Source organism: Mytilus trossulus, chromosome 13 (assembly GCF_036588685.1).
Source record: "Mytilus trossulus isolate FHL-02 chromosome 13, PNRI_Mtr1.1.1.hap1, whole genome shotgun sequence".
NCBI classification, from domain to species: domain Eukaryota; kingdom Metazoa; phylum Mollusca; class Bivalvia; order Mytilida; family Mytilidae; genus Mytilus; species Mytilus trossulus.
In genome coordinates this window covers 6,979,586-7,051,674 of record NC_086385.1, presented here as the reverse complement: position 1 = coordinate 7,051,674, position 72,089 = coordinate 6,979,586, and the positions used below count along the sequence as shown (strand labels likewise).

Genomic DNA, 72,089 nt, shown 5'->3' with positions numbered 1-72,089 from the left:
TTAGTTAAGATATTGAATGGTTTCGAAGACTGCAAAATTATTAAAAACAAAAACCCCTGATCAAGCTTCAACGAATGTTTGTTAATACCTGTTTTCTTCTTCTGAAGGAATAAGATCATTACCATTGCCTCTTCTAAGGTTTCAAAGTTAGCCAAATAGGCTCCTGGGTCTGTACAGCTAGCCTGGTTAGTAAGAATAAAGCACCATGAATAGTCAGATATTCTAAGGACTGGTATCGATATAACATTTAACCTGAACGATTAAAAATTAAAAAAACAGTTATAAAATTTACTCATTTATAGTAGTACACATGAACATGATTCAAATAGATATTGGTACATACGGTCTGAAGCCATAAACCGTACCAACAATACTGGTTTAGTTGTTTGTTATCCTCCGAATGATATAAGAATAAAGAACTTTGACTCGTCATGTATTCTAAGGACCGCAGATTCATTCTTAATCACCAAGGATGACTGGGGAATAGAAATAGAAATATGGTCACTTGGTCTTCTTCCGACCGGCAGTAAAATTCTTGTCGAAGATGGGCGTCCGTTTGGCTGTGCGGGATGTATCAAGTTTGCAGTCATGTCTGGTCAGATTGGTGACGTTAAATCCGATGTAAAGAGAGTGTCACGCTCTTTGCACGTAAAGAACCCTTGTAACAACCCTTAGAGGGGCCCATAGGTTGCAAGGCAAAATTTCTGTCCCTATCCAATATACCATAATTTCTAGTGGTAGTCTAAATTACTCCGACTACCATCCCAAATGGCCTCTATCATGACTAGACCTACCTATTGTAGTTTTTGTTAATTTGTTCTCGTCCTGAATCAATCAATCAATCAATCAAATTTATTTGGGTTTCGTGGTATGAGCTGAACCACGAAATCAAATGTTCAACGAATCGGATATTTTCAATAGCCTTTGTTTACAGAGATTGGCGAAATAAGGAAATCAAATATCCCAGAAATAAGTTTTCAGACACCCATGAAAATTTATACCCACGGGAATTAATGAATCCACAGTATATACATTTTTAGCTGAAAATAGTGAAATATTCTTGTTCTTTTGGGAATTTTTGTTAAAAAAAATAAAACCACTTGTTCGTGGTTACATGAATGTTATAAGTTTAAACTTAATGTGTACAAATCAAGAAAAGTTGTAGTGTGTGAACGAAATTATCTACCAGAGGTGAAGTGATGGTTTCGTCCAAAACTGTTGCCCCAACACAAAATCCAAATAAGGCACATTTCCTTTGTTTAGATAAAGGATGATAAACAATATATTTACAAAGATGCAATCTAGCTATTGTTATAAAAGTATATGAATTATTTATATGTAATGTATACGTACAAAGGCTGCATTACCCGAAACTTTGTTATCACTGATGAAATAACATCCGCTGCCTATCCTCTGGTATGGCTCTTGGCAGCTAGCTGTTTAAAATAATGCATAATCAAAAGTAACATTCAAACTATTAAGTTGCTAATAACGGATGAAAGTTTTATTCAAATGTAAACTATTAACGTAAATCAGAATATTTTTCATAGAGATCGTAATTCGTAAGTTTTTCATCTTGTAGTTTTAGTCGTCTGAAGACGTCCCTGACATTATTAATCACGTGATTGATAGAAAAGTATCGTGATACATGTATAATGAATGTTAAGCTTTTTATCGGATGACAAAGGTGTATATGAACAAAAAAATCATAAACCTAGGAAACGATAGATTTGAGCAATGGCCGATTATGTCCAAAATGCGACGTTCTTTTTAATATTGCAAATGTTTTAACATTGTTCTTACTGGTAATGACGTCGCAAATTATAGTTCACATCGATTTTTTTTGTGGTGTTTGAAAACTTTAAAACAAATGAAGGAAATGTCCTTTTCGATTTCGTGCTCTTTACTATTCATTTGATTTTACTTGAATGTGAACTTCCTATATACATATATTTTTGGTGTTAAATATTAATTAAGTGTACCTATATCATTTTTCAGCAACCCCGCCCCCTCTCCCCCCCCCCAAAAAAAAATATATGGGAGCTCCTATTACAAAAAAAAGACAAGATCACAATCTATTATTGAAATGAAGTAAGTATTTTACAAACCTGGAGCTATGGTTTCAACCGTTTGAGTCAGCTGATTTAGTGTATTTGTATAATTTACCACCAAGTCTTGAAGGGTTTTTTCCATTGCATCAATTTTTCGGTCACAATTCCCACTATCTGCAAATTAATAAATAAAGTTATAACAGAACTTCAATAGCGTATGAAAAAAAGCGTTTTGCTATGTCTAAAATATCCTTTCAAATAGCAAGAAAAGTTTGTAACAAATACCACCATATATCAATAAATTCATAGAAAATATACTTACAAACTTTTGCAAGTAACAGTAAACAACTTCCGGTTATCAGTCTTTTTGTATTATTCAGCTCACATTTGAATACGTAAAATTTGTCTATGGCCTGTTATCTATGTTTTGCACAACGAGACATTCCTAGTTTCGTACTGCACAGAAATCTGTGTTAAATTAATTGGCCTGTCAATGACAATAAGACAATATAACGTTATTTACGATGGCTATTCGTTAAGTCATTGGTGACTTAAAGGTTCACACAATGTACATTACAGCCATTGCATTGGACATATATTTTTTCGGCATTAATATACAATTCAAAGCACTCAACCTTTTCACTTGAAAATCATTTTTTGTTGTTGTAATCTTTGATTAGATATTCTAAAGCGGATGAACAGTTTATAAATGTGTAGTGTTAAAATTTGACACCGTAACACGAGATATGACGGCTTATACAAGTACAAGACTTAGGCCGTGTTCACATTGACCTAAATTCGGTGTTGTGTTAGTGTAACTCACACGTAAACTAAACACAAACGCGTTCCCATTGATAAAACTCAATGTTTACATGTAGTTTAAATCATGTTTAATCTACACACAGTCGATAGTCAATGTAGGCCTTGTGTAGGTTAAGTGTACACAAAACTAGGCATTTAGGACTTTAGTTTTACTAGTAAAATTGATATTTTCGATAATTATTAGTATAGTTCTTTACAGAAATTGTTGTCTAAATTTTACAGATTTTTTTTTGTCAATTTTTTTTAACGTACTTTATTAACCCCTGATCAAGACTCAAAGCAGCATCATTGCCGAACCCATAAGGCAGCAACCAATTGATTTTCGGGGGGGGGGGGGGGGCTATTATGGTTGAGTATAAAACATAAAGGCAAGGGGGTGGGGGTGGTGAGCTACGGATTTTGTTTTGGAAACCAAAAATGTTTCCAGTTTTTGGCCCTGAAAATTTTTTGTTTGTTTCACCCTCAGCTGCCACTATATATAATGCTAAAATTGAATTCGACTTGTCACAAAATTTGTCCTGAAAAAAATCAATAGCCCACGCCCCCTCCTCCCTCCCCAAAAATGAAGTAAATAGTTGCTGTCGAATTCATTTGAAAAAATCTTCCCGACTCGACTTGACGTACACAGAAATATTCGCCACTGGTCTTTACTCAAACAACGATTCACGCATAAATGCATGACTAAAAAAAATGTGAGGTAAACGATATGTTTGTCTAGTATCTCAGATCCGTTAAATAACACTTAAAATAAATTAAAACCACGTTACCCTATTCCTTTACCAAAAACTCCTTGGAGAAGAAATACCATTTGAAACAAACAGAAAAGGTAAAAATGTAGTGATCCCTAATATCTCAATTTTTTTTTCCGGCTGTAAGCACGCTGCTGCAGCTAACTTTTTCTAATGCGTAATCGAGACATCTCTAGTATATTCAAAATACTACAAAAAATAAAAATGGCTTTCATAAAGTAGCAACCACTTAACTTAAAAAAAAGGGGAAGGGTTATTTTTTTTATCCGAGTCAGATTTTTTTTCGCGCGTACGTTTTTATTCCTTTTTTTTATGCTGGTGATCAAATACTTTTTTTTCAATATTTAACACTATAATGTATGGGGAAACTCTTGATTGAGAATAATTTTTTTTATCATCAGTATGACCATTTTTTTAATTTTTTTTTATCAAATTGGGGATCGGAATATTTCCACTTCCACCCCCATCCCCCTTTTGAAGAGAAATGGTTGTTCCCTTACCGCTAGAAAAAATTGTCCAAAAATTTTGAATTCAGTTCTACGTAATGAACATTTAAATGACATATAGTTTACAAGTGGGAACAAATCTAATGTACAGGTAGCTAAACAAGGTGTATAGATGTGAACAAATGTAATGTGAAACCAGTGTACACTACACTAAACTAATTGTAAACATGTTTACTCTACACGGCGTTTGGTGTGAACACGGCCTTAGTCCTGTTATGTTTGCCCTGGCGTCCACTTAAGGGCATACGATACAGTTTTGATCCTGTATTTACAAGTGCATGAAAATTTGCATATAGGCTATTTTTTACCTGATTAAATCAAATATGTAATAAAAAATATACCTTCATATGCTACTTTTTGAGAAAAATGAGGTCAACATTTTGTATACTTGCTCAAAATTCAGATTTGTGGCCGTAATTTCTTTTTCGAAAGAAAGACATAACTTTTTTGTTATAAAAGATATACGCAAATTGTTTTTTGTTAAATAATCGTTAATTTCTGTAGTTTATTAGTATCTTAAAAAAAATATACATTTTTTATTCAGTAATAACTCATATTTATCAAATGTTCATGAATTGAGTAAAAAAACGTCATTTTTTACTGCATGTTTATCAGAATTGAAAAAAAAATCCTCTATTTACAGTTTTATGAAATTCTGGCCACATCATCTCCCTGCAAAATGAAACAAATTGCGGATTTGAAAAATAGGGGTCCATGATCTCGTTTTCAAATTAAATCAGTTTGAATGATAAAAATCAGTCGAAAAATGCATCTTTTCCCGATATGTCACAGTTTAACGTCGCAAAAATAACATTTTACGTTAGCAACGTCATTACCTCCCCTGTAACTGTATCGTATGCCCTTAATACTGTTTTGTTTTTCTGATGTTCAATTAAGGATGTTTGCTCGACATGTTTTTGAATTTTTGTCAGATTTTTGATTTTGCCCATGGACCCCTATTTTTCTTTTTATAAATCGTTTACATGTAAAATTATAAGTCATTTGCAAAAGTCTTCTAAAATTTTATGTATTTTCTAATAGTTTTTGAGAATTTTAACTGGTCAGAAGTAAAGCTATGAAAAATCAAGAGTGAACATTTCCAGCCAAAATTTCAATATCTCGAATACAAGCACATTGACCCCTCTATTTTTGTTTTGCTTTTTTGATTCCTCAGTCAATACCCTATCAATATATACTATTGTTATGAAAAGCTATTCATTTTGAAACTGAGCAGCGAACCTCCATAATTATGTCATGTTTGCCCTGACTTACCCTTAATTATGTTATGTTTGCCCTGACTTACCCTTAATCCTGTTCTGTTTACCTGACCTACCCTTAATCCAGTTCTGTTTGTCCTGACTTACCCTTAATCCAGTTCTGTTTGTCCTGACTTACCCTTAATCCAGTTCTGTTTGTCCTGACATACCCTTAACCCTGTTATGTTTGCTCAGACTTACCCTTTATCCAATTATGTTTGTCCTGACTAACCCTTAAACCTGTTATGTTTGCCCTGACTTACCCTTAATACTGTTCTCTTTGTCCTGACTTACCCTTAATCCTGTTCTGTTTGCCCTGTCTTATCCTTAATCCTGTCATGTTTTCCCTGACTTACCCTTAATCCAATTCTGCTTGTCCTGACTAACCCTTAACCCTGTTCTGTTTGCCCCGACTTACCCTTAATCCAATTATGTTTGTCCTGACTAACCCTTAACCCTGTTCTGTTTGCTCTGACTTACCCTTAATCCAGTTCTGTTTGTCCTGACTTACCCTTAATCCTGTTCTGTTTGCCCTGACTTACCCTTAATCCTGTTATGTTTGCACAGACTTAACCCTTTATCTTGTTCTGTTTGCCTACACCTATTTCTGACTTACCATTACTTCTATCCTGTACGCTGCGTTTCACCTCCTGTTGAATAACTCTTTTTAGTTGTTGATTCACGGTTGACAAATTTAAATCAACAAAAAGTGGCGCCTTAACATTATCCATGAATGGAATTTGTATATTTGTATTTTCGTCCGCTTTGCAAACACGAAAAACTGTCAACATGTACAAAAAACAGACAATGAACACCTTTGACATCTTTTATATATTCCAATGACTTATAAAATAACGTTAAAGGTTCATAACAAAATATTATGTATGTTTTAATTAAATAAGTATGAAACAGTATTCTCCTTTCAAAGTGTTAGCATCCGGAAAATAGTAATTACACTTTTCATAATAGAGTAATGGTTGGACGAATGTTAAACTACATTAAACCAAAGGTGAAGGTAGCAGCTTTAACATTGCAATGGATTTTTTTAATCTGTACGAAATATGTAGAATCATAATGTTTCTTCCAATCCTTTGTTTCTTTGTATCAAAAATAGCTAATGATTTCAATGTTTAAATCTTATTTAACTGTTTTTAAATAAATATATTTGTATAGTATATCCATACGAATATTTCAGTTACATTTTTCAAATATACTTACATAAGCTGCATTTTCTTCCGTGTGGGAAGTTTTGACACTTTGTCCGGAGTTAAGTTACTTGTGGCATTTCTTTTTTTTTTGGGGGGGGGGGGGGAGGGGGTGAGCAGCTTTGATAAATTTAATTCTTTTTTTTTTTAATTTTAGTTTAAAATTGGTAGCAGACTATTTTGTCCTGTTCGGAACTAGTTGTGCTCGTGTTCAATAATGTTATCTTTAAATTATCTGTACCTAAACGGGATATACGGTAAAGTAAAGCGTTAGTGCAAGGCACGTGTCTGGTCTTATTCCAGACACGTTACATGATATACTTATGACGAATCGCGTCCTGTGTTAAGATAGCAAACATTTTGAAAAAATTGTGTATTTGATAGTTGCCACTTTACGTTTAACAAAAATAATTAGTGTACAATACACAAATGTTTTAAGTTCAGCAATAAGGCAAACCGAATTGATTTGAATAATGTAAATACAGTTAAACCTTACTATATCAAATCTTGCATAAACCGAAAACCTGTATAAACCAAATAAGTTATTAAGCATCGTCATACTAAATGGTATGCGTTGTGAACCTGATAATCGAAACCGAAAATCGGCCAAAACCGAACAAAACCTTAAGTCCCGTAAAGGTTCGGTTTTAACAAGTTTCACTGTATCGTACAACATAACTCATATTGTAATTATCTTCCAGTTCACTGTCATACATTTGTGGAAAAAGCGTGTGCTGTGTACAACAATAACGGGTCATAATGTAACGTTGTCAGCGTTATTTTCAAAACATCGTGCTGTAAGTTTGACATGACCTATCTCGTTTAATTTTGTCTCAATTCATTCGATTATTGTATGGTGACATTAACCTTGGAATGCAAAAGGTAATAATAGTTCTAATTTGATTTTGATATTTATAAATACTTGAACTGGATTGGTCAATAAGAATTTTTGCGTGAACCTCGACGCGTACTAATTGGCGAGTTTTGGTTGTGTCTATGGGTCACTCGATATCTTTCAGCCGGAAGTATGAATACATTTCTCGAAACGTCTCGCAGGTTTTCGATCATTTATACAAGTAGTGATTTTCATCTTTTATACGGCCTTTCTATGGCTAGCCTACCACGTGGCATTGTTACAGTAAAAAAATCGTTAAAATGTTAGAACCTTTTTGCCTTTTAACAAAACATATGTATTTTTCATACTTTGAATGTTTATTAAATATCAAGTGTAATGATAACGCAATTATGTAATGCATGCTTTGAGTCGGTCCAACTACTCGTTTATAAACGTTTTTAGCATTTGACATTTAGTGTTTCAAACATAGCATCTGGAAATGTCGGAAAACATGAAGAAAATTAGGAAACCGATATTTCGATAAAAAAATATGTATCTATTTTCGGATACACAGTGGTCGGAGAGCAGAAAGATAAGCAAACAAAATTATTTTTCTGATTATTTTTTATTCAATTTCATTAATAAATACTACCAGACTAAGAGAATATCCATTGTCAAGATTAAATTGAGACTGAATTTATCTTAACAATTTTAGAATATAATCAAAATTGTAATTGTATGCGTGCATTTTATTTATATCTCACACTTTTGATCAGTTATTACATTTGTGAAAATTATTTGTAACGTATGGGCACCAATGAACAGGGATGCGTACACAAAATTAGATAAATAGCTTAATTTCAGATGGACGTGAATAAAAATATATGTATGTTTATTATAAAATTTAAAACTAAGTAGTTTCAGAAAGGAAGTTTTTGGTAAAAGTTAACAGACGACGACGGAGGACGGACGCCAAGTGATGAGAAAATATGACTTGGACCAAGTGAGCTAAAAATATTGTACAATTCCAAATAACAAATGAAAAAGTCGATCTTTAAAATGTATATTCCAATAGTACATGTAGCAGGATATATACACATTTCTATTCACAACTCTCAAACATTACTTTCAACTGACTAGTGCAAGAACGTACACACTATTACATAGTTTAAATAAATGTAGTATTACTTCATTATTACCTTCTTCTCTTCGTATTCAATTGAAATGGAACCATATATTCAGTGGTCATAGGGTCACATATTGCTTTTCTTGCCGACAGAATTGCTTCTTTAGAGACTAATGAAAATGCTTATGCTACTCAAGTTGAAAATGTACTTTGCAATTTCAATACGGATACTTCCCAGCTCTTCCCTTGTAACCGTCAAAAAGCAGATACACAAAAGATTGTCCATGATAAGTATGCTGCTGAAATGGTTGTAAAAAGTAGTACTGACATTGATGTAGCAGTATTAGGAATTGCAGTGCTCGCAAGATTAGGTGTGGACAAATTTTGGATAGGTTTTAGAAGGCATAAATACTTTCGACTGCTTCATGTACATGTCATATCAAATGCGTTTGGTCCTCGTGTAGCAGCTTTTCCTTTCTTCCATGCATTTAGTGGGTGTGACACTGAGTCGGCATTTCATCGGAAAGTGAAAAGGTCAGGTTAGCAGACATTGGAAGTATTCTCAATGTAACGGACATTTTTGGCTGATTGTGTACGAAGACACAGACATGGATATCATAGAAGTATTTGTTTGCATCATGTACGGAAACATCACCGTTTGTTGTTAAAGAGGCACAATTAAAATCGATTGCAAGGAAGCAGCGGCCTTATTAGTATAAAGCTGTTCAAAATTCATAAATCCATGGACAAAAAATTGACATAACCACCTGTTGCCGCCATTTTGGGACCGGATGTCACTCTTTTTCTTCACGTACGTATTGATTTTTCGTACTTTAGGAACTGTAAGTTTTATCAAAACTGACATTGGAGTATACCTATTACACAGGTTTTAATTGATTTACGAAATGTTACAAATTGGATATGACGCCATTTGCAAAATAAGCGGTGGCCATCTTGAAAAAATGAGAACTTTTTTATGGCCAGCAGCTAATTTTTTTTAATTATCGTTTTTTCCACCCATATACCTAATTTCATGATTGTATCACGATTTGCACAATTATTTCTATAATATCTTCCACTATAAGTATGATATAATGCGGGGTTAACACATTGCCGATTATTGCTCCCGTTTCAGATCAGACAGCGATACGACACGAAAAGGGAAAAAGTCGGATTACTATCCTCTATCATGTGGAATGACCTATCATTGTATGAACGCAGTCGTTTAAGTTCGTAACAGATTCCTACGGGTCGGGAATGGTCCGAATAGTTCGGCGAAGCACCCCGTAAATATGTGCGTCCCGTAACATTCGGGGAAACTCAGCCGATTTTGTCTAGTCGGATAAAATCGTGCCTATGTTGTGACAGATTCTGTTTTATCGGATCAAAATCCTATGGAACGGGAATGATCTGGAGAATTTTTTTCATTGCTGTGTTACTGTCGATTGAGACCAGATTGCATCCAAATCTTGTCGATTGCGAACCGTTTTTGCCGAAACCGTTCCGGAACAGTCCCTTTATTACTACCAAATTCGTCAATGATACCTACGTCAGAGTCCTGACAATTACAGATTACAATACGACTGAGCCCAGATAACGCCGTTTGCAATGCAATAGAGCGGACCGTGATAGTATTACGTTCCTACAGTACCTGCTCATTCTGAGTATGCCGATAGTTGTCGAACGGATAACTTCCGTCATCGTCGGTTCACTGTCTGGTCACTGTCTGATCTCTGTCGGGTTACATTCGGTAGAATTGGGACGCAGTCGTGACAGACTTGGTCGAATTTTAACAGGCGAAAGATACAAATTGGATTAGAAGCAGATTGAGAACGGGATTATCGGGATAAATTCGCTTGGAAACGGTTGAATATCAACGCTTCCTGAACAATATCGGATTGTTGTTGTGATTAAATTATTTGTTTTACATATTTTAATTAAAGTTTGAATTTCCATCCACTGATTTTGATCAGACTTTTGAAAATTTTTAATCGGGAATTGTCTTGTCAAGGACGGCAGTAAAAATTGTGAATGTGTGACCCCAGCTTTAGAGAAAACACAACTTTAATCGGATAATATAAATAACCAAATATTTTGACATTACATCGTATCACACACTGCTATTTACGGAAATTTGAAGAACAGCGAAATTTAAAAAAAAAAGGTTGTGTACTAGTACTTGAACAACAATCTGAGGCGGATAATTGATGTTTTGGTTACAAAAACTATCGTCCTACATTATGCACATGTTGTCTGCTTCTGGTCTTGTATGACTTAATTAATTAACTGATCGTTCTTATCACCCACGCAAAAAAGAGAACACGTACACGCTCCGTCTAAACCAACTAAATCTTTGACGTTTTAACAATCAAGATGCACACACTTTTTTATGACACGATCGGTATCTTTCGTCAGACCCGTTTCTTTTGTGTCGTTTACTTCATTATAAAGGATATATGAAGTGACCAACTATCAACAGGAAACATAACTTAGTTATTCTTTGTACTATTCAAATAAAAAAAGGACTCTAATGGGTTGTGCAGCATAAGGAGGTGGTCGTGGCATAAGCTCTGGAAGGGTTGGTTGTTGGGATTGTTGAATTTGAGGTGGCTGTGGCTGCTGAAGTTGTTGCGGCTGTTGATCCTTAAAAAAATTGTTTGCAATTACTCAAAATGTGAAGGTGTTTGAATGGTTGTATAAATGCAAAAACAAATTAAATGTAACATTAACTGACAACAATTAATCTAAAGAAAAACACCAATCGATTTAATTATTTAAAAAAACTTACCTCAAATTGTTTGAAAAGCTGCTCCAAGCCTTCCTTCATATTGGTCAACTCCAAAAACGCATGCCAGCCAAGAGAACATCTTCCTGGATTTCCCGGATTATTATTGTACCAGTTTGTATAACTTTGTCACTTTTGTCAACACTACCGCCATGTGACGTCTTAAAGACGTACGAATCTCAATATTTCCCCTGATACTTTGTTTTTTGGTAAAAGCGTAACTTTCCATAATTATAAAACGTTAATTTCATGAAAACTGTATGAGAAATTATATCAGAATGATGTTGGAATATGAGATCCACTTATTTATAATACCAAGTGAGTGCTATAATTAGTGGGTGTTAGACATTACCCTTGTCTGAAATAGACATCCATTGCGTGGAAAGTCTCTATAACTGCAGTAAAGCGGTTGAGAAAAACACTCCTCTCATTATTCAACCAATGAAAAAAACTCCCTGTTTAGTCTTTTTCAAGTTTGTTGACTCAACTTTCTCACGTTTGTTTTTTAATTACCCACAGATGGTTAAGTATGCTTTTCAATGTGGCAGATGTTTGGTTAATTACCACACTTCAACTTCAAAACCATAATTTACTAAAAGGAAGTCGTGCTGATGGGAAAAACTGCATTAGCAAACTCTCATGTGGTTGATCAATGTTCTCACACTATGCTATTAAGCCGAATACAGTACATGAAAGGAAGTCATGGTTGTGTAAAATAAACGATTAAAAAAGAATGAGTTAAACATGTGGTGTTTTGATTTGCTCGTGCATGTTGAACTAATCTACGCTTCAACGTCAAACATAATTAAAATCATAAAAAATCACAAAACTCTTTGAGCATGCAATACTTCCAGTTTTCTATTATAAAACATTGATCGTCATATTTATTTTCAGCTTTGTCAAATCTTCCTTGCTTGTTTTTATCAAGAATAAATAAACATCTGAAGTTTTGTCTATAAATGTAAAGTAATAGTGCATTTGTAATAAATTCATCCTGTCTTCACTCCCACCCGAACTGTAAAATTTGAATTGTGTAAAATTCTGCTTGCTTATGTCTAGGATTAAGGTAGTCTAAAAATGAATTTATAAGTGTTTAGTCTTAAGAATATATCTTCTTTCTCTTCAAAGTAAAGCATATACAGTGGGGGACATTCCCAATGTAAAAACTCTCACTTAAGACTTACTCATAAAACTTATAAACCTCCATTTTAAAATACCTGCTAATATTCCATTTTTTTGTTGTTGTATTATTGATTAACTTTGTTTGTTGGTTGTGATTTTAAAATCGTATACAATCACAAATAATTCAATGACTGCATACTATCGGTACTATCAGTGCTATGATGTTATAAATATCTATTTATAGTGAGTTCATTATCTAGAACAATACTACCAAAGAACAAAACGATAGATTTTGTGAGTTTTATGTATGTTTTTATTATATTTTATACGATTCTATCCGTTTGTATTAATTTCTATAATTTGTACAAGGGAAATAACTAAGTCAATCATAAATACAATTTGATGCATGAATCACAAGAGTTATCGCTCTCTAAACAGATAAGATTATCAAACGTTGAAAATAATGTAGTGTGCTAAAAACAAGTCTTGGAAGTGGGTTTAAATAGGTTGAACTTTCATCATGCTTTATCAAAATACTTGAAAGCTTGCATGAAACGTTGAAACGACTGAAATAGATAGAAGCTGCTTATTGAAATATGTAATTCGCTATTACATGGGAGGTAACTCTACGCAACAAAACCCATTCGTAACTTTTATTTTTTGCTCACTTATAGAAAAGTCTAAAGTTTTGCTAATGTTTTCTCGCCACACATAGAAATTGTCAAGAAAATGGGATATGTATGGTTTACTAGGTGCTGTCTTCAAGTTTTGTTGATTTTGATTGTGACACCTTATGGTGATGTCCTGGACATTAAAAATGTGTGTAAGGTCGAGAAAGACTTGGACTATATCCCTACTGGATATTCTTGTACCTTTTCTAGAACTCGTGACAGTCAAGTCTATCTGTACCAGGGTAAACCCATCAAAACAATAAACTGTTAACATAAAATCCACTTTAATTGTGTTTGGGATAGTCGATCCATGTAATTATGTCAAAGGATTGATGCAAAGAACCCTTGTAAATGGACAAAACTGTGTAAGTTTAAATTATAGGTTTTATTGTGTTTGTTTTCATAACTAGCTGTCCCCATAGTCAGTTTGCATGTATATAACAAAGAAGATGTGGTATGATTGCCAATGAGACAACTATCCACAAAGACCAAAATGACACAGACATTAACAACTATAGGTCGCCGTACGGCCTTCAACAATGAGAAAAGCCCATACCGCATAGTGAGCTATAAAAGGCCCCGATAAGACAATGTAAAACAATTCAAACGAGAAAACTAACGGCCTTATGTATGCAAAAAAATTAACGAAAAACAAAACGTATGTATGTTGAACATTCGAAAGTCTCTTATAGCATGTTCAAACTAAAAAGTACACATGTGTTTCCAGGTCAACATGGTTTAGTTCTCCCCAACTCCCTATTACCCACATAAAATGTTGAGGGTCCAGTGAAAAACACATTAGAACATGTTAGAAACGGTCAGGTAGTAGGAAACAGACATTTCGGGGTCTTTTATAGCTGATTTTGCGGTGTGGGCCTTGCTCATTGTTAAAGATCTTACAGTGACCTATATTTGGTCTCTTGTGGAGAGTTGTCTCATTGACAATCATACCACATCTGCATGCTTCATAAATACATAGATATCTCAGAATAGTTTTAAATATTGATATATTGAAATATTGATATTGATAACTTACAGTTTGTTGCAATTTGTTTTGTTAACCATAGTTGTAATTGACAGTCGTGACTATTGATGATCATACTTAACCTTCAGTTTATTGAACAATTTCTAATCATTGATAGCAGTTGAATTTTCTATTGCATAGGATCTATTGACTGTAGCTTTGCCATGTTATTATGAAGATAAGAAAAAGAAGGACACGGCAACGGAAATTAAAATTTCATAGACAAAAATTAATCTCAGAGAAAATGGAAGAAAGAGGACACTGTTTTGATCTAAAATGAAAAATTGTTTGTTTGCTGTTACCATCCCACTCAAAACGTTGCCAACTCTTTCCTACTTACCTTTTGCAAACAGATTTTTTTGGGATGTTTTTTTTTGGTTTTCTTTTTTTCCATATCTGTATTTAGATTAAACTATGCAACAATATATATAAAAAAAAAACTAAAACAAGAAAACATTTCAAACAAAATATGATATGCACAAATAATAAATATTCTTAAATATCACCATTTTGAGCAAGATTTTTTTTTATTCTACCTACCAACCCATTATCTGTTGATGACTGTGGGCAACCGCAAACAAAGATATTTTCAGGTTTGGTCTTAAAACAAACATAATAGATACTGATAGATGATATGTTAGATTTTTGTTTTGTTTTAGATGTAGTTAAAGTGTTGGCAGGTGCTTTTTTTAGCTGTAGTGGGTGTTCTGTTAAAGTTTCGTTGGGATTTGATAGAGTTAATGAACTGTGACCAAGTGAATGCTCAACAGAGGCAACGAATTAATGTTCACGCACCACAAAATATCCCTATCCCTATTCATCAACTACCTCAAAGAATAAGAAATACACCTGATCTCTATGGACAATGGGAAATGTAAAAAAAATTGTACACAACTACATACCTCTTGTTGATGATATCTGTCACCTTAAATAAATAACGTTATCTTCCAGGCTCCATCCCTTCCATGCACTTTTTAGGCAATTAATATTATGTCAATTAGGTATTTAATGTCTTTAAAATAGAGTAAATGTAGCCCACTACTAATGTCTGTGTGTAATAGGTATGATAGGTTGCCACTAATTCTTTTGCAACACTGTTATTGTCCTGTAAAACATGGTTCACTTGTGCCATGTATAACATTACAAACCTATCTTCCACACAGTATTTACATGGTATTTGTCTTGGATCAAACATTTCTATGCTAGTCATTTTGCTAATTTCATAGTTGATTTCATTGACTAAATCCATAATGATTTGATAAAAGTCGAGATAATTGTATAGTAATGTTGAAATTTATGTATACATATATATATCCATTTGGTGATAGAAAGGTCAAGAAGTCAACCTTTTCTTAACTAAAATTTATTGGATTATTTTGCAATGGAAGTGTGTTTAAAATGCGAATGAAGTAAGGCAGCAAGGCAATATGAACAAAATAAATGTTAATTGTAATTCTAATCAACTTTCACATTTATATTTAACTAGTAATGGTCAAGGTTTCTATGTTCTTTTCAATCATATATTAATTTTAGATATATAGGGTTACTGACTGTTGTACCTCTATTTGTATTTACAAATTATTTTGATGCTATGTACATCTTTACATTGACACATGTGTTTTCTTGTTTATGATTTTATTAATACTCATTCTCTGTAACCACCTAAATTTTTTCATAGTCATAGATCTTTCTTAAAATTGGCTGATATGTGTATCCTATTAAACTAGTCAGAAAAATAATGCTAAACGAGATATATATATTGGTTGGTTACCATGGTAACAGCAGAGAAAGTTGGGATTTATGAGAAAAATGCAATATTTGGTGTAGTGTTCGATGTGATGCAGGTACATCTATTACAAAGAAACACTAAAGCAATTAATTTCAGTCTTGTTTTAGTCAAAAAGCAAAAAAAGTTATGGGTAATCTACCTACAAACATGCGAAATAAATTACTAAAAAATGATCATTGTACGAATTATATTCCTTTGGTGGGTGACACTAATGACTGGACCAAAACTATAACGCTAATAACTTTTGTAATTCTCAAAAAATTTATGTCAAATTCGAATTGTTATAAATTTAGACCATTGAATCTGGAACTAGGGTACTAAATTAGTATAATAGTCCCAGATTCAAAACATAAATATAAAAAAATATAGAAAACTTTTTAAACCTTCATTAAACGTGACCTGACCAAGGCTGACAATGACAGGAAAAAATGAAATGCTAATAACTTTTTTATTTATCAAAGGGTTTATGTTAAATTTGAAATATAATAAAATTTGAACATGTAATGTATAAATTATAATAAAAAAAATAGAGCAAACAATATTATAAAAATCAGAAAAAAATTCAGAAAACGTGACCTTTCTAATGTTGACCTTGACCTGACCAACAACAGCAATGACCTGACCGATGAAAATAAATATAAGAAAAATATGTGTTGGGGTAAAAACTTGACCTGACAAACTTTGACTGTGTCTTGGTCGTTGTACTACCAGACGTTCATTACTAGTGATGGGCTTCTGGTACTACCATATACTTATTTATATATTATAGGATTTGCTTAAAATTTATAAGAACTTTTTTTTTATAATAACATTTATAAACAGTTTAGAGTACTTTGACAATCACCGAATTATTCAAACTTGATATTCAAAAATGATATTCAGTAGTATATTGTATTTAACTGTGTTGTGAATTATGTTGTATATTACCGGTTATAATCATTTTGATAATTTGACACGTTTGAGCACATATAAAGTTACACACAAACAGTGTGATTGAAGTAGGCCAAAAATACATGTACGTTCAATGTATATGTTATGTTTTTTTTATATTGTCTTACAGTAAATAAATACTATCACGTACATATACCGAGCCTTGTACAGGAAATCTAGGTAGTTAAACATATTTTCATAAAAAAACAAATACACATTTTGCCGACTACTCGAGGTATACCCGAGCCCTTGCATACACGATACATTGTTTTTTATAAGCGTTATATTTAACAATATATTATTTTTAATAAGCCTGGAAATTTTCGAAGGAATCACTTTATTTAGATAAAGAGGCTATAGAATGTGTTAATAAATGCAAATATTTGGTGATTGTCTTTACTTCTAGTGTCTTTTTCAACAGGGGAAAGAAGAGCTATTCAAACAAGAGTGCACACGCTGAAATGTCTCGCCTTCTATACTAATCATTGATATTATGTTGATAGTCCTAAGTATAAAGCTAAGCTTTATTACAACTGTCACATAAACTTAACATTAACCAAGATAACTAAACGAAGACCAATGAACCTTGAAAAAGAGGTCGGGTCAGATGAACATTGCCAGGCAGACAGGTACAGCTAACAATGCTTCTATACAACATATCTAGTTGACACATTACTTATAGTTTAAGAAAAATAGACCAAAACACAAAAACTTAACACTGTGCAATGAACCGTGAAAATGAGGTCACGGTTAAATAAAACCTGCTCGACTGACATAAAGATCAAATAATATTTCCATACACCAAATATAGTTGACCTATGGCATATAGCATTAGATAAAATAATAAAAAAGACCAAAACTCAAAAACTTAACTTTGACCACTGAGTTACCATGAAAATGAGGTCAAGGTCACATAACATCTGCCCGCTAGACATGTACACTTAACAATCATTCCATACAACAAATATAGCAGACCTATTGCATATGGTATGAGAAAAACAAACCAACACACAAAAATTTAACTATAACCACTGAACCATGAAAATGAGGTCAAGGTCAGATGACACCTGCCAGTTGGACATGTACACCTTACAATCCTTCCATACACCGAATATACTAGCCCTATTGCTTATAGTATCTGAGATATGGACTTAACCACCAAAACTTAACCTTGTTCACTGATCCATGAAATGAGGTCGAGGTCAAGTGAAAACTGTCTGACAGACACAAGGACCTTGCAAGGTACGCACATATCAAATATAGTTATCCTATTACTTATAATAAGAAAGAATTCAACATTACAAAAAATTTGAACTTTTTTTTCAAGTGGTCACTGAACCATGAAAATGAGATCAAGGACATTGGACATGTGACTGACGGAAACTTCGTAACATGAAGCATCTATATACAAAGTATGAAGCATCCAGGTCTTCCACCTTCTAAAATATAAAGCTTTTAAGAAGTGAGCTAACGCCGCCGCCGTAGCCGCCGCCGCCGCCGGATCACTATCCCTATGTCGAGCTTTCTGCAACAAAAGTTGCAGGCTCGACAAAAATCCTTAAAAGCAAAATTTAAATTACAAAAATCCATGTCAACTTGTAATCCAAGTATTGATACTGCAATTCATTTATATGATCACACAATCAAACCAATTTTATTATATTGTAGTGAAATTTGGGGTTCATTTAAAAATAACTCTGCTGCTTGCAAGAAAAAAAAGTGATTATCTATTTGAATTAATCTACATAAATGATTATTTGGAAAAATCACATTTCAGATATTAAAGTATATTCTTGGTGTAAATAAGAAAGCCTCAAATTTAGCAGTGTTATCAGAGGTTGCAAGATTTCCTCTTTACTTTTCTGTCATTATATGTATGGTAAAATATGTACACAGGCTTAACAAATTGGACGAAGGGTTACTTTATGATGCTTATCTTTGTAATAAAATTTTAGATGCAGAAAACATTAATTGTTGGTATTCATCTATGAGATATGTACTTCAATCACTTGATATACAAAATTTAGATACAAAGCTCAATAAATTAACTAAATTTGTAAAATGTAAACTTTGTAATAGTTTTAAAACATTTTAGTTGGTCAAAAGATCTGAAACCTCATCACAAGGTAATAGTAAATTAGAAAATTTCAACCTCAAGACTGACTTTGTAAAGGAGGCTTATTTATCAATTAAAGATTTTAGTATAAGAAGAGCTATATGTAAAATAAGAATTAGTGCTCATGATCTTAGAATTGAGAAATATAGATAAACAGATGGGTGCAGTCCTAACCTGTACAGCAGGTTACCTTAATAACCAGTCATTTGGACTGGTCAAAGTTAACCTGTGACCGGATTTACGACTGCTCTGACCAGTCCTAGGACCAAAATCTAGTTAACTTGAAAAGCGGACTTGGTCCTAGGACTGTTTTTATGTCTGCCAAAAAGTTAACTTCGAAACAGGTCCGCTATGGATATAAGTTAACTTCGAACCAGTCCTGCCGTAAAGTTAACATAAGTTAACTTCGAAACCAGTCCTGCCATAAAGTTAACATAAGTTAACTTCGAGACCAGTCCTGCCACAAAGTTAACAGAAGTTAACTTTTGCTTTGACAAATCCGATCGAAACCAGACATGTTCCCAAGTTAACTTTTTACTGGTCTGCTTAACACTAAGTTAACTCTGATTCGAACAAAAAATTCTCTGAAACTAATATTATCAAGATGCTTGATTTCTTGATTGACAACATATTTGCTACGTTCGGAGGACGTGTTTTTCAACAGACTGTCGGCATTCCAATGGGAACAAACTGTGCCCTTCTACTTGCCGATTTCTTTCTTTATTATTATGAGACTGACTTCATGCAGGAACTTCTTAGGAAGAAAGATAAGAAGTTAGCACTATCCTTTAACTCTACTTTTCGATATATAGATGATGTTCTTTCACTAAATAATTCAAAATTTGGTGACTATGTGGAACGCATCTATCCAATCGAGCTAGGTATAAAGGATACTACAGATACAGTTAAGTCAGCCTCATATCTTGACTTACATCTAGAAATTGACAATGAGGGTCGGTTGACAACAAAACTTTACGACAAACGAGATGATTTCAGCTTTCCAATTGTGAACTTTCCATTTCTAAGTAGCAACATTCCAGCAGCACCTGCATACGGGGTATATATCTCCCAATTGATACGATATTCCCGTGCTTGCATTTCCTATCATGATTTTCTTGATAGAGGGTTGCTGCTCACAAGGAAGCTATTAAACCAAGAGTTCCAAATGGTGAAGTTGAAATCATCCCTTCGTAAATTTTACGGACGCCAACACGAGTTGGTTGACCGTTATGGAATAACCGTAACACAAATGATATCGGATATGTTCCTTACGTCGTAACTACAATCCCCTTCCCTTTCCTGAATGTGACCTACCGAATTAGACTATTTACCGGATTTGTTATCACATAAGCAACACGACGGGTGCCGCATGTGGAGCAGGATCTGCTTACCCTTCCGGAGCATTTGAGATCACCCCTAGTTTTTTGGTGGGGTTCTTGTTGTTTATTCTTTAGTTTTCTATGTTGTGTCGTGTGTGTGCTGTTGTTTCTTTGTCTTTTTCATTTTTAGCCATGGCGTTGTCAGTTTGTTTTAGATTTATGAGTTTGACTGTCCCTTTGGTATCTTTCGTCCCTCTTTTGTAACCAGGACCGCTCTACATCGATTTAAAAAAATATATATCTTTGTTTCGTAGTATAAACATCGAAAAAAAAAGTAAAAGTAATTCTTCCGTTATATAAACAGGATTTAATGCAAATATTTGAAAATAAAGTACGCATAAAACGTTGCTTGTAACACAAATGTATCTGTGATCTGCCAATCTATAAATTAAAAAACGATCTTGGTTACAATAATTACGGGCAATGAATATATATTCCAATACCTATCAAATTCAACCATATTTGCACTTTATTTATATGTATATCTATGACAGGACGTATTTTAGATGTTAGTTATATGTCCTTGTTAGTTATATGTCCTTGATCTATGTAGCCACAATCAGCAATATTTTCATTTCAGGTTAGAATTTACTACAAAAAAAAATGAAAGCATCATTTTAATAATTCAATTCAATTCAAATATTTATTGTCATATAAACTCTGAACAATAAGTTTGTGACAAATGATATAAGCATACACAAAATACATTTAACAAACAAAACCATGAAAACAAAAAAAGCAAAAAAGCAAAACAATCTATCTATATGATATACAAATATATTTTATAAATAAATCAAGAGTCCCCTGTCCTCGGTTCTAATGCCTGTTTAAAATAGGACCCTAAGCTTTCTACTTCTTTTGAGGTTGATGGACAAAGAAGATATTTATTTTTTTCATTTTCTTGCCAGGACATAAAATCTGGCATATGTTTAATTACATTTTCTATAAAGTTATCTCTTAGTTTAGCAATTTTTTTGCAGTATAAAATAAAATGGGCTTCATCCTCCATTGTATTACAGGATGTGCATAGTCTTTTTTCTCTAGGTATTTTTAAATGTCTTCCTTTTTCTATCATTAAATTATGATCGCTAATTCTCATTTTTGTTATGTTACTTCTCTTTTCAAAAGATTTACAGTTTAAGTAGTTTTCCATTTCTAAATTTTGCTTTAAACTTTTATATAAATACAATTTACTTTTTTTATCTATTTTTTCAAATTTTTGTTCAAATACATTTGTGTAGAAATTTAAGAATTGATGTTTTAAGGTTTTTTTAACAACTTTGAGTAATTTTTTCTTTTGTTTCCCTCAAGAATGGATGCGTCCATGTTTACCTCTTTCAAAATATTTTTAACATATGTAAACCAGGTATAGCAACCTGAATTATCTAAGTAAAGTATACTTTGAGTTTTTATATGCATCTCTAGTGGGTATCTCCCTAGCTCTGTTCTCACAGCTATGTTTGATGAAGATTTTCTTGTTCCGATGATATATTTACAGAAAGACAAATGTAATTTTTCTAAACTTGATTTATCAGTAAAATTAAGGGGATCTATATTTGTTTTGGAAATATTTGCACGTTTTTCTGCTCTGAATTTTGTAACATAAGTATCCATATAAAACAGACTCTATTTTAAAAGAGTAAAATCCATTTTATTCCTTTTTATAATCTTTTTCAATGTTTACTATAAATGAATGCCGATTTCATAAAGAAACACACATTTTTTACAACATTCCATGTTTTTATTCTTATAATTGATAAAATTTACATTTATTGTTCGGGAAATTTCCCAAAATATGTGAAAGTTTCAAAATATTGGTGGTAAAAATGTATCTATGACAACTATTTATTCGGGAAATGTCCCGAAATCATTCTCAACATTATTATTTATTACATATATGTTGGCAGAGCATTTTAACACTTGCAAACAGATCTGAAACGCATTTCGGGAAATATCCCGACAAAAATAAACTAAGTACAACACAGATGTCTTCAAATATTTGGGATTTATCCCGAAAATTCAAATGTATATGCTAGACCTCATGACTAATAATTTCTTTTCACATTTCGGGAAAAATCCCGAAAAATATAAATCTAATATCAGACACACACTTGTTACATAGATTTTTTTTACCCATTTCGGGAAAAATCCCGAAATAAAATCTACAAGAAAAAATAATTTTGATACATTATAAAAAAAGTTTTTACATAAATTTGTTTCCAACATTTGTTAAAATTTTAATATTAAAAAATATGTTTATAACCATACTTTTCATTTCTTTAAAAAAAAAAGTAATTTCTTAGAAATAATAAGGTTACTCTATACTGCATCCCTTTTGTCATGCTTCAGTAATTCCCTAAATATAATATCAACCAAATTTGTCCCACAAAAAGGGGGGCCTATACAAGTAACATCCTCTAAATCCTATTTATAAGTGGTCGATATTAAACTGGCCTAAGCATAAACTTTAACATATAAACAGAAAACTGCAAAAGATTGTAAGTTATAAAACCATGATTTAGGGTTCAGAATTATTAAAATCCCTAAGCACATGCATTGTCCAAAAGCATATTCAACTGCATATAAATTATCCCTGACCTACTTTTAGTGGTTCTCCTTAAATGTGGACTTATCACAAATATTTCAGTGTAAACAAAGGAAATTTTCAAAGTCAATATGCCATTACTGAGAGGCTGGTGAGGAGGGCGATGCTCTATGGGATTGAGATATATATATATATGTGTCCATAACACATTATACTCTGCTTCCACAATCAGATTTCCATGTTCAGTAACTTATTTGTAATTGTTTAAAAAACACTGACTTAAATGAACACTTGAAAGTACAAAGTTTCAAGTTTATTTGACCATTACATCATAGTAAACTATTGTACACAAAACCTTAACCTTCTCTACTGTTGTACATCTTGAAAACAAAATAATTGATAAAAACTAGTTTCAACTCATTATTTCAAATGCCAATGAAATTTTAAAATAGGAATGAAAAAAAACTCAAACTCAAAAATATTCACTAATTTAGCCTCATTTAATTTTCGTAATTTGCACATTTTTTTTTGTCACAGAAAATATGGAAGAAACTATCTTTAATTATGTTTTTCTAAATTTCTTTGATATTCTCCACAGCAAAATATAAAAATTAAAATACTTTTCTAAAGTAAAATACATGTACTTTTAATATTTCAAATACATACAATAAAATATAACTACAAATCATAGTATACATGTGAATAAATCTTCATAGCATGTGCAATGTTTGTTATATTCAGATGGAATTATTACATATTATAAATTGATCTGTTTCTTTACTGATGCCTAGCTTTCTCTTCCTTTCACTCCTGCCTATAAGACCAAAGTAAATTAACATTTAATAAAATATAACAAAAACGTTCTATTCTGCTGAACATGCTAAAAGTAAATATTAACTGTGAAATCAACAATTTTGATTATGTTGATAGGTTGAGACTATAACCATTTGACATTTATAATAAAACTTCTTTTAAGTTTCAGTACATTTGGTTAAGCAAACTTAAGTTTATAGTTAACTAAAACAAATAAACAGATGCGCCATGTGAACATGATACCTCTGTCTCTTTTTCAAGAATAAAGTTCAATAACTTCTTCATAAAATTGAGAATGGAATTGGGGGAAATATGTCAACAACCTGACCAAAGTGCAGACAACAACCGAAGTCCACCAATGGGTCTTCAACACAGTGAGAAAATCATGCACTATAAGTGTTTGTCTTTTCTCTTTTTTTTTATATAGATTAGAACGTTGGTCTTCATGTTTGACAGCTGGTTTCACAATAGTAATTTTTTGGGTCCTTAAATTAATAATAGCTTACTGTTTGGTGTGATCCAAGGCTCTGTGTTGAAGACTGTACTTTGACCTATAATTGTTTTTCTTTTACAAATTGTGACTTGGATGGAGAGTTGTCTCATTGGAAGTCATACCACATCTTCCTTTATCTAATATTATGTACAAACATAAAAGGATAAAACTTAATGCCCCCTCCGATACGACGGGGCATAACAAAAAGCATATGTATATAGAGAAGCAGGACTCTTATTAAGACTGAATATTACAGTACCTTATTCTGCATTCTTTCATCTTATCCCCTGATTGCTGACATGAATGGTTCTTTATTTCTTTTACTTCCAGGCAATTTTGGCATGAAAGCACCATATTTCAAGTTAAGTGTATCCATGGTTTGTCCTGGGCGTATTTTGATAAAAATGATAAATGTTGACCGCATCTTTTGGTGTCTCTCTTGTAAAACAATAATGCAAAGCCTCTGTGTGTTGTTTAAAATTACAAATCAAAGGAATTAACAAGTAAAATAAATTGTATTATAATTTCACTTCTGAAATAATCCTGACCGGTGACTGTACAGTTTCAGCATATTTTCCTTTGTTCTTAATTTTTCTGATATTTAGCTGAAAGCAGGATCAATGAAAATCTTTATGTGTGTGGCCAACAGGTTCTTACGACCAGAGAACCTGAAAAAAAATTATCTGTTGAGGTCTTGACTAGTATCATTTATTTATCCATTAATGAGATAGAGCTTTGTTAGAATATTGAAAGGTGGAAGCAGTATAATTACTTTAATACACTAAAATATGTAATAAATAAAACAAGAATGTGTCCATGGGACACAGATGTCCCTGCTTGTAAATATATCTCTAATATATATCCTTTTTCCTATTAAAAAAGTGACATATTCATGATAATATGAGAATGACGAAAGTGACTTGATCAGTGTTTGGTGTTAAGAAGCATTGTGTAAACATTTCACAACACTTAATGGTTGATGCAAAGTAAAGTTAAAGTGCAGTTTGGGATTTGAACAAGTTTTCAATTACTTCAAGTTCCCGTAAATCCCTGATATTCTTTAATGTTTTTTTTTTATTGCAGTACAGTAATAATCTGATGGTTCAAGAGAGCACAAAACCACGACAACAACATGTTTAATGTTTATCAAAATATCATTTTCCTTTGTTTTTTCTTAATATTATAAAACCAGAAGAAAAATAAATTTCCATATCGTGCCCTGTTAACGAGTTGTAATAAAATTTATTCTTCAACATGATCAAATACACTGGATTTGAAGAATCTATTGGTAGTGCTCTGAGGTTAAATAATTGACTTATTTTCATAGGTTTATGACCATGCACTGACCAGCTATAACAATAATGGCTATAGAAAGTTGAGGCTCCAATGGGCCTTTATCGCTCACCTGATATTCTCATTTACAATTGATGCATGAAATAATGCAACTGTTATACTTTTGCTTTAGTTTCAGAGATATAAGTAAACACTGCATTTTCCTCCTATTTTCTATTTTTAGCCATGTCTGCCATGTAGGTTGGCAGGGTCATCAAACACATTTAAAACTATATATACATACCCTAATGATGAGTGTGGCCAAATTTAGGTAGATTTGTCTCAGTTGTTTCAGGAGACGACTTTTCTAAAAGATGAAAAAAAATTATGAAAAATTATTCATTATTTATTCCTTTCAAAATTCTCTGAATAAATAAATGTCATGATTGGGTCCATGGGACACAGATTATGTCCCCACTTGCATATAACTTTTTAAAGAAAAAAAGAAAAAAACATACAATAGATTGTATACCAATATGCGAATTAAAATATTAAGCTACAATGTAATGTATGTGCCTGTTCCAAGTCAGGAGCCTGTAATGCAGTGGTTGTCATTTGTTGAAGTGTTACATATTTTTTTTCTTCATTTTTTTGTACATAAATTAGGCCGTTAGTTTTCTTGTTTTACATTTGTCATTTTGGGGCCTTTTATAGCTGACTATGCAGTATGGGCTTTGCTCATTGTTGAAGAGGGTACAGGGACCTTTAGTTTTTAATTTCTGTGTCATTTGGTCTCTTGTGGAAAGTTGTCTCATTGACAATCATACCACATCTTCTTTATATATAAAGTTAAGTACAACATTTAAAAGTGTTGACAATGGTTGATGTTAATTACATTATATTAGATTTTCTTGAGGAGAATAACTAAAATATGATTTTATAAGGGCTTGGATCCCACTAACATGTTTAATCCTGCTATCTTCTGTGTCTGTCCCAAGTCAGGAACCTGGACAATCAGTGGTTGTTGTTTGTTGCTGTGTTGCATATTTGTTTTTAGTTATTTTATTTGTATATTAATATTAAGGTCATTAGTTTGGAATTATTTTACAATTGTAATTTCAGGGCCTTTTTTATATATGACTATGCAGTATGATCATTGCTGAAGGCTGTACTTTGACCTATATATATAGTTAACTGACTGACGGAGGAACAGGTGTAAAACAATATGCCTGTCAACTTTTTCTTACAATTTCATACATTTCCCATATCATTGACTATTTTATCATTACTTACATCTGTCCATTATTATACTGTCTTTTAGGTCACATTGCATTTCAAGCTGATGTTCAATACTTGCACAGTTGTACACCTAGAAAAAAAATATGCAAAATTAAGATAAAACAGTCTTGTGTTACTGTCACACTAGTTTAGATAGAGAGTCTTGTGAGTTTCTAACAGAAAATTTACAACACATCAATGAGAAATTGAAAAAAGTAAATAAAATTATACATTTGTCATTTTCGCTGTTGAGGTTACATGAGTGCATTAGCTGCCTTATTTTTACATGTTCACAAATCAGTATCCAGGAGAAGAGTAAATATATAAAGGCTCCCCGTACGAAATTATAAGGCGTATTACGCCTGGAAATAAGGCGTAAACCAGGCGTAAGTGGTAGTTACGTGTCTAGATCCAAGCGTAAGGGAGCAGGAAACGTAAATTTGTAGTCCTTACGGGCGTAGAAAAAAGCAGTACACCTGGCGTAAATTGAAATAAGCAAGGCGTAAGTTTTCTTACAGGCGTAATTTTTTTTACGGGCGTAAATAAAAATACCCATAATGCTTTGTTTAAAGGATCATGGGATTTTTTTTCAAAATTAGGCACTTAAGTTTGCAAGAGTTGGACACATGGCAGCTTCATATATTCAGTGATAATTTGCTTGTTTTGTGCTTTTTGAAAGGATCTGAAATTGGAAATACTGAATCAAATAAATAAATGAAAATTGTGAAATAAAAGGAAAGTAGTAATACATGGTAAATAATAATAATGTGAGTAATTTACTATTAGTTATTTAGTATTATGTTCTATCAGAATTTTTGAAATCCCAAAACCTTTATCCTTAGATAATAACACTAAAATCTTTTACTTTAAGTTAAATTGCAGTATTGTCATTTATATTTTAGTTCAAAAGACAATAATTTTCAAAAACAACTTAGTTAAAATGCTAATTTTATTTCAAGGAAAAGTAATTGTCATAATTCTTATTTAAACTTAAACTTATTTGAGCCATTGTCTGCATAAAATGTATTTATTTCTATATAAGCTTCTTCAATGGTTAATATTTCAAGTTTTTTATCAAACAATAAGAAATAAAAGCAACAGCACAGAAGTTTGTATCAAATACACAAAAGTACACAGCAAGGTTATTAAATACACTGAATTAAAATAAGTGTAGTATTATGTAAAGATATTACGCCTGGTTTATTTATTGACCAGGCGTACTCATTTGCATATTACGCCTATTTTTTTGTGAACCAGGCGTACTCATTTAAATATTACGCCTAATTTTACGCCTGGTTTACGCCTTAGTTACGCCTAATTTACGCCTGGTTGACGCCTGGACATGCATTTTGTAAACACTGCAATGCCGCCAGGATAAAGTATGATTTTTACGCCTGGTTTCCGTGTCATATACGGGCGTCACAGTTCGTACAGGTCTGCATCCTGTCCCTGAAATGTTGTGTGCTTTTTCCAAGTTAAGAAAGAGTTTTAAAACTATCCATGCATGTCCACATCTAATTTATAAAAGATGATTAAATTGATCATTGAAATATGTATCAGAGTGAGAACTTCTCAATGTTCATTTTTTTTTTGGGGGGGGGATATATTTATTACCCTAATTTAATATTTCTATTGTCTTTAAATTAAGTAACTGGGACGTACAGTACTGAGGATAAAATTTTCATATCTCTTCATTTATATACACAAATTCTAATGTTTCACATCCTGGGGGATTAAAACACTGAGATTAAAACCCATGAAATTGAAATTTTTCACACATAATTGACTTGTAGTAGTAATTGGGAATGTAAACATGTGATAATGTTTTCCCAGTAGGCAGTTTAACCAAACTTAAGATAGACAAGACATAATAAATCTATTATACAATATACACAGCATGCACATGACATGTGCTCCAATCATAATGATGAACTGAGTCCATACTGTCCCTTTAACATGTTTAACAAATAATGCAAATTTTTTTTTTATTAAGATTCTGTGATTTTTTAAAATTTTATAAACATTCTTATAGTTAATGCTTGAAATAAATATAAGTTATATATACTTAATCATCTGTAGAATTTTTTTATTAATGAAAAAAAAAGAATTAGCTTAACTGATTAATCAATATTTAGGTCACAAGGCTTTTTACCCTGATGATCGAAGCTTGTCTAGAAATTGCTTCAGATTACTTTTAAGAAAATAGAACAGTTTTGAACATTCAAAAGGTCCCAAGTACATGTAAATATTAATGACACACATTTTTGATGACCAACAATGTATGAAGAAATTTTCATAGAACATAAAAATAAAAAACACAAAAAAAATCACATTATAAATCGAACACTGTTTCTGTTAGCGCTTTCACTGCATCCCTTGCAGTTCATCAAACAGAATTGTTATCGTTACTAGTAACAACTTGTGATGTTACCATGTGGTAGTTTGTATATATTACGGAATCTTATTCACAGACCGAATTTCACTTCCTAGTATTAAAAGTCGGCTTATACAGTTAAATAAAATAGCGTTCCTTGGCTTCAAGTGGAATTTTATCTTAGGTCCACATCTGAAACTAGAGGCTCTAAAGAGCCTGTGTTGCTCACCTTGGTCTATGTGCATATCATAAACAAAGGACACAGCAGAGTGATGGATTCATGACAAAATTGTGTTTTGATGCTGGTGATGTGTTTGTAGATCTTACTTTACTGAACATTCTTAGTGCTTACAAGTATCTCTATCTAATGAACCTATGAATCTATCCCAGTAGTTAAACTATTTTGTAAAATTTACAAAATTTATGAAAATTGTTAAAAATTGACTATAAAGGGCAATAACTCCTTAAGGGGGTTGATTGACCATTTTCATCATGTTTGACTTATTTGTAGGTCTAACTTAGCTCTACATTATTGCTGTTTACAGTTTATCTCTATTTATAATAATATTCAAGATAATAACCAAAAGCTGCAACATTTCCTTAAAATTACCAATTCAGGGGCAGCAACCCAACAACATTTTGCATGTTTGTTACGGAAATTTCGGGGCAGATAGACCTAGACCTAACAAAACAAATTTAACTGCGTCAGATTTGCTTAAAATGCTTTGGTTTCTGAGATTTTAGCAAAAAACTGCATTTTACCCTAGTTACAATTTTTTGCCATGTTGGCCGTCTTGGTTCGCCGGATAGTATCATTTAACACATTTTTTAAACTAGATACCCTAATGATAATTGAGGACAAGTTTGGTTAAATTTGTCTTAGTAGTTTCAGAGAAGATTTTTGTAAAAAAAAAAATTGACAAAAATTGACTATAAAGGGCTATTAATAACTCATTAAGGGGTCAACTGACCATTTTGGTCATGTTGACTTTATTGTAGATCCTACTTTGCTGAACATTATTGCTGTTTACAGTTTATCTATTTCCATAATAATATTGAAAATAATAACCAAAAACGGCAAAATTTCGCTAAAATGTCCAATTCAGGGGCAGCACGACAATGGACAACAGACGCCAAGTGATAAGAAAAGCTCACCTGACCTGAAAGGGATATAGTTTAAATTTTCCCTTTCCGTATTGGTCAAAGTGTTCAGAACATGGAGAGTTTCTAATTGAAGGGACCTTTGTCCAGACAGCTGTTTGTGAACTCTTCGTCTATCAAATGGTTTGACCTATGTTAGTTTTGATTACAAGTGGGAGAGGTTGCACAATAAATAATATTTTTCGGTTTAATTGCTGTGCCTGATTTCAGAGTTTTACTTCTAGCATTTAGCATGTTCCACATCTGGGATCCCCCCATTTTTGTATTTCTGCCACCTTTGTTCTGTGTACTGAATTTTGCTCGTGTCAGAAGTTTCTTTAGATTTGGTGCTTGTTGACAGCTCCCAATAAGTCATGATTCATCGACTAGATCTTTCATTTGCTTGATGCAGAATAGGTAAAAAAAACTTAGCAGAATTAAAGATAAGTGACTTTTTTATTATCTCCCTTTAAAGGACACTTAGCTTTCACTGTGAAAAAGTCCTCTTATTGAATGTCAACCTTGTAGGACAGAATTTAATAGTACTTTTTCATAAAAGAATGTCCAATTTAAGGACACTTTTTCACAGCATCTGACAAATTAAAATATTTACATTTTCTGTAAAAAGTGTCAAGGTGGTTGATAGTAAACAAATTAGGTATTGTTACTTAAAGACCAAACAACCTATTCATTTCTACCAGTGATTTTTCCTTAAAATTTTGTGTGAAGGTATTTCATGATTTGAGGAACAAAATGTGATGAAACAAATTGCATGGGGCCGGGTCACCGACTTATTTTTGTCACTATAGCAACCTCAGTTTCGCGTTTCCTGAATATTAACACAAGAGTGCACACGCTGAAATGTCTCGCCTTCTATACTAATCATTGATATTATGTTGATAGTCCTAAGTATAAAGCTAAGCTTTATAACAACTGTCACATAAACTTAACATTAACCAAGATAACTAAACATAGACCAATGAACCTTGAAAATGAGGTCAAAGTCAGATGAACCATGCCAGGCAGACATGTACAGCTAACAATGCTTCTATACAACATATATAGTTGACCTATTACTTATAGTTTAAGATAAAGAGACCAAAACACAAAAACTTAACACTGTGCAATGAACCGTGAAAATGAGGTCACGGTCAAATAAAACCTGTGCGACTGACATAAAGATCATAAAATATTTCCATACACCAAATATAGTTGACCTATGGCATATAGAATTAGATAAAAAGACCAAAACTCAAAAACTTAACTTTGACCACTGAACCATGAAAATGAGGTCAAGGTCACATGACATCTGCCCGTTAGACATGTACACCTTACAATCCTTCCATACAACAAATATAGTAGGCCCATTGCATATAGTATGAGAAAAACAGACCAAAACACAAAAATTTAACTTTGACCACTGAACCATGAAAATGAGGTCAAGGTCACATGACATCTGCCCGCTAGACATGTACACCTTACAATCGTTCCATACAACAAATATAGTAGACCTATTGCATATAGTATGAGAAAAACAGACCAAAACACAAAAATTTAACTATAACCACCGAACCATGAAAATGAGGTCAAGTTCAGATGACACCTGCCAGTTGGACATGTACACCTTACAGTCCTTTCATACACTGAATATACTAGCCCTATTGCTTATAGTATCTGAGATATGGACTTGACCACCAAAACTTAACCTTGTTCACTGATCCATGAAATGAGGTCGAGGTCAAGTGAAAACTATCTGACAGACATGAGGACCTTGCAAGGTACGCACATATCAAATATAGTTATCCTATTACTTATAATAAGAGAGAATTCAACATTACAAAAAAATTGAACCTTTTTTTCAAGTGGTCACTGAACCATGAAAATGAGGTCAAGGACATTGGACATGTGACTGACGGAAACTTCGTAACATGAGGCATCTATATACAAAGTATGAAGCATCCAGGTCTTCCACCTTCTAAAATATAAAGCTTTTAAGAAGTTAGCTAACACCGCCGCCGCCGCCGTAGCCGCCGCCGGATCACTATCCCTATGTCGAGCTTTCTGCAACAAAAGTTGCAGGCTCGACAATAATATTTGCTTGTTATCTAAACTCTCAAAAAAATCCTTTATATCAAACCTACAAGCATAGTTCTTGTTTCACGTTAAACAGTAGATTTGTATCTATCAAAACAGGTTCAAAAATTTAAAACTCGTATTGTTTTGATCTTTAAAAATATGATTTATTTCATCCCCGCCAAAAATAAAAATGAAAAATGAAAAACGTTTCCAGTATTAAAAAATTTCTGCCAGTGATTTATCCATACAAAATTTCAAGAAGGAAAGTGCCATGTGTATGTAATCTTCAAAATAAAGCAAAAAAAAGTGTGTGTCACCGACCTTTCAAAAAAGTTATGAGTAATTTTCATGTTTTTTTTCTCTCGTTTGTTTTGAAGAAAAGAGTTGTCTTTCTTTAGAACATTGCATCTGACGTCATAGTACAAACTTTTCTTGCTGGCTCACTATTTGAAAAAAATCGCAAATTGGACTTTTGAAACTCACATTTAAATTTCCAAGAATAGCAAATATATTCACCTACTTTATCATCCGGTAATACAAGAGATTAAATGAAGGTATCAGTATCAGATCTTATGATGCTGTTGCTGTATAATATTTACCTTCAGAAACACCATCTGTTGGAATGAAAAATTGTTTGAAATAACCTTTCACGCCACTTTTGTTATGAAAATCTGTTTTTGTCCTCTGTCCCTCATTAGCATAATTATTGAAAATACAAATAATGAAAGATGGCACTGGCTAACTTACAGAGTATTTGACTATATCAGACTAGAAGTGTGTTTTTTTTTCGTGTCAATTTTAGAAGTTTGCCATAATGAACTTATTCGCTACTGTTGACAGACAGACACACAAAATCATGAACGAACGTCTTTATACCATTATTTTTCCTGACTCAGACAAACTTAATTATTGCATCAAGTTTGTCATTCATTATTTCTGAATATTTAACAGTCAGGGGACTGACTTCATGGACTTAAATGAGTGATTTTCTAAATCACTGATTTAGATTAAAGTAATATTATTTCCATAAAGATTGGAAGTAAGAGTTGTCTTTCTTTAATAATCACCTATTTAAGTAGTACAAATTAATCACTATAAAAGAAGTGATTTAATTTTATTATAGCTTTAAATATAGAATACTAATGATCCAGGGACTAATCATGTTTCTAAAATTATCAGAACCAACATCTGTTTTGTCTAGGATGACCAGGTCATTTCAGGTGATGACCTTGTACTGAATCTAGGATAATGACATTAAGATCACTTGTTTAAGTATCATACCTCAATTTCCTTCCCAAAAATCACTTATTTAAGTATCATTATTTTAATAACCCCCACTTATTTCAACTGTCCCCTAACTTCACAGGAAAAATACTCCCATTGCTGGGAAAAATCTGTTAAGAAAGTATCAGTTCATTATGTAAAGCCATTATTATAGCATTTTTTCAACTAAAATTGAATTTGCAGATAAATGATAGCATCAAAGGCATAACCTTGCTACATAAAAGAAGCAAAGTGTTCATTTTTTCCAAGTTTATTAATGAAATGATATTATTTAAACCTATGTCACAGTTTAAAATTTTGGTAAAACTTCAAAATCACAATTTGTGACAAAACTTCAAATTTGCTACTCAAATAAGTGATTTAAAAATCACTTATTTCAGTATTTAGTCCCCTGACTGTTTAAGATATATAAGGAAATTCAAATTATAGTATAAAATATGAATTAAAGTTTTTTATTCTAAAATGTTATAAATCTATCATAAAATACAATCCCTGTTATTACTATCTCAAGTGTTTTGAATAAACAAGACAGTAAATATAAAATACAAAAAAGTTTTTAATTCAAAAATTATTTTAGAAATAATTTTCCGTTGAAAACTACAAAGTAAGATTTCTCCAACAGGATAAAATATTATAAATCTAAATTGCTCATTTTGGAAATTTAAACAAAGGTTGTTGCAGGTATTAAAAATCAAAATTTGTTTTCAATCTTTCTGGTCATAGTTGAAGCTAAATGAAAGGGAGAGATTTAATGTTGGATATTATTCTTGGAGCAATTCTTTTTGTCTTAAGTTAAATTTATAACTATTTAGATTTTACCACCGACAATTTTGATTTTATTTCACATTCGCTGAGTATTAATTTCATTATTATGTTTTGCCTTACAGCTAATTTCCTAATGCATGTAGGGTAAAACTTTGGTTGGCCTCCTTGCTTTGTTTGTTTAAATGTTTATTCAAGCTTTGTAATTAAGATTGACATCTTCATATATAGGTATGTAAACCTGTATATATGATATTTAAATTCAATTGGACATTATCAAAAAATAATTAGACAAAATATGCAAACAAAGAAAGCAAGCTAACCAAAGTGTTGATATACATAAAATTAGGAAATTAGCTTCAGTGAGATCAGGGGAAATGTTTGTCATTTCTCCTTTAGACAATTTGAAATGAAACAAATGACAAACGACAATGACCCTTTGTCATAATTTTATTTTTACTATAAGATTTTGTGAAATAAGCAGTATAAATAAATTTTAACTTCATTGCAAGATCGGACATTATTTTACGAGAATCATTCAGACATTAGTTCCATGCATACGTTGCCAGTATGTCAAAACATCTAGGAATAATTGTTTATCTGAATACTCAATTTTTGAAAATTGTGACATAAAATTAGAAGGATCATATCATAAGGAACATTGTGTATTAAGTTTTAAGTTGATAGGACTTCAATTTCATAAAAAACTGCCTTGACCAAAAACTTCAACCTAAAGCGGGACAGACGGAGGAACGGACGCACAGACCAGAAAACATAATGTTCATAAATGGTGCTGAAAAAGAACTTTCACCTATCTAATTAACATGTACACAATTGGAGAAAATGAAAGACAAAATCTACGCAAGTGAAAGATAAAACTAGAGGCTCTAAAGAGCCTGTGTCGCTCACCTTGGTCTATGTGCATATTAAACAAAGGACACAAATGGATTCATGACAAAATTGTATTTTGGTGATGGTGATGTGTTTGAAGTTCTTACTTTACTGAACGTTCTTGCTTCTTACAATTATATCTATAATGAACCTTGCCCATTAGTAACAGAGAAAAATATTTGGTAAAAATTTACATAAATTTACCGAATTAATGAAAATTGTTAAAAATTGACTATAAAGGGCAATAACTCCTTAAGGGGTCAATTGACCATTTAGGTCATGTTGACTTATTTGTAGATCTTACTTTGCTGAACATTATTGCTGTTTACAGTTTATCTCTATCTATAATAGTATTCAAGATAATAACCAACTAGAGGCTCCAAAGAGCCTGTGTCGCTCACCTTGGTCTATGTGAATATTAAACAAAGGAAGCAGATGGATTCATGACAAAATTGTGTTTTGGTGATGGTGATGTGTTTGTAAATCTTACTTTACTAAACAGTCTTGCTGCTTACATTTATCTCTATCTATAATGAACTTGGCCCAGTAGTTTCAGTGGAAAATGTTAATAAAAATTTACAAATTGTTAAAAATTGACTATAAAGGACAATAACTCCTTAGCGGGTCAATTGACCATTTCGGTTATGTTGACTTATTTGTAAATCTTACTTTGCTGAACATAATTGCTGTTTACAGTTTATCTCTATCTATAATAATATTCAAGATAATAACCAAAAACAGCAAAATTTCCTTAAAATTACCAATTCAGGGGCAGCAACCCAACAATGGGTTGTCAGATTCATCTGAAAATTACAGGGCAGATAGATCTTGATCTGATAAACAATTTTATTACATTGGTTGCAATGAATTACATTGATTTCCCAGTTAGATAAATCCAATAATTTCACATGTGAAATAAAAGTGGTTATTTCACTCTCTGACGTCATACAACAATAGGCGTTGTCAAGACATCGATAACGTCGAAACAAAACATGCGTAGGAAAACCATATATATAGTTCCTTACATTTTCTACATTAATTTCATAAAAAAAGCAATTTGACAATGTAATAAAAAGTATAACTAATCGCCGTATTTGAATATAAAAAATAAGACAACTTGTGACCGAACGCCGCTATGGATTAAACTCGTGCTGCGCACTCGTTTAATCCATGCGTCGTTCGGTCACGCGTTGTCTTATTTTTTATATTCAAATACGGCGATTAGTTATACTATAATTACCACGTGTCAGATTTGCTCCAAATGCTTTGGTTTTTGAGGTATAAGCCAAAAACTGCCTTTTACCCCTATGTTCTATTTTAGCTGTGGTGGCCATCTTGATTTGATGGTCGGGTCACCGGACACATTTTTTAAACTAGATACCCCAAAGATGATTGTTGCCAAGTTTGGATTAATTTGGCCAAGTAGTTTCAGAGAAGAAGATTTTTGTAAAAGATAACTAAGATTTACGAAAATGGTTAAAAATTGACTTTAAAGGGCAATAACTCCTAAAGGGGTCAACTGACCATTTCAGTCATGTTGACTTATTTGTAAATCCTACTTTGCTAAACATTATTGCTGTTTACAGTTTATCTCTATCTATAATAATATTCAAGATAATAACCAAAAACAGCAAAATTTCCACAAAATTACCAATTCAGGGGCAGCAACCCAACAACGGGTTGACCGATTCATCTGAAAATTTCAGGGCAGATAGATCTTGACCTGATAAACATTTTTAACCCATGTCAGATTTCCTCTAAATGCTTTGGTTTTTGAGTTATAAGCCAAAAACTGCATTTTACCCCTATGTTCTATTTTTAGCCGTGGCGGCCATCTTGGTTGGTTGACCGGGTCACGCTACACATTTTTTAAACTAGATACCCCAATGATGATTGTGGCCAAGTTTGGTTCAATTTGGCCCAGTAGTTTCAGAGGAGAAGATTTTTGTAAAAGTTAACAACGACGACGGACGACGGACGACAGACGACGGACGCCGACGGACGCCGGACGCAAAGTGATGGGAAAAGCTCACTTGGCCCTTCGGGCCAGGTGAGCTAAAAACGGCAAAATTTCTTTAAAAATTACCAATTGGAGGGCAGCAAGCCAACAACCGATTGTCCAATTCATCTCAAAATTTCAGGGCAGATAGATATTGACCTGATAAACATTTTTATCCCATGTCAAATTTCCTCAAAATGCTTTGGTTTTTGAGTTATAAGCCAAAAACTGCATTTTACCCCTATGTTCTAATTTTAGCCGTGGCGGCCATCTTGGTTGGTTGACCGGGTCACGCCACACATTTTTTAAACTAGATACCCCAAAGATGATTGTGGCCAAGTTTGGATTAATTTGGCTCAGTAGTTTCAGAGGAGAAGATTTTTGTAAAAGATTACTTAGATTTATGAAAAATGGTTAAAAATTGACTATAAAGGGCAATAACTCCTAAAGGGGTCAACTGACCATTTCGGTCATGTTGACTTATTTGTAAATCTAACTTTGCTGAACATTATTACTGTTTACAGTTTATCTCTATCTATAATAATATTCAAAATAATAACCAAAAACAGCAAAATTTCCTCAAAATTACCAATTCAGGGGCAGCAACCCAACAACAGGTTAACCGATTCATCTGAAAATTTCAGGGCAGATAGATCTTGACCTGATAAACATTTTAACCCCATGTCAGATTTCCTCTAAATGCTTTGGTTTTTGAGTTATAAGCCAAAAACTGCATTTTACCCCTATGTTCTATTTTTAGCCGTGGCGGCCATCTTGGTTGGATGACCGGGTCACGCCACACATTTTTTAAACTAGATACACCAATGATGATTGTGGCCAAGTTTGGTTTGATTTGGCCCAGTAGTTTCAGAGGAGAAGATTTTTGTAAAAGCTAACGCCGGACGACGACGGACGACGGACGACGGACGCCGGACGCCGGACGCCAAGTGATGAGAAAAAAAATGCCGATTGGCACAAATACAAGACAAATACGCATGTGAAATAATTAAAAAAATGATATGCAGATCGGCGAAAATGCAGAAAGTCGAGATCAAAATTTATATTTGATTATTTTTATTAGAACGAAGGTCAAATAGAGTGTAGTATCTTTTGTGTCCATTTGTGTTAAATTTTACATAAGACTAGAACACACCCGTGAAATCGCTGGTCCCTGACTAAAATAAAGTATATAACTATGTGTAAGCCTTATTTTAGCCTGGATATTTAGTTATCTGATAAAGTCATGCTGCTTATAAGATGCACAGTTTTCTCTACTTTCAAAATCTTTCTGTTAGAAACCATGGAAACCGTCGACCTGGAACTTATCAATTATTGGTAATATTAACTATTTGAAAAACAAAAGAGCCTGGAATGGAGTAATTTTTATCAACAGCATTGTCCAATATTAATTATAATAAAGTCGAATTCTTGGTTTTGCTGTTTTGCGTCATGATGGCTAACAAATTGTAAACTGAACCTATACGCCTTATTTTAAGTCTAGATTTTTAGTATTCATATTATCATCTTTTAAAGTCATACTGATTAAAATACTACAATAGGAAACAATGTGATAGAATTTAGTATTGTCAACCTTGTGATTATGACCCTTGTATACATGTATATAGCAAATCCTAAATACACCGTTTGGTGGTGTGCCTGTCAGATGCAGAACGTACAGATAAGGTATAGGTAAAAGGTGAATATATACTATTGGTATTGGTATTGGAACTTGTTAATTATTTACAATATTAATTATGTGGAAAACAAAAGGGTCTGGAGTGGTGTAACTTTTAATCAACACCATTGTCATATATTAGCTATATATAAAGTTGAATTCTTTGATTTGTCGTTTTTATCCCATGCCGGCTTACAAATTGGACCTCGTTATTTTTATAATAAGTATTATAGATATCAGCATAACAAAAAATGAAACATCTGATTGGATTGAGTCTCCAAAACACATTTTATGAGAATTATTTTACTTGAAATTGATTTTGTTTTTTGTTTGTTTTTTTTTTTTTGGGGGGGGGGGGTGGAGGGGGGTGCTTTTTCTCCTTATTTCTTATATTCTGCTATGATAGAATATTTTCCTAGGAAATACTTAAATAAATATATGTTTATAAGTTAATGAAATTATTTTTAATGCTGTAACGACAAATTATTCTTTAAAAGAGAAGCCTTTTATGTCCCTCTCTGGAATGCTGCGTAAATTTAATTTTGACGTAAGGACTTATTGAAACCTCCTTGGAGACAGTTAACTTACTCATTTCTGATAACATTTCTATCATAAATGAGTGAAAGTTACCCCATTATTTTTACTTATTGACATGAAAAGTTAAAATTTTAAGGAAATTAGAGGTATAAATTGACCAAAAGAGACCTTATAAAGGAGACAATGAGGTCCATAAGTGGTATTTATCTTCCTAAAATCATCTTAAGTATCATATTCAACTGTTTGTAGGCAGATAAGATAAATATTTGATCATTTATTGGTCCACACTATATTTTATCTTGATGTGGCTTGGTTTGGATTTGTCGAAGAAATTTTGCTCGAATCGCTGTAGATGTCGTCTTTCATTATGCTAGATTTTTCTCAAACTATTGAACTCTGGTTATGACAAAACTTAACAGAAATGCTTGAAATAACCAGTATTACAAAGGAAAAAAGTCACATTCAGTTTATTAAACAATAATCAGATAATGTCTTCTTTAAATTTAGTCCTATAACAATTTTTCCTTTTTGTAACATCTTCATTCCAGGCAGGGATAGGGGAAACCAACAATCATTTTTGAATGGCCTGATCTGGACGAATAGAAAATAGGGATTGTATGCAAGTAAAGCTTAGCTAGAATTATGTAAAAAAAAATAGAGACTTTTAGTTTGATCTATTACAGATTTTCATTGTGATTAAGTCACTAATACAAGTATGATATGTTCATGCCAGCATAATCATTTGTTGTTTACAAAGAATCCTGCACAACTTTAATTTGAATACAATCAAAAGTCAAGAACACCCTGGACCCAAAGCCAAAGGTGCACTTGAACATGTTGAATGGGTCTATATATTTCATGTATTTGGTAGATTGATTTATAAATGAATAACTTTATTTCTGAATTTTAATTTTTTTTTAAACTGTGTAAGATAAATAATTGCTCTATCTAATAAGCATTGACCAGTTGACATTATTGTGGTCAAACAAATGACAAAAAAATATTCTGAATGATGAATTCAGATTTTCCCCATACCTGTCACTGTCAGGTAACCTGAGGATTCCCAAAACCGAAGTGGTTCGTCTGAAAAAGGTGGAATTTACAGAATAAATGACGGGTAACAGGTCTGTGGATAGAACAAACATCCTCACCTTCAAACTGGTAAAGTTCAACTTCTACAACAGTCCAGACAGAAGAACGTCTGTTATCCAATGTAGCTATGCAATCTGGGAACCAGTTCAGGTAAGACCTTGAACTTGAAGATGCAGAGCTTTGCTTGTCGGTACGACAGCAGCCTGTTGTTGAAGTGATTTCAATATATATGGTCCTATATGGTAAACATTTAGTTTAAACAAGTTTGAGAGCATATATTATTTACGTTCAAAGAAGGACTGGGTGTTTCGTTTTGTCCTTTTCTTCTTTTTTTTGGGGGGGGGGGGGGGGGGGGGGGGGGGGATGGGATAAGATAAGGGTAGTTCAAATAATTATGACGTCGTGAAAGGCTATTATACTTTTTTTCTTTGACGTCTTACTGAAAGGCTATCATAATGTTTTTCTTTGACGCCTTAGTAAAGCGTCAAAGAAAAAAAATTATTTAGCCTTTCAAGACGTCAAAATTATTTGGACTAGGATAAGGGTTGGTCACTAAGTGTGCAGTGGGTGGTAAGGGGGGTGCTTGCACGTAAAAAACGTGAAATAAGACATTATTTCATGAACGTTGCACAAAAAATAAATACTTTGTTGTGAACCTTTTTCTGACTGAGTCACGTACAGTCTTCTCATTGGCGGATCCTATTCCAGGAGTTGGAACCCCCATTTGTTTTGCCGATCAATGCATTTGAATGGGGACATATAGTTGGAACATCCTCCCACCTATGTCCTGGGTTGGGACCCCCCCCCCCCCTTTCAAAATGGCTGGATCCGCCCCTGCTTCTTGTATATATTAACTTTATGTTTTACATTGTGTACTTGATATTTCCGATTTAGTATACACATTTATGATATAATTGGTTTACAGCTTTTAAAAAAGTATTTCTTGACGATCCCTGCCAATTTAAGTGTTTGAATTTTATTTGAAAAATACTGAGCACGCAAAATAAGCATTTGAAAATCACGATGCACATCAATTTAAATTAGCAGAATACATTGCACGAGGCACCTGAGTCTTGTAAGACTGAACAGAGGCGGATTTAGGGGGGAGGGGCAGGGTGCCCAGGCCCCCCCCCCTTTTTCAGAAAATATTTGGTTGGTTATATAGGGAATCACTGAAGCGTGACGGAATCCCCCCCCCCCCCTTAGGCAGACAGTGGGCCCCCTCTTATGAAAATTTCTAGATTCGCCACCGCTGAACGTCAAATTAAAAAGTTAAAACATGTTGAAAGTAAAATAAAAACACAGGTTGCAAGGTGAAAGGTATAGATAACGGACCTACCATTTGGTTTTTAAGGGGGGAATGTGGGGTAGGATGAAAAATTTTGTCCTGCGTTCTATTAGTTGTTATGTATTTTTCACTCTGCCTTTTTTTTTAATTAAAATTGAGAATGGAAATGGGGAATGTGTAAAAAAGACAGCAACCCTACCAGAAGAGTGTACTACGTGAACTATCTAGTTCATTAGTTTATCCTGCCCTTTTTTACATACATATAAATAGATCTTAATAGTCATCCTGCCTTTTTTTTGGCAAAGTGTCTCATCCCCTACTTTAATCATTTTTTTAATTCTCCAAACTCCTGTCCTGGCCTTTTTCAAATTTCATCCTGATTTTTTCATATTATATTATAGTCTACATGTACAGTGGTCTCGCTAGCCCAAAATAGAAGGGCGCCGCGCCCTGGCTGCCCTCAGCCGCGCCCTGGGTGCCTTCATCCGCGCCCTTCTGCCCTGACGTCTTTTTCCAAAATTATCTTGTGCCGTTTTGGTAAAATTTTGTTTCATCGATTTCTGATCTCCAAGTTAATTACATATATGACACATGTGTGATTGCCCCCAGGTTAATCATGTCATTACAATCAATAACAATGATAAAGACTTCAAAGGTGTTAATAACTAGGTAATTTAATTAGGACAATGTATCTTTTTGTCATACTTTTGATGAATGTGTCATCGAGTGTGTTTAGCTTGGGTCGGCATTTTCGATCTCCAAGTCACAATGGAAGAGCGTATATAAATGAAGACTTTCATGACTTTAGAATTGAATTTAAGTCATCAAAATAAAACAATGCCTTTACAGAAATGCCTTCCATCTCCACTTGTTAGCGACAAGCACAGTTTTTAATTAACCCAAACGTGGTGGATATTGATTTTGGAGTTAATTCCCCTGTTATAGCTTATTACAAATTTGTGCTCTAAAAATATTATCTAGTATCAAAAAAAGGAATAAATTACCAATTGAATATATAATAACATAATAATGTTATCTAAAAGATATTAACTGTCTTTGAACATATTAAAAAATATATATTGCAATTTCTACTCGATAATTATACTTTTAGCAATCCATGTTCTAAACATTGTTAAATTAGTAATGCTCTCAGTTTCAGATCATATCAGTGGTCTCGCTAGCCCAAAATAGAAGGGCGCCGCGCCCTGGGTGCCCTCAGCCGCGCCCTGGGTGCCTTCATTCGCGCCCTTCTGCCCTGACGTCTTTTCCCAAAATTATCTTGTGCCGTTTTGGTAAAATTTTGATTCATCGATTTCTGATCTCCAAGTTAATTACATATATGACACCTGTGTGATTGCCCCCAGGTTAATCATGTCATTACAATCAATTACAATGATAAAGACTTCAAAGGTGTTAATAACTAGGTAATTTAATTAGGACAATGTATCTTTTTGTCATACTTTTGATGAATGTGTCATCGAGTGTGTTTAGCTTGGGTCGGCATTTTCGATCTCCAAGTCACAATGGAAGAGCGTATATAAATGAAGACTTTCATGACTTTAGAATTGAATTTAAGTCACCAAAATAAAACTATGCCTTTACAGAAATGCCTTCCATCTCAACTTGTTAGCGACAAGCACAGTTTCTAATTAACCCAAACGTGGTGGAAATTGATTTTGGAGTTACTTCCCCTGTTTTAGCTTATTACAAATTTGTGCTCTAAAAATATTATCTAGTATCAAAAAAAAGGAATAAATTACCAATTGAATATATAATAACATAATAATGTTACCTTAAAGATATTAACTGTCTTTGAACATATTAAAAAATATATATTGCAATTTCTACTTGATAATTATACTTTTAGCAATCCATGTTTAAACATTGTTAAATAAGTAATGCTCTCTGTTTCAGATCTTATGATGTATTAAATGCTATAATTCCTATATAGATAAAAAAAAAAACAACACATATTCTTTAATAATGGGTATAGTGAAGTTAAGAAACATAATATATTGATGAAGATGTGCTATATCATTCATAACTATACACAAACAATGAAATAAAGACTATAGTTGAAAAGCATCTTTATTTAAAAAAAAACATATACAGTAAAAAAAAAAAAAGAGATTCGTTAACTCGTGATACACACAGAAACGTAGACAAAAAAATGAGCAGTGCCTTTTCTTATCATAAAAAGTGCCCTGCCCTCCACTGGCACCCTGCCCCTTTTGATTTCTAGCTACATTTTGTAGAGCACTGCATATGATGTATTAAAACTATAATTTTATATAGATATTAAATAAAAACATATTCTTTAATAATGGGTAGAGTGAAGTTAAACTGTAAAAACATAATATGTTGATGAAGATGTACTATATCATTCATAACTACACAAACAATGAAATAAAGACTATAGTTGAAAAGCATCTTAATTTAAAAAACAAAACATATACAGAAAAAAAAAGAAATTCGTTAACTCGTGATACACACAGAAACGTAGACAAAAAAATGAGCAGTGCCTTTTCTTATCATAAAAGTGCCCTGCCCTCCACTGGCACCCTGCCCCTTTTGATTTCTAGCTAGAGCACTGATGTAGTTGCATAATGTTATTATTACTAAAACCTCAGTCTATATCAAAAACTTCATATTGTATGAGGGTCTGGATAGGGGGGTCTGTTATTCTGTAAACATTTAATTTTCACCTCTTTTCTCAAAAAATTAACCCCTTTTTTCTCTAATTTTCATTTTTTTTGCCCTTTATTCTCTTATCTTAATTTTTTAAGGACATTATTCTATAATCATTTAACCCCATCCAAACCCTCTTGTATATATTCCAGACCATATGAGTATTTGAACCGTACACCTATATTCGTGTGGTGGGACCATATGTGTACGGTCCGACCAATATATAGAGATTAATACATGGCCTTTTCCATATCAGCCTGGGTATCATCCCGAGACCCCCATATCAGCCCGAGACGGAGTCATCGGACACATTTTTTAAACTATATACTAGCAGAACTTTATAAATAACTTGAAATCTTAATTAATTCACAAGTATGTTAACTTTTTATTTATACCAGTCTACCTTCAAGATTTTGGAGGAAAATGATAATTAAGAGACCAATCTAAATTTACCCAGATTAGTATCCATATGAAAGATAAGTGATAATTAAGTGCATTAAGAAGTTAATTAGTGTTTCAGAAGAAATTTATATTTCATGGGGAAAATAACCAGATGACTGTGAAAATTTGCTAAAGCTAGTAAAATCTGCATTTTTGGACACCTATAAAAATAATATTTAGAAAAGTTACCTAATATATAAGTAGTATTGAAAATAGCCTGGTTTTCAACATAACTTATATAGGCAGTTTTAAATGTTACTTGTTTAAATAATGCCCCTGACTTATGATTTTTTGTTTGTTTGTCATAAGTTTTATTTTCTATTTAGCTCACCTGACCTAAGAGGCCATGTGAGCTTTTGCCATCCCTTGGCATTAATTGTTGAATCATCCATTAATGTCTGGTGTACACTTTTTCATAGATCTTCTCTTCTGAAACTACTGAAATTAATTAATTTTAACCAAACGTTGGCTAAATGATCCTAATAGGGTATCTAGTATATATTTTGTAATTTTTAGCTCAGTGAGGCCCGAAGGGCCCGATGTGAGCTTATGCCATCACTTGGCGTCCTATGTCGTCTGTTGTTGTAAACTATTTAAAAAATCTTCTCCTCTGAAACTACTGGGCCAAATACATGTACCTTCAAACTTTAACTAAATGTTCCTAAGGGTATCTAGTTTATAAATTGTATCCGAAGTTTTGATCCATTGACTGAAACATGGACGCCATGGCTAAAAATAGAACATACTGGTCAAATGCAGGTTTGTTAATTGGCCCCTTAAGGAGTTATTGCCCTTTAAAGTCAATTTTACACAATTTGTTGATCAAGTTTGCTAATTATATATAACATTTAAAAATCTTCTCTGAAATACAGATGAGCGATTCAGGCTCTTGAGAGCCTCTTGTTATCTTGTCCTTTAATTAAGAAACACTGCATAGTTTGGTAAAAAAAACAATAACTTTAATATTTAACGTAGCATTTCAAGAGTAATCTGCCTTTAAATTTAAGACCAATCTTGAAAACCCTTGGCTATTTGAAGTTATTGCTCCTGAAATAGCAAGTTCCCACAATTTATACATGTTATATATATATATATATATATGTTCTTGTTAACAATGATTGTTATATTGAAAACAATTATAGATATCATAAAGATGAATTTAAAACAGCAAAATAGTAGTGTGGATCAGCTGGTGTGGATCCTTATATGAGTTATTGCCCTTGAAAGACAAAATTTTAGCAGAATTTCAAGTTTCATGCAGGAAGTATGATAGATGTAGAGACATTTATTCATGTTCAGCTAAGTTTAAGATCTGCGAATAAGCTTACATCATGACCAAAATAGTTAATTGATCCTTTATAGGATTTTTTGTCCTTAAGAAATTATTTTACCAAAAGTTATGTTTTTTTGCAGATAATAATAGAAAGAAGGAATTTTTTTTTTTTAAGTGATAAATATGTTCAGCAAAGTAAGATCTGGGAATAGGACTTGTATTATTTAAATTGCCAATTGATCCTTCAAAGCTGTTATTCAACTTATTGCCCTGGAAAGAATATATTACCAAATATTTTGTCTGTTATAAGTTATTTCTGAATTATAAGTGGCTATTGGTTTAACTATAGAATCCAGTGGCGTAGCTTGCATGTATGCTCAGATGCTCAAGCATCCACATCATTTTCACAAAAAAAAAATAGCAGCAGTTTTTTATTACTACCACTGGGTCGATGCCTCTGCTGGTGGACTATTAGTCCCCGAGGGTATCACCAGCCCAGTAGCCAGTTCTTCGGTACTGGCATGAAAATACGGATTTTTTTGTGTTATTAAAATTTGCTGTTACAAAATATTAGAAATTATTTTAAATTAAGGAATGTATCTCCCTCATGCAAAGCTCTGATTCCTTTCACGGATTTGGCTATACTTTTTGGACCTTTTGAATTATAGCTCTTCATCTTTTATATAAGCTTTGGATTTCAAATATTTTGGCCACGAGCATCACTGAAGAGACATGTATTGTCGAAATGCGCATCTGGTGCAAGAAAATTGGTACCGTTAATTTTATTAACTCGGAAGTATCCAAATTTCACAAGGCTGAGGATATGAGGATAACGTCCAGTCATTTACGAAGCAGTATGCCTGGTCTTTCATTTGATAATTTAGTTTATGTAAACAAGATAGCCACAGAATAGTGTTTCAAGTTAACTTTTGTTCGTAAAAAGAAGTCTACGTAATCGGCTAATGCAAGCGGAGTGGACTGATACGCAGACCCGTGGACATGAAATTGAACCTAGTGGAGTGATGGCGTCTCATTTGACTATAGCAACTAACAACTAAAACACCATATCCTGATATTGTTTCTTGCGACATGTTAAACGACGTGATAAAAAAAAATCAATTTGTAATAGATCGTGATAAGTCCTGGGCTTATGAATTCCCTTTTCTATCTAGGTTCAAATACTAATTATATTTTCAATCAGTAAAGAACAAAGATCCAATGTTCCCCGCCATGCACATTAGATGTCATATTTTATCTATCAAAGGGCAAGGAACAAGGGAATAACTAAAAAAGCACTTTTTTGTTCTTTTTCTTTTTTCTTTTCAATATCTTAAGAGAAATAAAAGCTTCGCAGCAAATGAAATGGGATTTCCATTACAATTTATATTTCAAAGGGTCATAACTAGTTAAAAATATTTGATTACGACTTATTTTCCAAATTGTTAAAGACATTGCTTATGATAGGAGTTTCACTTAATCTGACAAGAATTGTACACATGAGAGTGCTAACAAGACCGGACGATTGGACGCCCGGAATCTTTATGTCTCCTGCAACACGTTTAGCTCAGTATAAATCAAAAATCAACAACTCAAGGTTGTAGACTCAAATTCCTGGTAACAGAAATCACTTTAGTTCCTATATTCCGAAGTTTCTAAATTATACAGAAGTGCCGCTGTAATGGGGTCCGTTTTTGATATGTCAAATATAAGATTGGGTGGGAAACTTTACATCAAATATTTATGAATTGAATGATGGTAGTTTCGAGGAAACAATAAAATTTAGTTAAAAATATAAATATATGAATTGGTGGATATTTTGAATTTAAACAAAAATCTAACTAGTGTCGGATTCTGGGGGAAGTACATGTGCTTAAATAAAAATAATTTTCTGCATAAGAAGCTCCAAAATTTGTTTCGCCTCGCACCGCTCGGCGAAACATCCACATCATTTCAACCCTGGCTACGCCACTGGAATCAAAAAGACTGCAAGCTACTTTAACTGGCAGATTATTTAAGGAACCAGTATACGTTTTAATGGCAAACATCACTTTCCTTGCTTTATTTACAAGCTCTTCAGAGCTATGCAATAAGTTTCCATTTGATTTCATCAGATTTGCATGTATGCAAATTGAATTTGTCTGCACTTGAGGTACAGTAGATATGAACCTGAAGAAGACAAAGCCTTTAAAAGTTTAAATGAAAATATACATCAATATTCATAAGAGTTGGGTGTATGTAGATCAAATTGGTATGTACTAAAGGTATAGTTAATTTGTACCTCCAGTAGGCAAAACCTGTGGAAAGTTTTCATGGGAAGACACATCAATACTAAAGTAATATAGTTGATTTGTACCTACAGTGGAAAAAGGTGCATAATTTTCAATATTATAAAGCCAAAAATTCTGTTTATGTGTCTAAAAAGTAAGATCCCAAAAATACTGAACATAGAGGAAAATCAATTCGGAAAGTCCATAATCACATGGCAAAATCAAATAACAAAACAAAATAAAAGATTTCAAGATGTCATCACAAGAAGTATTTGTACAATGTTATTGATAGTTTGAACAGAACATTTTCCCATAAAAATGTATATGCAATTATGCAAAAATCAGAATGTGTCAGTTTACATGTATCATACATCTGTAACAATATGTTATTGATTTTCTTCCTAAAACAAAGAAATAACGCTTTTTTTCAAACTTTAAAGTACTAGTCAAAGTGGATAAAAAAAGACGACTTGCATATATAAGAACTGCGGAATACCACCATGTTGCATTATTCGTTAAAATTAGTTTGAAAAGAGACGTTGAACAGAAAAGGAATCATGCACAAGCACACTATGATTTATTTGATGTTCTTGATTGTTCAAACAGGTTAGACATTACTTTATTTCTGGCTGTTCACACATTGTTGTCAAAATAATGGAGTTATATGCGAGTGTCATACAAGTGAGAGGTTCATCTAGCCACGTGTTTTAGGTTTAAATTTTGAAATATGATGAGGGACTTTTCGTTTCCCTTAAAGTTCGGTATTTTTGTTATTTAAGTTTTTTAATAATTGGTTAATATCACATCGTTAATGACTTTTATGTAAATACAAGGCGATTGACAAAATTGGAATTGTTTACTTTAAATGTTAACCTGATCCTTAGAACAGGTGAATTGAAAAAGACTTAATAAACCTACGTAACACTTTGTCATATAGATAAGGTGAGTTAAAAGTATCATTGCTCATTACATGAAGATTTGATTTTGATTTTTGATGAATTAACGCCACTTTTAATCACCTCAATTAGGCTTTTTCGTGGCGGCCAGTTTTCATTGTTGGAGGAAGCTGGAGTGCGCGGAGAAGCTACCGACCTTTGATGTGAAAACTGACAATCCCAGTCAATTAAAATTGGAGTCGAGTGCAGTGGAGGTTCGAACTCACAACCATAGTGTTGACTAGCTTGTGATTACAGAAGTAACTACACAGACTACTCGGCCACCGAGCCCTCCCCCCCCCCCCCCCCCCATTACATTAAGAGCTCGGTTTTATAGATGCATCGTTATATTGTTGAAGTCAACTGGCCATTGTAGATTACTTGTGTGGTTTCTCTGCCCAATTTGATTTTGATCTTGTAACCGCAACACTTTCTTTCATTCAGACGGAACGCCTGTCTATTAAGGGATTCGTCAATAGGCTTCCTGAATTAAAGTTTTTGCTAACAAAGGTCACTGAATATTTCAAATGGTCTTAATTAAAATTATCATGACTTTTTTTTTGTTCCGTGCCATACTTGATTTTCTTATTTATATCATAATCGACTTTATATATAGTATATCCCAGCATCAAAAAGTAGTAAACTTAAATAACCAATTGATATACTGCTGGCAAACACAATGTAAGTTAAAACAAATCACTGCATGTTCGTTGAAAAACACATTAGTTACAAAAGAGAGTGGGCAGATATCTAATGTGTACTTACTGTCAACATATTAAAATAACGAGGTCCAATTTGCCAGCCGTCATGACATAAAAATGGCAAATCAAATAATTTAACTTTATTTATAACTTATAAAGGACAATGGTGTTGACCAAAAAACTACACTAGTCCAGGCTCTTTTGATTTTCATATACTTACTAATGTCAATAATTAACAAGTTCCCGGTCGTATCCGATACCAATACCAATAGCATATGTCACATGTATGTATGTATGTTCTGTATCTCCCTCCTCTGTGAGCACTGGGTCATGGTGTAAAGGAGAACATATAACACCTGTATCGGTACAGAATTGATGTGAGCTTTTGCCTACTCAGTTTCCCACTGTAGATATGGCTAGTCTTAATACCAGAAATCTAACCTCCCACAAAACAATAAGTTCGATGTAATAAAACATTTGAACAGAAAAACGATAAGGACATATTTGGATTCCTGAAACGAATTTGATAAGGCAATTTCAAAGATGTTGAAGAACTCTCTATGCAAAAAAAGTTCACGTCCGCTCTCCGTGGCATGCACCAATATTCCCGGTTGAAATAAAAAAACCAAGACGGGTTTAAACTGAAAGACTTTTAAAGCAAAGATACCTTCCACCTTTATCATCAAAACTTTATCAGATGGCAATATGAGTACTAGAAATCTTATAATAAGTAGAAGGTGCTACATGTATAATTTAGTCACTGATCCGCGGGTGCTACATACGAAATCGACCTCAATCGAACAGTACTTGACTTGTCAAAATCGGTCGTACTCGAGAGAATACATTTATTGCATCTGCAAAAAATAATTGGTCGGAAGATTTAAGGAAGTAGCAAGTTTAATCCAAAATTTTTAAATACCTGTAAAATTAAAAGTTATTTTAATCAACAGTCATTGGAAACTGGACACAATGGACTGCATGTCTAGCAACTTGTGGACAAGAAATTCGGATAAGAGAGCGTACAATTGGAGGTTTTAGAGAGATGGATTCACAGGATTGTACAGATATTGTTTGTCCAGGTAAGACTTCGTTTAAGTTTTGCCTTATTTATTCCATGGCATGTTATATTTTATTTTTTCTAATATAATTGACTTTAAAGAAAATCCCACATTAAAATAGAAGTGAAATATATAATGATAGTAAATACCTTCAACAGAACTGACTTAAGTGAAGACAAATCATTGATAAAGTGAAGACACACCAACATGATCAATGCATGTCTGTTTGCAAATACCTTGATTACAAAAATGAGTTAACAATTTAAATAATTCGTATTTTGTAGTGCCTATTTTCTATATAATATATTGAAACGACATCGACCGAACAGTACCTGACTTAAAATGTAACAAGTTGTAAGGTTAAGCTTTAACATCAAATACAGGAAGATATTTCACATATTTGTCAAAATCGTTCCCGGGCATGTCGAGAGAAAAACTTATTGAAATATGTAAGATATATTTGGTCAGACAACTTCAGATAGAAGCAGATATACACCAAATTATTTATACACCTTCTAAATTTATATTTATTTATCCAAAGTCAATGGAAACTGGGGACCATGGACTCTTTATGGACAATGCTCAGTAACGTGTGGAGAAGGAGTGCAAACCAGAACACGATTGTGTAATGATCCTGCTCCTGTAGGAGACGGAGCGCCATGCGATGGTGTAGATACAAGCTCAAAAAGTTGTAACATAGAAGCATGTGCAGGTTAGACTTCGTTTAAGTAATTGTTCATTCATTTCGTGTCATGGTTCATCTTCTTTTTTATGCAATGATTGACATTGCAGTATATTCCACCTTCAAATAGAAGTAAATAATAATAATTAATGTATATACCGATTGCAAAATTGATCAAAGTGAAGACACACCAACATGATCAATGCATGTCTGTTTGCAAATACCTTGATTACAAAAATGAGTTAGCAATTTAAATAATTCGTATTTTGTAGTGCCTATTTTCTATATAATATATTGAAACGACATCGACCGAACAGTACCTGACTTAAAATGTAACAAGTTGTAAGGTTAAGCTTTAACATCAAATACAGCAAGATATTTCACATATTTGTCAAAATCGTTCCCGGGCATGTCGAGAGAAAAACTTATTGAAATATTTAAGACATATTTGGTCAGACAACTTCAGATAGAAGCAGATATACACCAAATAATTTATACACCTTCTAAATTTATATTTATTTATCCAAAGTCAATGGAAACTGGGGACCATGGACTCTTTATGGACAATGCTCAGTAACGTGTGGAGAAGGGGTAAACAAGAACACGATTGTGTAATGATCCTGCTCCTGTAGGAGACGGAGCGCCATGCGATGGTGTAGATACAAGCTCAAAAAGTTGTAACATAGAAGCATGTGCAGGTTAGACTTCGTTTAAGTAATTGTTCATTCATTTCGTGTCATGGTTCATCTTCTTTTTTATGCAATGATTGACGTTGAAGTATATTCCACCTTCAAATAGAAGTAAATAATAATAATTAATGTATATACCGATTGCAAAATTGATTAAAGTGAAGACGAATCAACACGATCAATGCATGTCAGTTCGTTAATACCTTGATTACAAAGAAAGAGTTTGCAGTGTAAATGATTCTTATTTTGTTATGTTTAACTGCCATTATCATCAGTCTATCACAGCACTCTTAATAAAAACGAAGAACAAAAAAGTTGGCTTCTTTACAATCTAACAGAAAAAGTATAGGCCAAAATACCAAATATATTTTTTTTTACATTTTGCACAAACTTTACAATTATTCTTTAGCTGAAATAATTTGAGTTGGAAACACCTCACTTCGTCTTTTGATTCAAGTGTGAGTAAAAGTGTACAAAACAATTGCGCACCTGATTTCAAAATGTAAGACAATATATAATTATACTGGTTTTTGTTTTGCTTTTTTATGAGCACTCATATTATAGGGTTTTGAGATGCATTTTAACATTATCACTACAATCAGACTGTGGGGTTCGTGTTGTTTATTCTTTGGGTTTCTATGTTGTGTCATGTGTGCTGTTGTTTTTTTTTTTTGTCTTTTTCATTTTTAGCCATGGCGTTGTCAGTTTGTTTTAGATTTATAAGTTTGACTGTCCCTTTGGTATCTTTCGTCCCTCTTTTAAGTAATAAGAAAAATTAGGAAAGTATTATTATAAAATATTAATAATTAAAAGTTGTTAAAGAGTGTTCAACATAGATGCAAAAGGTGAAGCTATGTTTCAGCTTATGATTATAACCAGATTTCCAGAATTAGCATAAAACTAGGTTTAGCCAAATTAGAAATAATTTATGAAAATAATTTGATTTCACATTTTATCGAAGATTTCTTGCATGTATTTGACCTTTTTTTTTCAAATGGTATAGATTTTAAATAGAGGAATATCTAATTCCTACTTTCACTGACCGTTGAAATGAAAATAATCCATGTTTTATATAAATAATGCTTAATAAGTTTTTAACTCAATTATACAGCAATAATTGTCTCCAGACAAAAAATAAATTGTTGTTTTTACATTCAAAATCTTGTTTGGGGTGTGTAATTTGAATAACGATGCTGTAAATTTAAGTTAGATTCGTGTGTATAGCTTGTTATATATTTATCAAATGATATAGTGCTGCTCCAATATGAATTGGATACATTTGACAGAATCAGGTGATTTGTCGGGCAGCCATTACAAATTAGGCATAGGTACGACCAGAAGACATAATGTAAATATTCTGGGATTTTTACAGTAACCATTAACAAATACAACATGTACCATAGACAGCTAACTGCAGGATAAATAAACCAGAGATTGAGTAATGCATGTGTATTCTTAAGAACAGTATGTTTGCTTATGTTTATGTGCATATTATACATTACATTTTAGAATGTTTGCAAATCTGTTTACAGTAGTATTCACATCGACATTACCCGGAGGTTTTCATCCATATCAGAACGGTGAGCTTATCGGATATCCGATTAAGCTTTTAGACAATAGTGGTTACAGTAATGGTATTTTTACTGTTCTTCCTGGAATGGGCGGTGTTTACTCGGCATCTGTTACCATGATGTCAGGCTCTGTTACAGGTCACACTACTTTGAGGAAAAATGGAGATATTTTGGTGTGGCTATTCACTAACAAAGAATATGATATGGCATCCCAAACTATCAACATTCAACTGGCAGAAGGGGACAGGATTTGGGTACAAATGAACAATCATGCATCGAGTCTTATTGATGTTTATAACACTTTTAGCGCAGTTAGGATACGTTAACTGTCTACATGATATAATAAAGGCTTTGAAGACGTTACGTTTCGTCCCATAAAACTAAGCATTGAATGCTTTCAAATAAAGTTTACTATTTTGTTATCGTTAAACTCTTTTTTAAAAGAGTTGTACCTTAATATTGAGTAAATGATTAGACGTATGTTTATTTATATTATATCATAAATCTTACTAAGATAATTTAAGCATGGGGTTAAGTTTATATCTATGTCAGATTGGAATGTAGATATGAGGAATGTGTCAATAAGATAAACTGACACAAACACATTATAAGAGAAATAACACATTTCAAAATTGATTGGTTAATGATATTTGCTTTTCACAAAGATAGATCAACTCATCATAGATACCAGGATTAAAATTTAAAATATACGCCAGACGCGCGTTTCGTTTACAAAAGACTCATCAGTGACGCTCGAATAAAAATAAATGTGTGAAATGCCAAATAAAAGGGGGACGAAACATACCAAAGGGACAGTCAAACTCATAAATCTAAAATAAACTGACAACGCCATGGCTAAAAATGAAAAAGACAAACAGAAAAACAATAGTACACATGACACAACATATAAAACTAAAGAATAAACAACACGAACCCCACCAAAAACTAGGGATGATCTCAGGTGCTCCGGAAGGGTAAGCAGATCCTGCTCCACATGTGGCACCCGTCGTGTTGCTTATGTGATTACAAATCCGGTAAATAGTCTAATTCGGTAGGTCACATTCATGGAAGGGAAGGGGATTGGAGTTACGACGTAAGGAACATATCCGATATCATTTGTGAAACGGTTATTCCATAACGGTCAACCAACTCGTGATGGCGTCCATAAAACTTACGAAGGGATGATTTCAACTTCACCATTTGGAACTCTTAGTTTAATAGCTTCCTTGTGAGCAGTAACCCTCTATCAAGAAAATCATGATAGGAAATGCAAGCATGGGAATATCGTATCAATTGGGAGATATATACCCCGTATGCAGGTGCTGCTGGAATGTTGCTACTTAGAAATTGAAAGTTCACAATTGGAAAGCTGAAATCATCTTTTTTGTCGTAAAGTTTTGTTTTCAACCGACCCTCATTGTCAATTTATAGATGTAAGTCAAGATATGAAGCCGACTTAACTGTATCTGTAGTATCCCTTATCTCCAATTAGATGGGATAGATGCGTTCCACATAGTCACCAAATTGTTTAGTGAAAGAACGTCATCTATATAGCGGAAAGTAGAGTTAAAGGATATTGCTAACTTCTTATCTTTCTTCCTAAGAAGTTCCTAAATGAAGTCAGCCTCATAATAATAAAGAAACAAGTCGGCAAGTAGAGGGGCACAATTTGTTCCCATTGGGATGCCGACAGTCTGTTGAAAAACATGTACTCCGAACGTTACAAATATGTTGTCAATCAAGAAATCAAGCATCTTGATAATATCGGTTTCAGAGAATTTTTTGTTTGAATCAGAGTGATTCTTTACAAAGTATGATTTATCCCTCCCTAAGACAAGATACTTGTATCTAAAGTACGAAGTTGGGGAGCATTGACGACCAAAATTCCTAAAAGTTTTGCCAGATACAGCTAAGGTTATCTATTCCTGAGATAGAAAAGCCTTAGTATTTCACAAAATTAAAGTTTTGTGTACAGTTACATGGTAGTGTGATATGACATGTCCTGCTGATTGTTTAATCTATATGGTTAGTCGTTTTTTACATGTTCAAGGACAATGTATGTAACAAAACCATTCAAGTAATCTTTCCGCTACTTTGCGGAAATTCTGTTTTTTTGTCGATCGCTAGATATTGGTCAAGATCAAACCAACATGTTAAAAGAATCGTTATATATATATATATATATATATAACCGCATAATAAGTGTACATAACAACACCAATGATATAAAAAGGAACTATAAATGTAATTATTCATAAATATTTCGGATAACAGATATCCTTCGTCAGTCAGATTCTGATGTTAAATGAATCATCTTTAAGTCTTCTTAGATTAAACTTTTACTAAATCTTGAATTTTATTCAATAAAAAAGGCAAACCGAACATCAGTTTAAATTTGATACATGATGTTCGGTTTTAACTATTTTAAGACTCAAAGCTCTAAGCTTTTTAAAAAAAGACATAGTTTGCCTGATGGTAAGGCTGTAAGAAAAATCGGATCGCGAGATAAATCACTCGATACAGACTAAGAATAAAAATATATATCAAACGTTTGAATAATAGTCAACGATTTTACCCACGTGGGAGCTGGATCGTTACAAGTAACGATACATGTACACAATAAAATAAATTATATAAACGCCTAAAAAGTGTACATAACAACACTATATATAGTGCAGGACTCTAAAAGTGCGATGGTCACGCTAAAGTGCGATGATCACGCTAAAGTGCGATGGTCTACGCTAAAGTACGATGGTGTATCACGGCGTGACGCTAAAGTGCGATGGTTGTTTTGTTTACTAACGTACGATTGAATATCACGCTAAAGTGCAATGAACCAATATAGTAAGCCTTACTGTAAGGTTCGAGGGATAAACGCTAATTTCCTAATGTTTGTAGAGTAAGACTTTAGTCAAGGTACGGCCTTCAACACAAAGGCATCAATACATGTTATCTTCTCCTACACTGTACAAAATAATGTTTTAGTGGACAATTTATGATTTATGCATGAAAACATGAACTTTGGTTCTACCGACTTTAATTTTCAATAAAATCGACAATATTTATTCAGATAAATAAACATTAAACGATATTATACAAATGAATTGATATAAAGGATTCAGAAACAAGCAATTTGCTTTTACAAATCTGTCTTCTTTTCCAAAAATAATACACTTATCAAACAATACATAGATATAAATACTGGCATGCTCTGTAATAAAAATATGAATATGAAAAAGATGAAAGAAGAAAAAAGAAAAAAAATAATGAGAACAAAAAATTAAAAACAATAATAATAAATGAACATGAATTATTGTAATGTACATGATGTATACAGTCTGAAATGCTTGGGTTCCTATTGAGTGATGAAGCATTAACTTCAAGGGTTAAAACGTTTACTTTTAATAATATATTTTTTACCAAACTAAATAAAAGACTATTTTTATTTTGCTAATCGGAAAGTACCGTTGATCCAAAAAGCAAAGTATTTGTGTTAACTTAAACAGGAAGAACTGAAACAGAATATATTGCTGAGTTCACACGTAAGTCGAATTCGATTCTCATTAACTAATTCTAATTAGTTTAATTCGCATTCGAAACGTTTAACGTCCTAACGTCAATTCTTATTCAAATTGGAATGCGCGTCAAATTCACATTACTGTCAATTCGAATTAAAGTTATGTGTGAGCGAGGCAAAATAGTTCATTTCTTAAATTAGTGTATAAAAGACAAGATAACAGGAAGTGAGAATTTGTTTCTACATCACTAAATTACGAACGAAAAGGTGAAAATTCTACTAACTTGAATCCATTCTTAAGCGAGCATAAAATATTTGACCGAAACGATGTCTTATATAATAATACGCTGGTACCTTACTATTTTGGGTACTTATTTTTCTTATTCAAATTGGAATGCGCGTCAAATTCACATTACTGTCAATTCGAATTAAAGTTATGTGTGAGCGAGGCAAAATAGTTCATTTCTTAAATTAGTGTATAAAAGACAAGATAACAGGAAGTGAGAAGTTGTTTCTACATCTACTAAATTACGAACGAAAAGGTGAAAATTCAATGAACTTGAATCCATTCTTAAGCGAGCATAAAATATTTGACCGAAACGATGTCTTATATAATAATACGCTGGTACCTTACTATTTTGGGTACTTATTTTTTTTTTGAAAAATGGTAGAGATTCACATTTTCTTATGTTTAAGTTAAGAGTGTTCCATAGTTTTGTTGGTGCAGGGATGAAATATTCAGAATATAAACGGGTCTGTGTGTTGACTTGTGTAATATTATTTCTTTGTCTTGTATTATAAGCATGCCTACTTCCTACTGAATCAGGCAATAAGTCTCTCAAATATTTTAACGGGGACCGCAAAGTAAACTGCAACATAAACAATAATTTCAATTATCCGTTATAGCTTCTTATGTAGAAACAAGATCAAGGATACGTTTGTATCTGTAAAGTAAAATGGTCAACTGCAGGACATCAGTCCTTCTTCCAGAACCCGGAAAAAACATGTATTTCGGCCAACAAAGCACGGTTATGTTTAAATTAAGTAAGTCATGGACATTTCTTTTAAAGTTAATAATCAAATATTTTAAACATTTATCTTTTGGCATGTTCACTTTTCGTTTGTATAAACAACTTTTCACGTCATAATTCATTGTAGGTTTATTACGTTTATACTTTCGCGGACAATCGCACTTTAGCGTGTGTAGGCACCGCACTTTAGCGTAGACCATCGCACTTTAGCGTGTGTAGGCACCGCACTTTAGCGTAGACCATCGCACTTTAGCGTGTGTAGGAACCGCACTTTAGCGTAGACCATCGCACTTTAGCGTGTGTAGGCACCGCACTTTAGCGTAGACCATCGCACTTTGGCGTGTGTAGGAACCGCACTTTAGCGTAGACCATCGCACTTTAGCGTGTGTAGGCACCGCACTTTAGCGTAGACCATCGCACTTTAGCGTGTGTAGGCACCGCACTTTAGCGTAAACCATCGCACTTTAGCGTGTGTAGGCACCGCACTTTAGCGTAGACCATCGCACTTTGGCGTGTGTAGGAACCGCACTTTAGCGTAGACCATCGCACTTTAGCGTGTGTAGGCACCGCACTTTAGCGTAGACCATCGCACTTTAGCGTGTGTAGGCACCGCACTTTAGCGTAAACCATCGCACTTTAGCGTGTGTAGGCACCGCACTTTAGCGTAAACCATCGCACTTTAGCGTGACCATCGTACGTTAGCGTGCCTATTGCACTTTAGACCGAAATCATTGTATCGTTTCTTATGTTGTCTAGTATATATACTTTTTCACTTTTTAGTTTTTTTTTTAATTTTGGTTGTGCTGTATTTAACCCCCTCTACCAAGAAATTTGTTTTGCATGCACATGTGCGATTTAAATCCATCGCAATTATAGATTTAAATTGAAAATGAGGAATCTCTTAAACAAGCATTGCACATTTTTGATAGTTTTGCTGCCTGTGCTGGTTTGAGGGTAAATGTAGATAAAACTGAAGCCATATGGGTTGGCTCAAGATTAGGCAGTAACGAAAAACTGTTACCAAATAAGAAATTATCTTGGAATACATCAGGAAAGTTTAAGTTTAAACTGTTGGGAATTCGTTTCAATCTCTTCAATGAGGATAAAACTTTAGAAAACTATACAGAAAAAATTAAAAGCATGAAAAGCCTTCTCAATTTATGATCATACAGAAACTTGACATATATTGGCAAAACCATTGTTATAAAAACTTTGGCTCTCCCACTTTTGGTACAGGTTCTGACAGTCCTTCCAAATCCACCAGTTCAGGTTATAAAATAAATACAAGGAATTTTCATTAAATTTTTATGGGATGGAAAACCAGACAAAATAAAAAGGAAAGTTATTATTAATAATTATTTATAAATTGCTAGATCCTTTGAATATGTCTCCCTGGAAAATTCTATTATTGAGTTATATAGAAAAATATGGAGGGGATAAAATATTGTACCTGACAAAAGAGGGTCTGGAAAAAATTGCAAAAAAGTTAAATCCTTTTTGGAGGGACATTTTTCTAAATCTGGCTAAATTAAAGCCAGAAAGGGTGTTTATTTGGCCTTTTTGTTTAAAATATTTGATTAATAACTTTAAAAGAAATGTCCATGACTTACTTAATTTAAACCTAACCGTGCTTTGTTGGCCGAAATACATGTTTTTTCCGGGTTCTGGGAGAAGGACTGATGTCCTGCAGTTGACCATTTTACTTTACAGATACAAACGTATCCTTGATCTTGTTTCTACATAAGAAGCTATAACGGATAAATGAAATTATTGTTTATGTTGCAGTTTACTTTGCGGTCCCCGTTAAAATATTTGAGAGACTTATTGCCTGATTCAGTAGGAAGTAGGCATGCTTATAATACAAGACAAAGAAATAATATTACACAAGTCAACACACAGACCCGTTTATATTCGGAATATTTCATCCCTGCACCAACAAAACTATGGAACACTCTTAACTTAAACATAAAAAAATGTGAATCTCTACCATTTTTAAAAAAAAAAATTAGTACCCAAAATAGTAAGGTACCAGCGTATTATTATATAAGACATCGTTTCGGTCAAATATTTTATGCTCGCTTAAGAATGGATTCAAGTTCATTGAATTTTCACCTTTTCGTTCGTAATTTAGTAGACTTTCAAAATTGTCGTTGTGGTGATGTAGAAACAAATTCTCACTTCCTGTTATCTTGTCTTTTATACACTAATTTAAGAAATGAACTATTTTGCCTCGCTCACACATAACTTTAATTCGAATTGACAGTAATGTGAATTTGACGCGCATTCCAATTCGAATAAGAATTGACGTTAGGACGTTAAACGTTTCGAATCCGAATTAAAATAATTAGAATTAGTTAATGCGAATCGAATTCGACTTACGTGTGAACTCAGCAATATATTCTGTTTCTGTTCTTCCTGTTTAAGTTAACACAAATACTTTGCTTTTTGGATCAACGGTACTTTCCGATTAGCAAAATAAAAATAGTCTTTTATTTAGTTTGGTAAAAAATATATTATTAAAAGTAAACGTTTTAACCCTTGAAGTTAATGCTTCATCACTCAATAGGAACCCAAGCATTTCAGACTGTACACATTACAATAATTCATGTTCATTTATTATTATTGTTTTTAATTTTTTGTTCTCATTATTTTTTTTATTTTTTCTTCTTTCATCTTTTTCATATTCATATATTTATTACAGAGCATGCCAGTATTTATATCTATGTATTGTTTGATAAGTGTATTATTTTTGGAAAAGAAGACAGATTTGTAAAAGCAAATTGCTTGTTTCTGAATCCTTTATAGCAATTCATTTGTATAATATCGTTTAATGTTTATTTATCTGAATAAATATTGTCGATTTTATTGACAATTAAAGTCGGTAGAACAAAAGTTCATGTTTTCATGCATAAATCATAAATTGTCCACTAAAACATTATTTCGTACAGTGTAGGAAAAGATAACATGTAGTGATGCCTTTGTGTTGAAGGCCGTACCTTGACTAAAGTCTTACTCTACAAACATTAGGAAATTAGCGCTTATCCCTCGAACCTTACTGTATTGGTTCATTGCACTTTAGCGTGATATTCAATCGTACGTTAGTAAACAAAACAACCATCGCACTTTAGCGTCACGCCGTGATACACCATCGTACTTTAGCGTAGACCATCGCACTTTAGCGTGACCATCATACTTTAGCGTGACCATCGCACTTTAGAGTCCTGCATATATATATATATATAGTGTTGTTATGTACACTTTTTAGGCGTTTATATAATTTATTTTATTGTGTACATGTATCGTTACTTGTAACGATCCAGCTCTCACGTGGGTAAAATTGTTGACTATTATTCAGACGTTTGATGTATATTTTTATTCTTAGTCTGTATCGAGTGATTTATCTCGCGATCCGATTTTTCTTACAGCCTTACCATCAGGCAAACAATGTCTTTTTTTAAAAAGCTTAGAGCTTTGAGTCTTAAAATAGTTAAAACCGAACATCATGTATCAAATTTAAACTGATGTTCGGTTTGCCTTTTTTATTGTATAAATTTCAAGATTTAGTAAAAGTTTAATCTAAGAAGACTTAAAGATGATTCATTTAACATCAGAATCTGACTGACGAAGGATATCTGTTATCCGAAATATTTATGAATAATTACATTTATAGTTCCTTTTTATATCATTGGTGTTGTTATGTACACTTTTTAGGCGTTTATATATAACTGAATCCATTTCTAAAAGGGAAAATGCATTCTTTTCCTCTTTGAAACATGGCAACCATTATACATTCATGTACTAGTTAAAATACCAATGCAGATCGACATATTTAACTGACTTCATTGCAAAGTTTGAATAATACCAATGCAGATCGACATATTTAACTGACTTCATTGCAAAGTTTGAATAATTTTGAAAATTCTAACACCCATACCATTGATATATCACTAGCAGTGACATTGAAATTTCCCCAAATTGTTTTTTGATAAATTATAACAGTTTTGTCTAACAGAATTGGAATCATTTTTAGATCGGTGTATACATATTTTGGTCATTGGACCAGAATATAAAAAAACGGGTAAGTTCTCACATTAAATATATAAAGGGTATGGCTGAATCCCTGCATGAACCCATCATTTGAAAACAACACAACAAACTGTTATTTGTATTTACTTGCATAAAACTGTTTATGCTTGAAAAAGTCTGGTCTCGAGACCAAAAACAGAAACATTTTGGACATCAGGCGTCAGCGCTAAGTTGTTTATATTTAACTAATTTAAACCAAAAAAAATGTTACATTCACGCAGATGATAGAGCTGTTGTCCACCCGATTTTGGTCCATAGACCAACTAAACGAATGATATCAAATAAATTAGTATCAATCTTATTTTTTTGGTTCTTAGACCAAGAACAAAATTGAATGTAAAATATAATGCGTATATCGCTTTTTGGTTCTTAGACCAAGAACAAATTGAATGTAAAATATAATGCGTATATCGCTTTTTGGTTCTCAGACCAAGAACAAAATTGAATGTAAAATATAATGCGTATATCGTTTTTTGGGTCTTAGACCAAGAACAAATTGAATGTAAAATATAATGCGTATATCGCTTTTTGGTTCTTAGACCAAGAACAAAATTGAATGTAAAATATAATGCGTAAATTGCTTTTTGGTTCTTAGACCAAGAACAACGTGAAAACATTACTCTAATCACACTTATTCATAGATTAGAAAGGTACATACAGTACATGTATATCATAATCAACCGGTAACATTTTCGTTTTCAAATATTCAATAAGAAGATGTGGTATGATTGCGAATGAGAAAACTCTCCGCAAGGGACCAAATGACATAAAAAAGCTATAGGTTTACTGTGACGTATGGCCTTCAAAAAAGAGCAAAATCCATACCGAATCTTCAACAATAAAAGGCCCTGAAATAATGCATATTTCTGGTAAACAAAAACGTGTACCATACCAGTCGAAGTATTTATTTAAAGATGAATTTCATATAAATGTTTCTTTTTTCAGATCTATTGATTACATTGAAATTGCATATTACTTTGGAACTCTTTATTTGAAATTAGATTTATTTTCTTCACCAATTTTTTTTGTCATATTTGTTTTGTGTTTTTTATTATCTGGCCTTTATTCGTTGATATTGATCTTTTGTTTTTAATAGTAAATACTAAAAATTCTACCGAATCATTTTCTTCGTCTTTTCGTTTGGTTTAAAGACCAGTTTATGAGTATCAAACAACCTATAGATTGGTTTAATTGTTTGGTTGTTTTTTCTATATGAATAAGAAAATACATGAATATTTGGTCTATAGACCAGAATAATACAATATCGTTTGACAACATTTTTTTTGGTTGAAAGACCACATAATTTATTCAAAACATTTGTGGATTAAACATTTGTTATTTATTAAGTTTGTATTGATGTTTTTTTTTTACAACAATAAAAAGTCACTTCTTCAGTTTTGGTCTAACAACCAGATAGCAAATTTTATGCTATGTGTACATGTTAAAAATGGTCTTTTGACTAGTATATTGAAGGAAACATTTCATAATAAATTTACAAGATATTGTAAAATTTGTAAAAGTTCTATAGCCAATATGAAAAATCTAATACTTAAGTTAGTAATAAAGTATTAAAAAAGCATTTAATGTATTAAATTAATCTTAAATTGGTTTACAAAGATAAAAAAGGAAAAAAATGGATTTTCCCTTTTAGAAATGGAATCAGTTATATATATATATATATATATATAACGATTCTTTTAACATGTTGGTTTGATCTTGACCAATATCTAGCGATCGACACAGAATTTCCGCAAAGTAGCGGAAAGATTACTTGAATGGTTTTGTTACATACATTGTCCTTGAACATGTAAAAAACGACTAACCATATAGATTAAACAATCAGCAGGGCATGCCATATCACACTACCATGTAACTGTACACAAAACTTTAATTTTGTGAAATACTAAGGCTTTTCTATCTCAGGAATAGATTACCTTAGCTGTATCTGGCAAAACTTTTAGGAATTTTGGTCGTCAATGCTCCACAACTTCGTACTTTAGATACAAGTATCTTGTCTTAGGGAGGGATAAATTATACTTTGTAAAGAATCACTCTGATTCAAACAAAAAATTCTCTGAAACCGATATTATCAAGATGCTTGATTTCTTGATTGACAACATATTTGTAACGTTCGGAGTACATGTTTTTCAACAGACTGTCGGCATCCCAATGGGAACAAATTGTGCCCCTCTACTTGCCGACTTGTTTCTTTATTATTATGAGGCTGACTTCATTTAGGAACTTCTTAGGAAGAAAGATAAGAAGTTAGCAATATCCTTTAACTCTACTTTCCGCTATATAGATGACGTTCTTTCACTAAACAATTTGGTGACTATGTGGAACGCATCTATCCCATCTAATTGGAGATAAGGGATACTACAGATACAGTTAAGTCGGCTTCATATCTTGACTTACATCTATAAATTGACAATGAGGGTCGGTTGAAAACAAAACTTTACGACAAAAAAGATGATTTCAGCTTTCCAATTGTGAACTTTCAATTTCTAAGTAGCAACATTCCAGCAGCACCTGCATACGGGGTATATATCTCCCAATTGATACGATATTCCCATGCTTGCATTTCCTATCATGATTTTCTTGATAGAGGGTTACTGCTCACAAGGAAGCTATTAAACCAAGAGTTCCAAATGGTGAAGTTGAAATCATCCCTTCGTAAGTTTTACGGACGCCATCACGAGTTGGTTGACCGTTATGGAATAACCGTTTCACAAATGATATCGGATATGTTCCTTACGTCGTAACTCCAATCCCCTTCCCTTCCATGAATGTGACCTACCGAATTAGACTATTTACCGGATTTGTAATCACATAAGCAACACGACGGGTGCCACATGTGGAGCAGGATCTGCTTACCCTTCCGGAGCACCTGAGATCATCCCTAGTTTTTGGTGGGGTTCGTGTTGTTTATTCTTTAGTTTTCTATGTTGTGTCATGTGTACTATTGTTTTTCTGTTTGTCTTTTTCATTTTTAGCCATGGCGTTGTCAGTTTATTTTAGATTTATGAGTTTGACTGTCCCTTTGGTATGTTTCGTCCCCCTTTTATTTGGCATTTCACACATTTATTTTTATTCGAGCGTCACTGATGAGTCTTTTGTAAACGAAACGCGCGTCTGGCGTATATTTTAAATTTTAATCCTGGTATCTATGATGAGTTGATCTATCTTTGTGAAAAGCAACTATCATTAAAATTGAGAATGGAAATGGGGAATGTGTCAAAGAGACAACAAACCAATCAATTTTGAAATGTGTTATTTCTCTTATAATGTGTTTGTGTCAGTTTATCTTATTGACACATTCCTCATATCTACATTCCAATCTGACATAGATATAAACTTAACCCCATGCTTAAATTATCTTAGGAGGATTTATGATATAATATAAATAAACATACGTCTAATCTTTTACTCAATATTAAGGTACAACTCTTTTAAAAAAAAGTTTAACGATAACAAAATAGTAAACTTTATTTGAAAGCATTCAATGCTTAGTTTTATGGGACGAAACGTAACGTCTTCAAAGCCTTTATTATATCATATAGACAGTTAACGTATCCTAACTGCGCTAAAAGTGTTATAAACATCAAAAAGACTCGATGCCTGATTGTTCATTTGTACCCAAATCCTGTCCCCTTCTGCCAGTTGAATGTTGATAGTTTGGGATGCCATATCATATTCTTTGTTAGTGAATAGCCACACCAAAATATCTCCATTTTTCCTCAAAGTAGTGTGACCTGTAACAGAGCCTGACATCATGGTAACAGATACCGAGTAAACACCGCCCATTCCAGGAAGAACAGTAAAAATACCATTACTGTAACCACTATTGTCTAAAAGCTTAATCGGATATCCGATAAGCTCACCGTTCTGATATGGATGAACACCTCCGGGTAATGTCGATGTGAATACTACTGTAAACAGATTTGCAAACATTCTAAAATGTAATGTATAATATGCACATAAACATAAGCAAACATACTGTTCTTAAGAATACACATGCATTACTCAATCTCTGGTTTATTTATCCTGCAGTTAGCTGTTTATGGTACATGTTGTATTTGTAAATGGTTACTGTAAAAATCCCAGAATATTTACATTATGTCTTCTGGTCGTACCTATGCCTATTTTGTAATGGCTGCCCGACAAATCACCTGATTCTGTCAAATGTATCCAATTCATATTGGAGCAGCACTATAACATTTGATAAATATATAACAAGCTATACACACGAATCTAACTTAAAATTGACAGCATCGTTATTCAAATTACACACCGCATACAAGATTTTTAAAGGAAAAACAATTTTTTTTTGTCTGGAGACAATTATTGCTGTAAAATTGAGTTAAAAACTTATAAAGCATTATGTATATAACAGATGGATTATTTTCATTTCAACGGTCAGTGAAAGTAGGAATTAGATATTTCTCTATTTATAATCTATACCATTTGAAAAAAAAGATCTTAATACATGCAAGAAATCTTCGATAAAATGTGAAGTCAAATTATTTTCATAAATTATTTCTAATTTGGCTAAACCTAGTTTTATGCTAATTCTGGAAATCTGGTTATAATCATAAGCTGAAACATAGCTTCACCTTTTGCATCTATGTTGAACACTCTTTAACAACTTTTAATTATTAATATTTAATAATAAAACAAAAACCAGTATAATTATATATTGTCTTACATTTTGAAATCAGGTGCGCAATTGTTTTGTACACTTTAACTCACACTTGAATCAAAAGACGAAGTGAGGTGTTTCCAACTCAAATTATTTCAGCTAAAGAATAATTGTAAAGTTTGTGCAAAATGTAAAAAAAAATATATTTGGTATTTTGGCCTATACTTTTTCTGTTAGATTGTAAAGAAGCCAACTTTTTTGTTCTTCGTTTTTATTAAGGGTGTTGTGATAGACTGGTCATAATGGCAGTTAAACATAACAAAATAAGAATCATTTACACTGCAAACTCTTTCTTTGTAATCAAGGTATTAACGAACAGACATGCATTGATCGTGTTGATTCGTCTTCACTTTAATCAATTTGGCAATCGGTATATACATTAATTATAATTATTTACTTCTATTTGAAGGTGGAATATACTTCAACGTCAATCATTGCATAAAAAAGAAGATGAACCATTACACGAAGTGAATGAACAATTACTTAAACGAAGTCTAACCTGCACATGCTTCTATGTTACAACTTTTTGAGCTTGTATCTACACCATCACATGGCGCTCCGTCTCCTATAGGAGCAGGATCATTACACAATCGTGTTCTTGTTTGCACTCCTTCTCCACACGTTACTGAGCATTGTCCATAAAGAGTCCATGGTCCCCAGTTTCCATTGACTTTGGATAAATAAATATAAATTTAGAAGGTGTATAAATAATTTGGTGTATATCTGCTTCTATCTGAAGTTGTCTGACCAAATATGTCTTACATATTTCAATAAGTTTTTCTCTCGAAATGCCCGGGAACGATTTTGACAAATATGTGAAATATCTTGCTGTATTTGATGTTAAAGCTTAACCTTACAACTTGTTACATTTTAAGTCAGGTACTGTTCGGTCGATGTCGTTTCAATATATTATATAGAAAATATGCACTACAAAATACGAATTATTTAAATTGCTAACTCATTTTTGTAATCAAGGTATTTGTAAACAGACATGCATTGATCATGTTGGTGCATCTTCACTTTAAACAATTTTGCAATCGGTATATACATTAATTATAATTATTTACTTCTATTTGAAGGTGGAATATACTTCAACGTCAATCATTGCATAAAAAAGAAGATGAACCACTTCACGAAGTGAATGAACAATTACTTAAACGAAGTCTAACCTGCACATGCTTCTATGCTACAACTTTTTGAGCTTGTATCTACACCATCACATGGCGCTCCATCTCCTACAGGAGCAGGATCATTACACAACCGTGTTCTTGTTTGCACTCCTTCTCCACACGTTACTGAGCATTGTCCATAAAGAGTCCAAGGTCCCCAGTTTCCATTGACTTTGGATAAATAAATATAAATTTAGAAGGTGTATAAATAATTTGGTGTATATCTGCTTCTATCTGAAGTTGTCTGACCAAATATGTCTTACATATTTCAATAAGTTTTTCTCTCGACATGTCAGAGAACGGTTTTGAAAAATATGTGAAATATCTTGCTGTATTTGATGTTAAAGCTTAACCTTACAACTTGTTACATTTTAAGTAAGGTACTGTTCGGTCGATGTCGTTTCAATATATTATATAGAAAATAGGCACTACAAAATACGAATTATTTCAATTGCTAACTCATTTTTGTAATCAAGGTATTTGCAAACAGACATGCATTGATTATGTTGGTGTGTCTTCACTTTGATCAATGATTTGTCTTCACTTAAGTCAGTTCTGTTTAATGTATTTACTATCATTATTATATTTCACTTCTATTTTAATGTGGGATTTTCTTTAAAGTCAATTATATTAGAAAAAATAAAATATAACATGCCATGGAACAAATAAGGCAAAACTTAAACGAAGTCTTACCTGGACAAAAAATATCTATACAACTTTCTACAGCCACAATTGTAAAAATTCCATTTTTACGCCGTCTTGTCGTTTGTTCTGAACATGCAGTCCATTGTGTCCAGTTTCCAATGACTGTTGATTAAAATAACTTTTAATTTTATACCTATTGTATTTAATGTTAACTTGTTCTCGTCCTGAATATGCATGAAATATTTGCCACTGGGCGTTAAGCAACCAACAATCAATCAATCAATCAATCTTTTGTAACTAATGTGTTTTCAACGAACATGCAGTGATTTGTTTTAGCTTACATTATGTTTGCCAGCGGTATATAAATTGGTTATTTAAGTTTACTACTTTTTGATGCTGGGATATACTATATATAAAGTCGATTATAATATAAATAAGACAATCAAGTATGGCACGGAACAAAAAAAAAAGTCATGATAATTTTAATTAAGACCATTTGAAATATTCAGTGACCTTTGTTAGCAAAAACTTTAATTCAGGAAGCCAATTGACGAATCCCTTAATAGACAGGCGTTCCGTCTGAATGAAAGAAAGTGTTGCGGTTACAAGATCAAAATCAAATTGGGCAGAGAAACCATACAAGTAATCTACAATGGCCAGTTGACTTCATTATATAACGATGCATCTATAAAACCGAGCTCTTAATGTAATGGCGAGGGGAGGGGGGGCTCGGTGGCCGAGTGGTCTGCGTAGTTACTTCTGTAATCACTAGCTAGTCTACACTATGGTTGTGAGTTCGAACCCCGCTGGTGCGGGTGCACTCGACTCCAAATTTAATTGACTAGGATTGTCAGTTTTCACATCAAAGGTCGGTGGCTTCTCCGCGCACTCCAGCTTCCTCCAACAATGAAAACTGGCCGCCACGAAAAAGCCTAATTGAGGTGATTAAAAGTGGCGTTAATTCATCAAAAATCAAAATCAAATCGTCATGTAATGAGCAATGATACTTTTACCTCACCTTATCTATATGACAAAGTGTTACGTAAGTTAATTAAATCTTTTTCAATTCACCTGTTCTAAGGATTAGGTTAACATTTAAAGTAAACAATTCAAATTTTGTCAATCGCCTTGTATTTGCATAAAAGTCATTAACGATGTGATATTAACCAATTATTAAAAAACTTAAATAACAAAAATACCGAACTTTAAGGAAAACGAAAAGTCCCTGATCATATTTCAAAATCTAAACCTAAAACACGTCCAATCTATTTCTGCCTTTGTACAACCATTTCCTTTCGTAGAAAATGGTCGATTGAACCTGGTTTTATGGCTAGATGAACCTCTCACTTGTATGACACTCGCATATAACTCCATTATTTTGAAACAATGTGTGAACAGCCAGAAATAAAGTAATGTCTTACCTGTTTGAACAATCAAGAACATCAAATAAATCAAAGTGTGCTTGTGCATGATTCCTTTTCTGTTGAACGTCTCTTTTCAAACTAATTTTAACGAATAATGCAACATGGTGATATTCCGCAGTTCTTATATAGGCAATTCGTCTTTTTTATCCACTTTGACTTGTACTTTAAAGTTTGAAAAAAACGTTATTTCTTTGTGTTAGGAAGAAAATCAATAAAATATTGTAACATATGTATGATACATGTAAACTGACACATTATGATGTTTTGCATAATTGCATATACATTTTTATGGAAAAATGTTCCGTTCAAACTATCAATAACATTGTACAAATACTTCTTGTGATTATATCTTGAAATCTTTTATTTTGTTTTGTTATTTGATTTTGCCATGTGATTATGGACTTTCCGAATCGATTTTCCTCTATGTTCAGTATTTCTGTGATCTTACTTTTTAGACACATAAACAGAATTTTTGGCTTTATAATATTGAAAATTATGCACCTTTGATACTAAATTGATGAATAATCCGTAAACAGCATAACTCTATCACACAAAGTCTACCTTTAGTACAGACCAATCTGTTGATATATGCTTGTATCCAAATTTTAGACAGGCATGGTCTACTTCAGGCATACATCTACTGGGCCTGAAATGCAGATCATTGCAACTTACTTACATCCAAATCTTATGATTATTGATGTGTATTCCCATAAAAACTTTCGACAGGCTTTTTCTACTGGAGGATCAAATCAACTGTGCCTTTAGTCTGGACTCATTTAATTTATATACGCCCAATTCTGATGAATATTGATATGTGCTTGTATCCATACTTAAGACAGGCTTTGTCTACTTCAGGTACACATCTACTGAACCTCAAGTGCAGACCAATGCAACTTACATACATCTAAATCTTATGAATAATGATGTGTATTCCTATGAAAACTTTCGACATGTTTGCCATCGGAGGTACACATCAACTGTACCTTTTTTACAGACAAATCTACATAGATCAAACTTTGATGAATATTGATGTATCTTTCTATTGAAACTATGGACAGGCTTTGTCTACTTCAAGTCCACATCTATTGTACCTCAAGTGCAGACCACTGCAACTTACATACATCCACATCTTATAAATATTGATGTGTATTCCAAAGAAAACTTTACACAGGCTTTGTCTACAAAGAGGAACAAATCAACTATACCTTTAGTCTTGGCCAATTTAATCTACACACGCCCAACTCTGGTGAATATTGATATATGTTTGTATCCAAACTTTAGACAGGCTTTGCGATAAGACGTGTCACGGTACTTGTCTATCCCATATT

The 72,089-nt window shown here is 32.8% G+C and overlaps 1 protein-coding gene and 1 long non-coding RNA gene across 2 annotated transcripts in view; both read right to left on the bottom strand.

The window, feature by feature from the left end:
• LOC134695373 (uncharacterized) overlaps window positions 1-6,270 on the bottom strand; it is a 7,392-nt gene extending 1,122 nt beyond the window's left edge. The window contains exons 1-4 of the mRNA XM_063556603.1: window positions 6,001-6,270; window positions 2,109-2,225; window positions 1,354-1,436; window positions 55-182 (exon numbers count right to left, since the gene is read on the bottom strand). Of these exons, the coding sequence (XP_063412673.1) occupies window positions 55-182; window positions 1,354-1,436; window positions 2,109-2,225; window positions 6,001-6,208 (536 nt within the window). The 5' untranslated portion in view covers window positions 6,209-6,270. The remainder of the gene's footprint in view (window positions 1-54; window positions 183-1,353; window positions 1,437-2,108; window positions 2,226-6,000) is intronic.
• Window positions 6,271-22,783: 16,513 nt separating this feature from the next.
• Window positions 22,784-40,756, bottom strand: LOC134694578 (uncharacterized). The gene is made up of 5 exons (XR_010102559.1): window positions 40,657-40,756; window positions 26,783-26,858; window positions 25,794-25,856; window positions 24,477-24,885; window positions 22,784-23,725 (listed from the first exon to the last, which is right to left on the bottom strand). It is a non-coding gene; the product is annotated as an uncharacterized LOC134694578 (long non-coding RNA).
• Window positions 40,757-72,089: the final 31,333 nt, after the last annotated feature.